The sequence below is a fragment of the Nothoprocta perdicaria genome, unplaced genomic scaffold, assembly GCF_003342845.1.
Source record: "Nothoprocta perdicaria isolate Ctin4 unplaced genomic scaffold, notPer1 scaffold_204, whole genome shotgun sequence".
Taxonomy (NCBI): domain Eukaryota; kingdom Metazoa; phylum Chordata; class Aves; order Tinamiformes; family Tinamidae; genus Nothoprocta; species Nothoprocta perdicaria.
The window spans coordinates 1-72,089 of record NW_020455250.1 but is presented as its reverse complement, the minus strand read 5'-3'; the positions used below and the strand labels follow the sequence as shown (position 1 = coordinate 72,089).

At 39.8% G+C, this 72,089-nt stretch overlaps 2 protein-coding genes across 3 annotated transcripts in view; both read right to left on the bottom strand.

Moving 5' to 3' along the window:
* MPP5 (membrane palmitoylated protein 5) overlaps positions 1-3,779 on the bottom strand; it is a 46,120-nt gene extending 42,341 nt beyond the window's left edge. Inside the window, exon 1 of one of the 2 annotated variants that reach the window (XM_026038204.1) lies at positions 3,743-3,779. The gene's annotated coding sequence lies outside the window, so the exon portion shown is untranslated. The remainder of the gene's footprint in view (positions 1-3,742) is intronic. The other variant, XM_026038205.1, reaches the window with a different exon arrangement.
* A 26,459-nt stretch (positions 3,780-30,238) lies between these two features.
* Positions 30,239-70,251, bottom strand: GPHN (gephyrin; the record flags this gene model as incomplete). Its single annotated transcript, XM_026038206.1, has 14 exons — positions 30,239-31,209; positions 32,430-32,526; positions 33,839-33,942; positions 34,778-34,842; positions 38,154-38,227; positions 40,288-40,375; positions 55,369-55,490; positions 56,347-56,500; positions 56,838-56,896; positions 59,081-59,200; positions 64,066-64,121; positions 66,874-66,966; positions 69,866-70,003; positions 70,247-70,251. Coding segments are annotated over 14 exons (1,309 nt in total), but the record flags the coding sequence as incomplete, so codon positions are not given.
* Positions 70,252-72,089: the final 1,838 nt, after the last annotated feature.

Below are 72,089 nucleotides of genomic sequence, written 5' to 3'. Positions count from 1 at the left end.
GTGATAGGATAAGAGGCAACAGGCACAAATTCAAGTACAGGAAGTTCCATCTGAACATGAGAAAAACTACCTGACTGTGAAGGTGATAGAGCCCCTGAAGAGGTTATCCAGCAAGGCTGAGGAATCTCCTTTGCTGGAGACACTCAAAACCCACCTGCTCATGATCCTCTGCAATGCGATATAGATGACCCTGCTTGAACAGGGTGTTTGGACTACATGATCTATAGAGCTTCCTTCCAACTATTCTGTGATTTTGTGAAAAGGAGTTGTCAAGGGATACTACCTGCCCTGGATTTGACTATGAAGATCATCTCAGGTAACAGAAAATGTGATTATACTCTTGAATATTGACCGAGATGAGAGTTGATCGGCTCATCTCTGTCACCCAAACTGAGGCTAAGATCATGGGAAGACAAGGAATGAGAAACTTCAAATGAAATCATTTCTTGTTTCTGAACTAAATTTTACTATAGCATCTTTCCATTTGAATTTTAGCAGTATTTCAGCCTTGGACAAGATGAACATTTTAAGTTTTGCTACTCTTGCATACATCCCTCACTAAATGCAAGCCACCCATATTGCTATCACACTGCTAACAACACACTCATACACAAATCCCTTCCATTCTTCATGCTACTGAAATGAGGGGCACCTCTTCTAGGCACTAACACACATTACCCCCTTTGAAATTCTGATATTTGTTATCAGAACCTCATGAGAAATCACGTCAATACTAGTGCCTAAATGAGGACTTTTTTTTTCCACTCTCTTCTTCCTGACTTCACAATGCATACTTATCCCTGGAAACAGAGCGGGAATGCATACAGACACCTCCCCATGGCTACTGCCAGGTCAAAGAGCAGTTGCTGAGGTTGCACCAGCACTTCCTCCTTATCAAAGGTTTATAGTTCTGCCAAATTCACCACTATAGAGAGCATAAAAGTATCACTGAAAAACTTATAAAAATGAGGCACTTCACAGTGACTTTTCACACAGCACTTGATGCTAATACTCAGCTATGGTCTTTAGATGCAAAAATATTCTCTCACCGTGCAATACTTGAGCACTGCTAACAGCTGTTGTAAAGGACCATTTCACTCTTCTATCCCTTAAAATATCCTTCCCCAAAATTGGCCGTGGCTGTAATAAATTTATTTTCTGAAAACCATTTGAGAACCTTTTGACTTATCTGTTACACTCAAATAAACCAGTATTTTCCCACTGCTCCCCCACAGTATGAACCCTAAGGCAATACAAGGATGAAATTCATGGTTTGTTTTCTAACATATTTTTCTACAATCCAGCTCAACAACATTGTTGCACATACCTTTTAGCAACTCTTTCCTCTAAATCTAGAGAAGAGACAGAAAGCAAAAGGTCATAGAATTGAGGGAAAATCAAGTACTAAAAATGTCAGAAGAAAGTTGCTTCAATTCTTACTCATCATATTTGTTTATAAGATAATTACAGCTTACCAAAACTGATACATGATGCAATAGGAAAGTCACTTAAGGAAACACAATGCATTGCAGTGATTCTCATAAAGCAGATAGTAATTATGTTGAAACAAATGCATTTTTGTATCTCTTTCTTCCTCATCTTGTAAGAAAGCAGAACTAGATCCACAAGAGAATGTAAATGTCTTGCCACTTCCTAGACTACAGTGCCCTCAGATTAGCAACCACTCTCCACATTGGCAAATGGCCAATTTAGCCAAAAATAAACAAAGAGAGAAATAACAGAGACTTAAACCCCCAGATTTAACTCCACAGAGCAACAACAAAAATATTCCTTTCCTCTTAGTCACTCAACACTTGGCCCACGTGCAGTCGCGCCGGGTTCACATCATTGATCTGTATTGATGATCATTTTCTCCCCCACCAGCCAGTCCACAGACTACACACTCTGCTTGCTCCTAGCCCCAAATGGGATATCACTCATCAGGAATGAAACTCTCCCAAGTCTGGAAATGCCTCACATCAAAACAGCCAGGTGTGGATTTCACATTCCCGCCAGACCTAGAGGAATCTGAATCTGAACTTCAACATCCTGGCAAAGTATTCAAACCATTTGTTATGCCATAACTCTTCTGCAGAAAAGAAGTATGCAGTATTGCCTCTGTCTTTGTCTCCTTCCTTAAAGATTAGAGTCATTCCTTATCCAAATCATTTGTGCGTCACTAATGTTACCTCTGCTCACTTTCTCATTCAACTGATGCATACTTTTAGAGTTACAGTGGTTTTATTAGTATGCAATTGGACATCCTTGGGAGTATAAAAAAAGTGCCTATCAAGAGGTATGCAGATTTTAATTACTTTTTAAGGCTTACTTAAACATACCCTGACATATAAATAACTTATGTGTTCAGAATCTTGCTCCGTACTTGGGCCTGAACTACACTTAATGCATTTCACCACATAGTTATGTCAGAGGCACAGGGAGGAGGATACAAACATAAAACACTTGTTTGCCAGAATTGCTGTGTTGGATAAAGCACTTCAGTAGGCTGACAGAAAAATGATTTTAAAATTCAGAGAATAGGCCACGTTTCCACCAGATGAGTTTTCTGTCATGAATGTACCAGCAAATCTTTTCATATATGCAAATGCCTCACATTGCTCATTAAGAAACCAACAGCACTTAATAAAATTATTTACGAGAAGTTTTAAGGATTTCTGATGAACGAACAAAGTAATAACTACTTCGGTGCTCCAAATGCCACGATATCAAACCTTTCTACACCACTATTTGTCACATTAAGGATTTCTCTTTTTTAATGGCCAGATGCTACAGCTTAAGAATTTTAAATATGAGAGCAGACACTGATTACTTATTTTTCTAAGAAGCAGCAGACTGCTTGGATTCTTAGCCTTCAGAACTCTAAAAGCCTAATGTTTGAATAGAAACGCAGTTAATCAAAAGTGCAAATCAGCAAAACTGGAGAGCTGCAACAGGTAGTTACAACTGTTACTATTTCATGCTAAGCCTCAGTCTTTCAGGAGACATCAGGACAGAATCCACATCTGCAAATGCCCCAGGATTTTTAAAAGGCTACAACTTCAAACGGCAGGAAGAGATTTTAATTAAAAAGTAGCAAATCAAGTCTTATGAAAATATAATTATTTGCATGGGAAAAATGAACTTCAGGCTATATTATGCTTTACATGTCCATAAGCCTTGGTATAAACGCTGATCTCTACATCACACTTTTACTGCCTCTACCTCGCGTGTTGCTGGGGTAGTCAAAGAGGGCTGGTACCCCTCAATGGCCCAGCCAATTCCTGCAAACTCCCAAGAAGGTTAAATCAGTTGCCTGAAGAAATATTTTGATTTATGTATCAAATTAAGTCTGTATCTTGCGAAAAGAAATTCAACAAAGCTGAAGTAAAATGATCGTCTTTACCATCATCTAATTTCTATGGAATAAAAATTAGTACCAATAGCTGTTCTATACATTGTAAGGAAACATGACATGATGTGGAAGGAGGCAAAGTTTGAAAGAACTCCTTTGAAAGAGGTGATCATATATTAATAACAACGTTAATTAGATTTAACGTCCCTAGTACCCTGGTTCACGAAGCGCTGCAATATAAATATTTGATATCCTGTTAAACCATATACACTATTAATCATTAGTTAAAACTTCAGCATGTCAAATAAAGAGGGCTTTTGGATCACAGTACGTTAGAAATCAGTTTACCTGTATAACAGGCAGCTACACTCCAAAGCAATGGATATTTACCTGCAACTACAGTTCCAAGACGATTATGATGAAAGAAAAAAGCAGCAGCATTTGTGAAAATTCAGGTGACAGATTAAAACAAAAGATCACAGGCGTGGATGCCTAATCAGAGGCACATCAAAGGCACCCTGTTCTTAGGCGATTCAGGCAAAACACCTCAGTCCTCCAAAGAGGCGGCCCGGCCGCTGCGGGCACCCGAGCCGCGCACCGAGGCAGCGGAGCCGAAGGGAACCCCGCTCACCCCGTCAAGAGCTCCCCTAGAGCCCGGTTACACGGAGCGCGCCAAGTGACCCGGTAAGCGGCTGCGGCAGGCAGCTTATGCCCAAATTTCCCAGGCACAGACCCCAACGGGCTCTTCCCCCCTGTCCCCAGCCCTGAGCGCTCCGGCTGGGGGTTGTTTTCCCCTGCCCTCTTCCCCGAAGAGCCGCCTCCCCTCCGAGGCCCCCAGCCCCGGGCACTCCTGGGCGCAGAGCTCGCCGTTGGTGTCGCTACCGCCGGCCGCTCTTTGTCGCGCCGCCTCCACCGGGCTCCCCCCGCTCCGCCACACACGCCCGCCGGCCGCACGCGCTCCGCGGCGGCGGCACCTGCAGCCGCCAGGGCGGCCCCGAGCGCCGCAGGCCTNCTTGGGTGCCGGGCTCTGTTTGGGTCCGTTTGGGTGCAGGGCTCCACTTGGGTGCCGGGCTCTGTTTGGGTCCGTTTGGGTGCCGGGCTCCACTTGGGTGCCAGGCTCTGTTTGGGTCCGTTTGGGTGCAGGGCTCCACTTGGGTGCCGGGCTCTGTTTGGGTCCGTTTGGGTGCCGGGCTCCACTTGGGTGCCGGGCTCTGTTTGGGTCCGTTTGGGTGCCGGGCTCCACTTGGGTGCCGGGCTCTGTTTGGGTCCGTTCGGGCGCCGGGTCCCGTTCGGGTCGCTCTGGGCACACTGGGTTACACTTTGTCCTGCAGCGCGGCCGCTTGCACAACCCGCGGCCTCCCGCAATCGGGCGGCGCTGGCCGGAGCGGGGCACAAAGGTCGGGGGCCCCGCGACGCCCTCGCCCGCCCCGTCCGTCCCTCGCTCCCCTCCCCGAGGCGGCGGCAGCAGCGGGCCGGGCGGCCGGAGCCCCTTTTTTGGGTCGTTTTGAGCCCGTTTTCCAGGTGAGTCTCGCAGCGGGGCACGCGGCGCCGCGGGACGGGCCCCGACGGGGGGGTCCCGGTGCCGGCCCCGCAGCGCCACCTGCCGCCGCCGCCGCGCGCCGCCGCCGCGCGCCGCCGCCGGCCGCACGTCCCCGCGGACACACGGGCTGCGCCGCCGCCACCGTCGCCTCCTGCACCGGCCCGGCCCGCCCCGCGCCCGCTCCCAGCGCCGGCCGCGCCGCCGCCACGCCCCCCCACCGACGCACGTACGCGCCGCGGGGACACGCCCCCCGCCGCGCCCCGCCCGCCTGGGGAGGCGCGGCCCCTCCTGCCGTGCTGCCTGGGCGCGGGGGGGGGGTGAGGTGTTCCCCAACGGTCGCGCCCAACGGTCGCCGTCGTCGCCCAACCGTCGCCGTCTTGGTGCCCCGCGGCGGGCACAGGGTCAGCGAGGCCATCCGTGCCCCGGGGTTGCCTCCCGCCTCGCCGCGTCCCGCAGGGACATAATGTTTATCCTGACGTTCAGCTTTGGATGTGCAGGGGGAGGCTCAGGCCGGGAGAGGAGCCAGGCACGGTCGCTCCTGCAGAGGAAAGAGGCCATTAAAGGCAGCTTTGCCAGGCCTGTACCCCTGGTTGTTTTATAGGGGCGAGGAAATACATCTTCAGTGCTGCATTTTAGTCTGACTTCAAACTAAAAACTGCCTTCCTACCCCCGTTTTTTTCAGGGTAGCTTGTCTGGACTATTACCTGAGGCATTAAAAGAAATAGAAGAATCTGAAGTGACTTGACTTTGCCAAGACAGCTAGTTACACCAAACAAGGCCAGAAAAAGAGAATTTGCTAGACCCCTAAAAAACTATTAAAGTGAAACCTCCACTTTTCCCCACCTCTTATTGCTTCTATTTAACCATTTATAACTGAATCATTCTCAAGTATGAAATCCTGGCCTCTAGCTTCCCATAATTTGACCGTATATCCTGTTTCACATTCTCATTGCTTAAATCAGAGAGACGGAGCCGCTGGTTCCCTTTCCGGGGGGTACAAAATGGCCGGTTGACCTGCTGTTGTTGTGCGCAGGCGCTTGCTGGGGAGGCCTTCGCACCTTGCCACGCTGCAGCTCGCGCTCCGTTAGAGCTTTCCAGAGCAGCAATGCCTTTATTTCACTGCAGAGAATCAGCTACTTCAACTCCGACCTTGTTCAATAATAAGGGGCTTGGAATGGAGTGAATATGAGTGGAAAAAGTGGAGCATTGAAAGAGAGATGGAGAGAGGTGGAAAGGGAAGGGACTGGAGAACCAAAAAAAGCCTTCCTTGAAATCAGATTCTTGCTGAGAAGCTACGATGGCTACGGAAAGTGTCTAGGTGTTGCAGCTGGCTGCTCAGAGGTGTCATCTTCATCCAAACTGATCACTGGCCTACTGTCTTTTTGGTCTCCAAGCTGAATGTGAACAGACTAAAGCGTTCTGATTACAACTTACCTCATCTGACAGCATTTCTTGTCCATCTCAGTGGCCCCAGTGCTTCTAGGGTGCATGTTACCCAAAGCTCATTTTTAAACAAAGTAGTTTTCTTCAAAATCCTGTGCAATTTGTCATAGATCAGAGAAGGATCTGCAGTTCTAGCTTTTGCCTTTCTTTTGTACTTTAACCTTATATTTAAGGTAGCTTTGTAGCTAAAGCTTTAATCCTTTCGAAGGGTTGCAAGACCAGGTTAAGACGGAGCTTGGGATCTCTCTTGAATATAGCTGCTTAAAGACCAGTTTGTTTCTTTGGTAACCAATCTCCTCCCACTGGCTTTCACAAACCCTAATTTTAGCCTTTGCCCAGCTGGCAAATCCATTCATAAGATGCTTGAATGAGGCAGGCTTGGCTATTTCTAACCAAGAGATTAAAATCTTCTGTCAGACCAAGAAACTGTCATACCTGAAGAAGTTTGACAATAAAGCACAGGATCAGCAGCATTTTTTGCAAAGAGCCAAGTAACCTTTTCTTTAAGCTCTGTGATGGCAATTTAAAAGAAAAGACCTAAATACTAGTTCATTCTGTCCTGTAGGTGCTGTTTATTGGTGTGCTAAAGAACACAAAAAAATGCTGTGAGGAAAATCATTTCTGTTTGAATTTAGCAAAGCATTATTTGAAATAACAAAGCAATAGCAATAGATTCAAGGAAAGAGCACAAGTCGAAGGATGACAAAGGAAATGGAAAAATGACTGGAAATATCTTTATTTTGTCCTAATGGACTAATCTTTGGTGTGAGGATCTATTAAGACAATGCTTAATGGAAATGAGAAAAGTACTTATGAAACTAATGCCTCCGCTGTTCCATCCCTTCTCCTTTAGAGATTTCAATTCCTTTCTTCAGGTGGAAAGGAACTGAAAAGAAATACACAGTTGAGGCCCTTTATGAATTTGGAACCTGAGCATTTTGATTTCAGAAATGCACTTCCTAATGACTTTACTATCAGTCTTTTTTTCTGACAGTGAGGTTGAGCCATGAGACCAACATAGGCATCGACTGTTTTCTTTGAAACCATCGCCCTCTGGAGGGAGTATGAAAAATCACAGAAGGATTCAGTGGAAATTCCCTTCTATATCACTGAGTAACTGTATTTATGTTCTAGAGGCCAGGAGCGAATCTACAGAGTGATGCAAAAGCGAATGCTAAGCCGGCAGAGCCACAGTGGCAAGGATGCTCATGTCAGCAAAGGCTGGAGGAGAACCAATCCCCCCATCTGTCTGCCCCATTACTCTCCTCCCCTTTATCTCTAAACTCTTTATCTCTAAGCTCACTGGACATGCATTCTACAACAGACGTACTTTCTCTTCCAACTTCGCCTTGGATCTCTTCCAAACTGGTGTCATCCCCTTTGCTGGCCAAAATAGTTTTAATGCAATCTCTAAAGAATTCCTGACTACCTGATCTCAAAGTCTGCATTCCATCCTCTTTCTTGACCTTTCAGATTTTTTTTTTCCATTATCTTCATTATCCTTTCCCTTTTGATCTTTTATTCTTGCAACATTTTGAAAAATTTCTTCTCCTCTTTTTATCTCTCTGATTTCATGACTAGCATCTATTTAAGTAGGCTTTTCTTTTTGTTTCCGAGGGCTTCACTTGGATTTTTTTTTCTCCCATTTCAATGTCCCAAATAACTGAGTGTGAATGAAAGCAAGCTTCTGCTTTCTCAGACTTCTGCCTGTCCTCTTTGTATTACATGAAAATACTCCACAGAGGCCTGTCCAATTTGATGCACAACAAACTGATCTCTCCTAGCCACAGATCTAGTGACCAGTTTAACCCTGAGCATGTCAGCAGGACATGGCATCTATTACACCTGTAGAGCCAGATGCATCCAGTATTTAGCGTTTCAAAGAAGAATGCAGAAGCTAAATAATATATTAAGTAAGAAATAAGCATCTCTCTAGGTCCCCAAAGTCCAGCAGCAGAAGCCCTGAAACTTGAAATTAGTAGAGCAATCCAACTTAATTTCAGCCTTCCTCGAACTAGCACAACAAATACAGAGGACTCAAAGATGGTCATATTTTCCTTCCTCATTGCACCTAGAACTGTATTTTACTTTCCACCCAAAAACCCCTTTTCACATTTATGTTCAGCCAGTTGGCTGAAACATCTCCTTTGGCTCTCTGCCCCGCTTCAGGCCATCAGATTGCAAACTGTGGAACTCCGAGTAAGGTCACAGGGTTTACAAATAGTTTCATAAGCCCAGCAGAAATTCAAGTGTAGAAGAAGGTTAGTCTTCAGAAGAGAGGTCTCAAGTTTGAAAGAATTACTTAGCTCTCAACGAGGAATCTTAAGCCCAGAAACAGGGATCTTCTCCTGAAAATAAGTGCCCAAAAACAGAGCTGGAAGTGGGAATGTTGATGGCACAGTATGGAGAACTGTCTTCAGTCCCCAAAGAAAGATGGCTAATAAAAATAATCTTTCTTGCCTGGCAATTTTATCTGATTGCCTGACAATCTTTGAACTTTTCATTGTTCTCCTATTAAGCTATATCCAAATTAGTGATTACACAGTCAGTCTGGTGCTTCTTGTCCTTCCTTGGCTTGTTGTTCTTCCTTCTTATTATCTGTGCACATTATTCCATTTATATTCCCCGCCCCTCTATCTTTTTGATATTGTTTCAGAGTCATGTGTGTGTGCCTTCCTCTGCACAACTCTCTGTGGTTTGACCTTGTAACAAGTTTATAAAGCTCTAATGTAGGTAGTTAGTCTCTCTAGAAAACAATCTTATGCTTTGCCATTTGTAGCAATTATTAATTTGTATCTGTACCCATTCTTGACTTGCCATTTTGAGACTGGATGCATCTTCAGCCTGAAGTTAAGACAAACTTTTACTTGGATTTCAGACCAGGCCTCTTTACTGTCGACTTGCAGATACTTTTTACTAGCTTAACTTGATGATCTGCTTACTTTGTTTTTGAAATGTATGCAAATGTGCTTGTAAATGAATGCAAACATGTGAAATAACTCACAGATCTGTAACAAAATAGGGGAAGTACCAACAGGAGGAATTTCAAGAGTTGGTACCATGTAAGTTAAATACTTATGTGGTAAATCTTAATGAAATTAGACATATGTGGTTTTTAGATTCTCTTCAGGTATGATAATCTTTCCTGAAAAACAGCTTAGGAGTGGTAATTATGTTAATGGTGATACCTCCTATCTGATGATGTTGCCTTGTAAAGCTTATGTTCTACATATTTATCAGTCAAAAGCATACTAAAACTAAAGTATACTGTTTGCATATTTTATTAAAAAATGCAATAAATTTTATTGTTGAAAGCAAATTAGATGTACAATAAGACATCCATAACACCCTGTAAGCTACTGTAAGACATGTAAACACCACCATAATTCTTATCCTCTTTTTCTAAATCTTCACCAAGATAATCTTGCACGCTGCTTTTTTTTTATTATTATTACTTTTGCTTGATGTAGCTTTTCAGCTAGTGTATCTCTGTTATAATATCACAAAAAAGATATATTGCTCTTTTATGCTGTGCCTCTACTCAAGTTTTTCTTGTTTGTTTTTGTGTAATGGCTCTTTCACCCTTATCAGAGCTGTGGCAATATGGCCTTGTAGGGTGGCAGTACAGTCATGACTCTGCTTTGAACATCAACAAACACATTTCTAAATAAATTTCTCTTTTCTATAAGTATGACTTGCTTTTTTTTTTCTGAGATATTGCCAACCTTTTCTTTCTATTTAAAATGGAAAATATTTTCAAATTTTACTTAGATATCTGAATATAAGAATTCTTTGAGGGAGAATCAGTTTCAGAATGATTCTTTCTGAAATTATCCTTTGATTTTACCCCTACTTTTTGAGTTTCTTTCAGTAGATTGCCTCAATTCAGCAACTGGGGCAGTTAATTTGAATTCTAAAACCTACATAGCCATGCAAGCTAGACTGGAAATATTCTGAAACTAAAAGTAAAGGAGACTAACATTTTTTTTTTTCTTTCCATGGAACATACTAGTAGAAAATAATGACTTGTGCTTATGACTACAAGAATGGTAGAATCTTTGGAGACAGACCATAAAACCCATTAATGTGAATAATAATGTTCTTGATCTGGGCATGATGAGTTAGCCTAGTTTAAAGTTATTTTGATTTGTGAGCATGCATAATTTTATAGCATTTCCCTGTAGTCTTCACCCATATGTTTCGTCACTCATCAGTTAACCTGATGAGCAATGAAAACAATGATCTCTCTTGCTGAGAACTTGTGATCTGAAACTAAAACATTTTGCACCTCCTGGAGTCTGTATTTCTTCCTTTTCAGTCAGCTCAACTGCCAGATGCCAGAACAGTAGTAGCAGAATTTATATATCCAGTCTTAACCAAGAATCTTTTAACTTCTGACACAAAGATGGACACATATATAAGTGGCTGTAGCATTTGTGCACAGACAGAAAAAAATAAAGTCCTTCATCATATGCATGAATCTGGCGTGGTACAGGTGAAATCGAGATATGGCATCCAGTTCCCTCCTAGATGCCCATACTGATCCAAGCACAATTCCATACCATGTGTTCTTATGTCTATAAGATGCTAAGAAATTTCCATTACCACCTCTTGGGCAAACGAAGTACTCTTCAGAGAGATGCTTGATTTGTGTACCAAAATACACATCAGATGTTGTCATAAGCAAAGCCAGTAAACTTAATTCCCTTTCTCAAGAAAACAGTATCAGCTACACAATCACCTTTAAGGAAAAACAAAAAAAAAGGTTTGATACTAGCATACAAATCATTTCCCTATAGCTCTGTGGAGCTATACAGACAGTCTTCAGTATGCTTGTATAAATCTGTGTGCTGCAGTGCAAACTCTACACAGTCTTCATAAATCTTGATAGAAGATTGCAAGGGGGAATTAAATCATTCATATTGAAGCCTTTTTTTTTTTTTTTTTTTTTTTTTTTTTTTTTGAATATATTGCTTGAATTTCACTCTGCTTTTCAGGGCTTCCTAAAAGGTGCGAACACTTACTTTACATTTGGTAGATCTGCTACTTGCATGATCTTCAATTCCTGGCTCTTGTCAATCTCTCAGCAGTTGTTTTTCTTGCAGAGGAGCTAGTATCTCTATTGGCTCACTGAGTCAACACTGCATACCAGCCTTCTAAGCCAGCCCACTATAAGACTGGTTTTGTATATCACCCAGCAAATATCCATTTTGAGTAATTTTAGTTTGCTCCAGGCACAGCAATTAGGGTGTTTGTTACTGCATTTGCAATTTGAAGACTCAGTTCAGCCTTCTTCTCAACAATGTAGCCTGGGAAATACAATACCTCCAAGTTGCTTCTCCTTGCAGTTTTGAGTGAGAGCATTTCAGGTTACATTCCAAGGAGCTGAGGCTGAACAGGAGTCGCAGTTCACAGGGCAGGAGTCCTTTGTCACGACATATCTCTTCAAGACCCTCAGTGGTTAGGATAAGATAGGTGTGTGTAAGAGTGACTGGTTTTAGCAGCACAATTCCTTGTTCTCACTGACTGTCGTTTCTACAGCTAAAGGCCTCCTCTTACCTGTTCAGTCAGTGTAGAAAAACTCAGTGCTTAAGAACTGTAAACACTCAAGTAAGAGTCACGTTACTGCCATGAGCTTTAGTGGACATCTCTGACCCATTTATCACAGCATAAACTAAATCTTTATGGAAAGAGTTTGTCAGTCCTTCCATGATGGCTAATCAGTGTTTTTTTTTTTTTTTTTTGTTATTACAAATACACATAGTTGGGGCATATGCATTCACTTAAATACAATGCAGCTCTGGGAACTGAAGAGTCTCTATTTTGCTTCTCATCTGAAAGTCACTTTTCTCAAAATTTGCCTCAATGTCTGATCCTTTGTTTTGATTGATTTTAACTTCTTTCTTAGGAGTGGGTTGTCTGTGGTGAGCTTAAGCATCAATAGGTTGTTTGGATGTAAAATAGATTTCTCTTGACTATCATAGGTAATGTGCAATGCTCCGTCAGACATGATTTTTTTAAATGAAGGTTAAACTGAAGGACTGCCCAATAGATGCTGCCCAATAGGTGCAGCATACCTAGATAAGAAATCATAGTTATTACATCTGGGTTAGCGAAACAATTGTAACTTGATTAGTGCAAACAGCTTTTGAATGCAGTATGCTTTGTTTAATAGTATTCACAATACCTATATATCATGAATATTTCAGTGTTTTGCCATCTGACTTTTATACTCCCAACTTTTAGTGGGTAAATGATAATGTCACTGACTGTAAGCACTGGGAGAGAGGCTGTAAGTCTCTCTACTGACCATGGGGGAAGGGCTGATTCTGAGCTTTGGTCTCACAATATATTACATTTGTCCATGTAGTGCCCAAAAGCACCTCATAAACATTCAATTACATACTGACCCTCAGACAGAAAATATACTGTACAGCCATTTCCTTTGGGACTGCCTGAGAGTTTCTTCCTTATCAGTAATTGCATATTTGCACTTTTCATGATTTTTTTTCACAATAAAAAAATCCATCGGAATTTCCATAAGACTGAATAGTTGTATTCAGTTATATTGAATTTCACTCTCAGTCACGATTTTGTTGAATTGGAACTTACCTTTTTTTTTTTTTTTTTATAGCATCCTAGATTGGAATCTCATTACACATGGGCTGCCCTCAGAGGAGTTTTCTCTTAATTTATGATTCTCAAGAAACACCAGGTCGTTGGAAGTTGTGAATTATATATGTGCACTGTGCTCTTTTGGAAGAAAGCCCATTGAGTCTTCCCTCTCACTTGCTTAGCTATGTTTATGCAGAACTTATGCCTCAATCCTTGAAAAAAATATTGCACCTACTGTAAAACTACACAGAAATTTTCAAGTTTCAGGTAGCAAGAGCAGTAGAAGATAACATGTAAGCAGACTGCATATCGAGGACTTATGTTCTTGTTTCGGCAGCCATCTGTTATTTCATCAATCTGTAGCTGTTTTAGAGCCTCTGCTTCTTTTCCACAGTAGGCAGAGAGATAAAGGTGCCTGGATCAGGTTGCAGAACTGTAGAAAAGGCTCTTGCAGCAACAGCTACAAATTTTGTATAATGTCAGAAAGGTCCAAAATACCAGAGGAGCACAGGGATGAGGCAGGGAAGAAAGAACAAGGCTGTTCTCTAAATAAATAAATAATCTACATTCTGCATTGATGCAGAAAGTGCAGCATGAGCAATCCCTGTGATTGCTATTATACAGCATAAGGAAGGGTGATTTACTCTCTCAGTGAATACCTCCCATCACCTCTTAGATACTGCTGGAAATAATATTGCTAGTTCAGTCAGTGCCCTCTTTGCTCCCACACACGGCTATATTGTGCCCGAGACTAAGTCACTGCAAAATGTAGATTCCATTCTCATGGACCAAAACGAGTTTATTTGGTGTTGTTAGTTGTGAATTAGCCACAAGATGAGTACAGAGTTTGTGTTTCTGTAACAGTTAATTTCACAATAGTAGAAGGTTATGAACAGAGCTGGAGTCTGTAGGGCGATTTTTTCTTCCGTTCCCTGTCCCAACTGCATTTGGTATCCAAGATGCTTTGCTTTATTTTCTTTTGTTCCTTCTCTCTGACTAATCACCTGGCATATTACTTGCAGCAGACCATACCTGATTTATTGCCACTCTTTAGATTGCCTGTAAAGGAATATGATGAAAATGAGGAAAGCAGCACAGGAAAGCAGAGAATCAAAGGGAAAGGGAATCAAAAGAGAGCACAGCACAGAGAAGATAAGCAAACACAAGGACTGCGAAGGAGGAGACAGAGACCAGAGGCAATTGATTTTTAGCTTTCCTTACTATTCCTCTTTTTGGGTGAACAAATGCTGCCTTTGCCTCAGTGCGGCAAATTTGGGACTTGGGGAGAGAATGCAGATTGGGAGAGAATAGGGAAAAGGGGGGAAGAGATTTGCACAGAGGAAGCATACATATTTGGAGGGGAGAACAACTTAAAGAAGAGGAAGAAGCATAGAAGAGGGTGGGAGAGTGAGAGAAAGAATTATCTAGAGCTAGAGAGAAGGAACAGGAAAGGTCATGAGAGGGAAAACTGAAAAACTGTAAACTACTGAGGAAAGAAACAGGTATAGGGAAAGAGGCAAAAGTGGTAATAGAAAGCAAGAAAGCAAGAAAGCAAGAAAGAAAGAAAGAAAAAGATTGGAAATAGAGTCAGCTGCTTTGTATTCCTGTAAAAAATATTGTGCAAAAACATTACTACATAAATAAATACCTAACAATAATCGTTTTTACAGAATAACAAACAGGGACAAAATTCTAGAGGGGAAATGACTGCAGTGAACAGAGTGCCCTGAAGCCCCTCTCCCTCAACGCAGCAGGTCCTCATGCTGGGCTTGGCCACACAGTGTTTTTTAATTTTTTTTTTAAATTTTATTTTTTTTCCGAATGATCTTACAGATGTGCGTGCATGGTAGGAAAATATAGGAAGCAGGTCACTTCTGATTGCTTCACTACTTCTCTGTTACTACAATTTATACAGTAAAATTGCTTAAAGCACCAAATTGTAGCACTGATTCTGAGTAGATAGAATGTTTTAAAATGCAAGAATTGAGTTTGAAAGGGAACCCTAGCAAATCTAGTACTGTGCACTTTGTTACTGCTGATTAAATCTAACTACTTTGTTGTGATTTGTCTCCACATTATGTGGAGAGCTGAATAAGTTTTTGGACATGAGCTAGTTTACAGCCTTGTAAACCCTTGCTCTCTGGCCACCCTCCTTTTTCTTAATGAATGACTGGTCAAAGAGGAAGAGGGTTGGGGATGAGATATTAGAAATGATTCATATCATTTCTATGATATGGGGAGGGAGAGAGAGATGCAACAAGATTTTCAGGCAGATAGATGCCTAGAAGTAGATGAAGGAGAACACAGGAATGCAAATAGGTGCACATAGGTGTGAAGGTGCACACAGGAATAAAAACTGAGAAAAGCACTTAAACAAGGCTATGTATTAAAACAGCAGTCTTCTTTTCAGGCTGTGTAGGTCACTGAGATTGCCAGCTAGCAAACAGGAAGATAAATTGCATGCAGCCCACAGGCCAAGAACCAAGAACAGGACACAGTAGCATCATGTTCACACATACAGGAAAAAAAAAAAAAAAAAAAAAAAAAAAAGAATAGAAAGGCCAGGAGTTCATTCAAAATTTCTTGAGTTGGCAAGACAGAGAAGTACATGGAGGAGGATTGTAAAAGCTTTTATTCAAGAGACCAATTTGCCTGCCTGTGGAATGATCACAAGGTTAGGCACGAAGTAGAGGCCATTGGTAAGTTAAAGTGCTCTAGGTTTTGCACCCTGGAAGAAGAGGTACGGGCCAGCAATATCTCTTCGCAAGGTCCCGGGCATGCAGTTTTCTGGCCCATCCTACCTGCCTGTATTTCATCTGCTCATGCAGTGGTGGTGGACGTTCCAGTCTAACCATGTGAGCCAGACACCTAGAAGAACCTAACACTGAACTCTGGATGGTGGGATACGATCCCAGCGGGGACCGAGCACATGGTACCTTCTCTTATGGCCCTACAAGTGCCAATCTTTTGGCAATATAGACACAGGATTTGTTTTAAAGATCTCATAGCTCAGAGTTTCAGCTTCTCTCATCTACTGTTGCAGTAGGAAAAAGCAATGGGAAAATGAGCAAATGTGCAGAAAACTTCTGTCGTACCTGAAGTTTGCATTTTTTTTTCACTTTTTTGCTTCTTTGCACTTGTCCTAAAAACAAAACAAACAAACAAACAAAAATGTTAAGAATGTTAAAAACAAACAAAAATGTTAAGAATGTTAAAAACAAACAAAAATGTTAAGAAAGAAAAGGCGATGCCATTGACCTCAAAATGAGACCCAAACTTATCCTGATAATATAATTACCGACCAGGATTGGTGTTTATAGATAACATTTTAAAAACTCTGCTTGCCTACATTAAGAAACATGCCTTACTCAGTGTGCATAGCAGTCATGGCTTTGAAACGCAGACACACTAACATGTAGGGATATTTGAATGCTATAAACTGAGCTTACATAACATACATCTGAACTCATCCTTTGTTTCTAGATGTGACTTGAAAAGCAATCATATTGAAGTCTTGTTCTCAGGTGTGCCATACTCAGGTACTTTATATGTTGCTCATGTAAATAGCAGAGTTAAATTTTTATTTCCTTATACCACCTAACCTTTACTTAATTGTGCAGCCCCACCAAAGAAAATCTGTTCTTTTTTGGCACAAATAGAGAAGGATATAGCTGTGAAGGCCATACAGAAAACACAGCTCTGGTGCCACACTGTTTAACTCGCTGTGCACAGAAAGGAAACTCACTCTGCTCCATGCCATGCAATTCCCTCATATAGGAGGCAGGTGTGACCCCCTTCATATTGGCTCAGGGTGGCACCTTCCCCACAACAGAGACTCATGTAGCAAACGCACCATCTTGCCCAGTAGTTTCTGCCGAATCAAATGGGGCTTTACTGTCGCAGAGGGATCTGAAGAAGCTGCTACTGGTCTGCCTATGAAATCTTATATTTAAGCTTGTATTCATAGTCTATGAAAGTGAAAGACACTATGAAAATTAAGTCTCACACTCTGGATTGTACTGACATTTACAGGGTGAGTAGCAGAAGACAGAAAGAAATTATCAGGCAGTATGATACAGCTGACAGCTGTGGAAAGTAGGCAGGATAGTCCAGCTCTGATTAATCAGTTAGTGGGCATCTAACTCAGAGCTGCCCATGTACAGATTCTCCTTCCTTTAGGGAGAGCATTGGTCGGCTATATTACTGAAAATTCATGCCCTTTTGCTGTCTGTCTGACCTCGTGTCTTGGGAAGAGAGTGGTGGAAATGGTCCTTCAAAACCACCTAAATGACTGAGAAACTAAAACCTCAATGCCTGGAAATGCCAGTGCATGCATTTTATTCCTCAAAAATGCATCATATGGCAGTTTTCAAAGTCCAGCAAAGTCCAGAAATCAGCTATAACAAAATAATTTCCCCGCCGCACCTACCTTCCTTTCTTCTTGTCTGTGCTTTTGCTTTTGCTTTTCTTCCTATCCAGATGACCTTTTTCCTTAGACTCCATGGTGATTCCTTGCCTGGTTGCTTTCAGGGAGCTGTGGAAAGCTACCTCTTTCCTTCCACTCTCTTCATTGGGCTCCACACTACCTGAGAGGGGATCTTGCTTGGAGGAGATTTTTACACTAACTTTTTCTTCCTCTGTTTTTGGGCTAGGGACATCCTGTGTGTTGTCCGTCTTGAAGGAAAAATGAAAGATTAATAGACAGAGTAGCGAGGGACAAAATAAAAATAAAAAGAAAGAAAAAGAGAGATAGAGGCTCTGCTCAGAGCTTATCAGCATATCTGCAACTTTGTTGTAAGATCGGAAAATTATTTTTTATATGTTATTCCCCTATATGCTGAATATTCTGCTATAAAATGTTGCCAGACAAATGATCCATAGGAAAAGTAATATTTTACCTAGAACAGAAACGACCAGTAGTGGAAATCTTCCTATATATCACATCATTAGTGATTATTAGCCTACATCTATGTGGCCAATCAAGGAATAATAGATCCCAAAGCTTAACCTCTAAGATCTGTTTGTGGTTTCACCTCCTAGTTCTCTGTTTCTAATTCATGATGACGGCTTCTTTTCTGAGTCATTCCTGCTTTTTTTTTTTTTTTCTTTCACTCATATCTGTAAGCTAATATATGAGATCTTTGTTCTGCTTCTGGTTCAGATTTTGACATTGGTCTGTACTAAAATCCTTTGAAATTTCCTGCTTTCAAGTAGCTAAGGCAGGGATATCTGTACTTCTCTCAAATGCAGAGCTAACCTTCTATCTAAACAAGAAGAGAGCAGAGAAATAATGGTGCAAAGGCAAATTCAAATTTATACAAAGTTAGTAGAAAACTCAACAGTGATGGAATCCTGTTGAGTTAGTGAAACTCAATAGTAAAAAACTCTTCAAGGCATTGAAAAATGGACACAATTGGAAGGCTAACACATGTTTGTTCTGCAAAGAAGAACAGAGATTCTAGGCTTGAGTTATGTTTTGCAGCACATCAAGGCAGTAGTAACATCCTTGTACTGCCATGTGCACAGGACCTAACCCATGTCAGATCCTCTGGTGCCAAGAAGGCTGTAAAAGGATCTGAGCTTCTGATAAGAGAAAAAGAATATCCCCCAGAAGAAGATTTCTGTGAAGGGATAGTTGTAGCAGGAAAATTATCAAGTAAGAAATTTTATAAATCCTATGCTTCAACAACCCACGTATTCTTGATTTATCCAGTATGGCTGTGGGATGTGGCTATGCAGATTCTTCAGCCACATCTGAATCCAGGGCTCACTGCAAATCTAATCTGAACGTGTTACTTTTTTCCTTCTCTTTGCACATCTCTAGCTCATCACTGATTTTTATTGACACAGCTGTCTTCTCTCCCCAGTACAACATTTTTTTCTAGTTTCCTTGTCACTTTTCTGCTGTAAAAGGGCAAAGCCTCTTTCTCTGCTACCCATGGCCAGGGAAGGGTTGGGGACTCTTGGGTGCAGTGAAAAGGTAGCTGCATATGTAGCACTCAGCCTATGGGCATCCCTCTGGCTAAAAAAATACATTGGATTGAGCAAGAAATAAGCACAGATAAGAACATGTCTGTCCTGACAAAATGTTGTTTATATGTGAGATAGCTTTAGGTATTATGTTCCTCAGCATCATTAACCATACAGGTTCCTTTTTAAGTATAACTCTGAGTTAATCCCTCCTCTGCTTTTGTTGAATTTCTGTGTGTGTGTTTGCTCTTCAGGACCTCCTGAGGCATTTCTGGTCTTTCTGCTCCTTGTTTCTCTCTTAGATACACTGAACAACTGTCTTATTCCACTCTGTCTACTGTATTTCTTTCAAATATTTTCTTCCCTTTCTGTCCTTGGGATCAAATACTTTTGCCCTCCTTGCTTATTAGCTCAGAGTCCCTGCATAAGATCCAGCTGTGCCATGTCTCTCCTTCTCTGCCTTTTCTCAGTGGGTTCTGGAATGTAGCAAAAAAAGAGCCATTCAAGACCATAGAAGTCTGCTACCTTCTACACAAGGAAAAAGTAAACACTGAACAATAAGAAGTAATTTCTTCATTTTCAGAAAAATCACCAAGACTACATGCACCCAGGAACCCGCACGCCCATGAACTTCTCTGAACCATGAAGTTTACAATGGGCGAGCTATTTTGGCAAGCAGGTCTGTAGCTCCTTCAATGGACACACAAGCTTTGACTTGAGACATAGGAAGGAATGATGACACAAGCGGGTGATACCTTCTGGTCTTTCAGCTTTGTCAAAGACTCACATTTTCCAACAGGTTGTCTGGGCTGTGAGCTTTCTCTTGACTTGTGCTAAAATTCTCATATAATACATTGACCTCGGTATTTTCTGGGGATCTCAGGAGGGAGATGAGCTGTAACCACTGCTGGAATAGGTTGTGTTGCTGGTCTGGTGGGGCACAGAGCTCCAGATAGTAGGAACGGCCGTTTACTAACTTTAACTTGAGGTGATGCTTTTCTTGGCTGTGGACAGACAGCTTTACAAACTTCAAGGGGAAAAACCTACAAAGAGCAAACAAACAAAAAAAGGAAGATCATGGTAAAATATAAGTGGAGACTCCTCTCAAAAAATATAATGTGTCTATCAGGTCTGAACTAAGACTACAGGTGAGAGAATATAACAGAGAGTTCCTGAGTCGATTTGGACACTTTTCATAAGTGCCTCTCTCTGATTATAGGTGAAATACTGAGCTACTGAGTTTGTAAAAGTGATACAGAGGAGATTTGCTTCTTTATCGTGTCATTATTTTACTGTGGTATTCCCTGATGATCCTCCCTACCCAATCTTAATACAAGTTTTCAGATTTTGATATATTTACAAAACCATTTTTTTTAGATATTCTCAGTCATCATCTATAAATATATCTATACATATGTAGGTAGTTTTAGTCTGAAACGGTGACCAGAACTGGGCCAAAAAGTGTGTACTTCAGCATAAGTGAGCCTACTGTGAAGTCTGTTAATGAACTGACCCATAAAGGAAAGAAAACATTGTATGGAAAGTACATTTACATTTCTTATTTATTCTTCAGGGAATGATTTACCCCTTGTCAGTGCTAACTCACCTGGTGAGTGCTAGCTGTTCTCTGTGTGCCGACTCCTCTGATAATTTGCCGAAATTCGGTGCACTTTCTGGCAGGGACTCGGGCACTTCATGTGCTAGCAGCATCACACTGGGCGTGAGCGAGCTGGGGCTGGCGCTGCAGATGCCCATAGTCACGCAGTTGGGTCGGTTATGGACATAAATGGGTTCCCCTTTTCGATTAATCTGAAAAGCAAAACAACAAAAAATCCCAAACCCTGTTGTTCATCATGAGATCTGACACTGAAAATATACCAATACATTCTGGAGCTTAGCCTGGGATTCCTGCAGCTTGTGGTGGTGAGGAGAGGGGAAAAGTGTGAAGGAAAGGAGAAGAGAGAAGTTGAGTAAGGATAAAAGTGGCCAGGAAATCCCTTGTTTTGTGTAGTCCCCATTATTAGGTACCTGACTGCTCCGGTAAGGGGGCCTTGTGTACCAGTATTCTGAATTTCTGTGAGGTGTTCTATGAGCACAGAAAGGAAAAAGGTCATGGACAGTTTATGTGCAAGACAAAATTACAGATATGAGAAAATGCAAGGGGAGGAGAATAAGTTGAAAAGTGTTATAGAAGATGAAGATGAAGATGAAATTCCCTACCATCGTCATGGTTTATTTTTGGTAAGGGAGGAAATCAGAGGAATTGTCTTCCAAGGAGGAATTTGAGGGAGGACAGTACATTAGATTTGTGAATATCTAGCAAGAACTCCCACGAGTGTGGGAGAGAGTATGAGAAAAAGCTGAAAGGCTCTTTTTAATTTTTTTTTAATTATTATTGTAATGTAAACAAGTGGGTGATGGTGCTTTTTTCGGGGGCTTATCGGTTAGGCCAACTACCTACTTAACAGCAAGTGAGGTCTGATAAATAAACTAGGGGAAGAAAACATTAAGTACTTGAAAATAGAGACAATTCGCTAATCATAGTTCCACACATACATCTATAGTGCAAGATTAAATTTATCAAGACTTCTGCAAGAGGATATTGCAATTACCACAAAGCAAGGTGAAATCCTATAAAAACCATTGTTCACAGACACATCATGTAAATAAAATCCATAGACTTTAGGTACATTGTGAGGATAGGATTAGAGGAATGTAGATTGTTGCGAGGGTCATGCAGGTTCTGTGTTTTGTAGTGTAAGTGACAAGCAAGGATATTAAAGGATATAAAAAAGAGGGAGCAGGGGATAGTGTGGGGAAGGCTGACTGCCCTTTAGGGTAGGTAGAGCTTAAGCTAGTGGCTATACAGTCTTAATGAGCTTATAGAGACCCATCCTCCCTCGTGGAGTGGGAACTGGCAGAGGTCAGACATGGATTTTTGCCATCCCTCTCCAACGTGCAGCATTTCTGTTGCAGGATTTCTGCATCAGTCTTTGTAAAGTGAGAACAGAATAGTCCGTAAGAGACAGGAAACCAATTATATCTGTAAGTGGGTGTGTGTATATTCAAGAGTGAAGAATCAGAGTAGGGGGAACAAATGAATGAAGACATATGTTAAGCTGAGGGAGACAAAAAGGAAACAGAACAAACAAACAAACAAACCCCTAAAACCCCACAATCTCTTCAAGAAATTTCATCTTGTGCATGCCAAATAATTTGATTTGAGTGATTTTTTACCTGAACGAACTTGCTTTCAAACATGGGAGCAGAGGTCAAAGGGGCATATTCTCCTTGGCTAAGGACTCTCTGAAGATCACCCATAGGGGATGTCTGGCTTGAAGTGAGGCTCTTAAAATCAAACTTGCTACTCATTTCGCCTATTCACAAAACAAGAATATGTTTACAAGTTAAACAGAGAAAAACACATACGTTGGGAAAACTGAAGATTATGAAAAGAAAAAAGAATACAGTCCTTCTTGCTTGCTTTTGTAGTATTATTAAAGAACAGAGCCTCCTCGAAAAAAACCACACATTTAATGAGCAGTCTCCAGCACAAAGGGTAACTTAGTGCAGCTTTTTACAGTTCTTCACTCCTCTTTTAGCAAGTGATCTCTAAGCAAAGGGTCCAGGTATCTTTCTGATGATAAGCTCAAGCCATTACAATAGGTATGAAACCCAAGTGAACATATGCTTTAAAGGCAGAGGTGATGCCTGAGGAACTGATGAAATGATGACTTGTTCTTCAGACAAAGCCAGCTTAAAAAGTGACTAAAAGATTTTTTTTTTCCTCTGTTAGCCTATGTCACTTACTTTAGCTGCCCTTTGGTATTTTTCCCACCTTTTACCTCAAAAACTCTATTGGGATAACTCTAAGAATAAACCCCGGCAGTTAATGAGTGAAACTTAGACAAAACTAGTAACACAGAAGTGCAATAAAAGAAGTGAGCTGAAGAGTGAAATAAAGACTAAGAATATGCTATTCCTTACTTCTGTACATCAAAAAAAAATGTATTTTTTGCTGCTATTGAAATGTATTTTGGTAGCTGCGTTATTATATGAATGCAGTGACATACTTGTCTAACTATGATGGAAACCCTTGGGCTGTACTCAGTGCTACTCTGGGATGACAGCAAGGTGACTTCTACATTTGTGCCTCTTGGATCACAAAGTTTTTTTTTGTCAGGAGTAAAGAAGATGGCAGAACTTTGGGGTGCTCTGGAGTAGAAACAGTCCCCCAGATGACCAAAGTGATTAATACAAAAGTTGGAGAATAACATACTACTGATTAACTCATTGAGGCAAAAATTAGAAACTCAAGGCTTCTCATTAATTACATTTCATAAGTCTTTGTCGAACAGCTAATTGCTATTATTCCAAGTAGATACAAATGTTAAATGATTTATTTGAGACTGCTCAGTAAGTGGCAGAATGCCAAAAGGAATAGAAACACCCTGCCTCTGGCTTATTTAAAGAAATAGATGTGGTAGAGTTTTACTTCCAGGCATACCTGGTTTCACATTGGCAAATCCATGTCTTAGAGGAGTATATTGGGGAAGACAGAGGACAGAAGCGCACTAGCCTGCTCCGAGGAGCCCACAGAAACCCTCCCGGCGCTAGAAGCCCATGATCGGCAACATCAGGCACGTTCTCAGTGATCCAGGCTCCCTGCGTTTCCTTAAAGAGTGGTGATGTGCAGAGGGGTGACGTGGGAACGCCCGTGAGAAGGGCGGCAGCTTCTGTCATAAGAGACGGATTGACGGAGCTCGGCCCGTCGCTGCCGGCATCACAATACGCGGCTTGGTGCGGGCCTGCGAGCAGTTTCTCCACCATGTCATAACCGTAAATGGCTACGAGTTGTGTGGATTCACACAGGACATGAACACGTTAAGGACAAGACAACATTAGAGATTCTTGCATGGCCGTAGGCAGCTCCACGCAGGCTGCTAGGGATGAAACAAGCGTGGTTCTTCTCTGTGAAGAAGTAGGAGCTGAGAGGCCACCATGACGTTGGTCGAGGCAATGCCCTCCCCAGCCAGCCCCCATCTCACAGCACGTGCTATGAGGTGCATACCCACCAGGGCAGGGTGCTGGTGGCAGGGTCCAGTGACAGCCCCAGGCAAGGCCAGGCAGCCAGGCAGGCTTTCCTGGGAGCCTGGTGAGGAGCAGCAGGAGCCTAGGCCAGACATAAGGCTACAGCATAGGTCCAAGAAATCCACCCAACAAACAGGGCTAGGGACAGATGCATCTATAACATAGTTCAGAGCAGTACTACAGACCCCAGACTGAGCCTAAATGTGGCTCCCAGAGCCACAGGGGCAGGATGTGGGAGTGGGTCTCAGTTTCAGGTGGGGCTGCTCAGGGTGATTAAGGCCTATTGGTGCACTCATCATCCTGAGCGTTAATGAGCTGATGTAAAATGGGGCTTGTATTCATGTGTCTTGTTCTGATTTGTAACTTATAGCTCTGTGTGCTGTTTCTTTGGGGTAGATTTTTTGCTCACCAAGGGGATGTCACAATCACACAGAACAACTGAGGTTGCTCTGTGTTTTCAGTGTGTTATGTAATAGCACGAGTGCCTCCAACTCAGCCTCGTGCACAGATAAGGATTCAGACCATGACTGAGCAGCAAACTGCTTCTGGTGGAATCAATACTGCAAAATGGGGATTACGTTGTCTGGCTGAGGGAAACAGCTTGAGGAACCACTGCACCCTGTTGCAGACACACAGTTCCCTTTATGTGGGTGCGCAGCCACATTGCTTAAGGCCCATTTAGAGGAGTTTCTGAGCTGATAATACTATGTGCTGAAATACTTACGTCCAACAGGAATGCCTCCTTGGCTCTTATGGCTCTCTCTGCCATACAAGACATTTCTGATCTGGTCAAGGATAGAAATTCATACAGTGAGCAGCACTGCACACACTTGTTTGGACTGTGCAGCAAGTGTTAAGATACCAGAGGAGGAGAGTCTAAGATTGTATTAGGAAGCAGTAGAGCCAGCACAACTTTTGTAATGCAGGATAATAACAGCTTCAGACCTAAGCTAACGTTATCAAATCATGACTCTGTTGTGCCGTGTGTATGTTCTGGCATGGCCAGCACTAGGTAGTTCAGATGTCTCTGCTTCATTCTTAGCTCATCACTCTATCCTGTTGCCATCAGACTCAGGTTACTATCAGTTTTCAAGATGAATTTTGTAGGGCTTTTTTTTCCCCTCCTGTAACAAAATAAATTGTTAGTTTTGGTTTAATCTAACTCCAGCCACCATCTATTTGAAAAAGCTCCAGCTAATGGAGGAGGCAGCAAACTGACTCCTTAGCAGTGTGGGCTGCCAAGAGCATATTAAGCCCTGTCTTCTGCTCTGCTCACTGACTTCTCATAGCGTGCTGAGCAAATTGATTGAGTTTCACCAGTAGGGAGTAAATTACAGAAATACACTAATGGAAATATGGTGCCAGCTGACTACCTTTAATTTAGATGGGTTCGAGCAGCATTGCATCTGTACCTATGCCTCTCCTCTCTCGAAGCACTGGTGGATTAGCAGCTCTCAGGCCATTTTCCTTATCATTATTCATACTTTTGATGTTGCTCAACTACCTGATTCTAAGCCCAAAGCACTGACAGAGGGTGTTTCCAGACACCAAACAGCACAACACAAGCAAACATTCAGAATCCTCATGGGCTCCAATTCACTTGGTTTCACACCAATCTTTACTGTGCCAGGAACTCGTCCAAGTATCAAGGTCTTGCTGGTCTTCCTGCTTTCTGTTTGGTAAGGATATGCTCTTGGACCACTTTGCATGCCTGTCAGTCTGGTGGGACAGTGGTTTGTTGTGCCACTGGCTGGCTACATGTCAGTATTCTTTGCATTGATCTCTAATTTTATTTTAGTCAGAAAATTTCATCTTGTTCCAGGTTCTCTTGGGCCTGATCTACTGGTATATAAATATTTCCACCATTCACTTAGCTATTTATGAAAGATGACTTCTGTTTTTATGGAAACAAATGCACTGAGTATGACCCTGATGATCTGGCACTGTTTCTATCTACAGTGGGAGTAATAAATCAGGTTTTGGAGATCTTATTCTGCCATCATCTATAGTGTAGTTTGTGCATGGGTTTATCTTCCAGAAGAGTCTCATCTCCTCTTACATTTTTCTTAGTGACTTCTAGTATCGAGTCACTGGTTACCGAGGTCATGACAGTGCATTTGCTTTCTCAGGTGTGTTCAGATTAACTCTGGGGTTACTGGTGTACACAGTTTTGCTTGTGTATTAACTCTGCAACAATTAAGTTGGTGGTCTGCAATTTTAAATCCAAACGGGGTCCATGCAAAGCAAATGCAGAAGTCCGTGCACTGTAACAAGGCAGGCTGTGTAATGCTCTTCCGCAAGGAGGCAACTCAAGCTGCATAGCTGGTGCTGAGATGGAGCAGGTAACCCGAGCCAGACCAGTCTGACAACTGGAACTGTTCTCTACAGGGCCCCTTTGACTGCTTCATGTTCCAGGAGCTTTGTCAGTTTATGTGCAGCACGACCCGAATGCACAAAGCAAGTCTAAATCTAATGCTGCACATGTGTCACCAAGCCCTTTCAGAAAAACATGCAACTAGCAGTACATCATGAGGCAGTAACTTTTGCAAAATGACAAGCTTCTCCTCCCCCTGAGTTTATATCCAGCAAATGAACTCACCTTTCCGGCTGGAGGCAGGGATATACTTACTAGAAAACTAACAGCAAGTTTGAAAAAAAAAAAAAAGAGCTATAAACAAACATTAAAGAAACATAAAAAAAGTGGAAGTGGATTTTTATTTTTCACTCTTCTCCTTCTCTCTAATATAGAGCTTAAGCTGTTGGCAGTGTAGTGCAGAAGTGGCGGAGATATTGGGTTTTACCTTTCGAGTGTGCTTGCTTTGGGGGGAGCTGCCAAATCTTTCAGTATTTGTAATGATTGGATACAACATTTCTTATGTTGAGATTGGGGCCCTTAACGGCAACGTCTTTACCAAATGCTGCTCTGGGCACTTGTCCTTGTTATATGTACATTCAATACAGACTTCTGTGTTCGCTGTCAGCAGCAGCTGCAATTGCCTTTGCTACAAATCTTTTTCCTCCCCAAATAGTTGCAACTTTGACCACTTGTTGTCCATTTCTCCTAGAACAGTCTCGATTGCTGATGAACCTCTCTAGATGCTTCCTGGGAGATGTACCTTCAGTGTGGTCCAGTAGTTGTTCCTTTTTCTATCTGACCTTTTTCCTTGCTTAGTCATCTCTTTCCCAATGGCAAATAGAGATATCTGAAAACATCCTGCTGCTGTCATGTGAAAAATCACAGCTATGAGGTTGCTTGTGTTTTAATGCGTAATTCTCTTACCCAAAACAAAACCCCACAAGCAGTCCACATGATGCCGCTGCTTCTGAGGAGTGTTAGAGCATAACAGAGAGTCACAGGAGCGCTGGACTGGGTCATTTTAGCCTCCTCTCTGATTTCCAAACCAGCTGTGCAATAGGATGTCCCATCACAATGACTCAGCCTCCAGACACATTTCCTGCCCCACAAGCGCTGACATGGGGCTGGCTGGAATGGGATGCAGGGCCGCTCTTCATGCTGCCGTCACTCGAAGGACGCGAGTCTCACCTGCTGTTGTGGCGTTGTACGAGGCTGGCACGCGCTGTTGGGGTCATGTACGAGGCTGGCATGCGCTGTTGGAGTGTTGTATGAAGCTGGCACGTGCTGTTGGGGTGGTGTACGAGGCTGGCACGAGCTGTTGGGGTGGTGTATGAGGCAGTACGTGCTGTTGGGGTGGTGTATGAGGCGGCATGCGCTGTTGTAGTGTTGTATGATGTGGCACACACTGTTGAGGTGGTGTATGAGGCTGGCATGCGCTGTTGTAGTGTTGTATGAAGCTGGCACGTGCTGTTGGGGTGGTGTACGAGGCTGGCACGTGCTGTTGGGGTGGTGTATGAGGTGGCACGCGCTCCTGTGGCATTGGCAGGTTGGGAGCCAAGGCAAATGTCAGGGGGCGGCAGACGCAGCCCTGCGGGGGCAGCCTCTGCGGTCTGTGCAGGGTGTGCGCGGCTGCCTCGGGCCTGAGGGCCACGCACGGGCCACGAGGCCAGCGGCCTCTCCTCAGGACCTCGCTCAGAAAGGTCACACCGCAGGAGCGGCAAGGAGAGGAAGGCGAGGAGGGAGCCTGCCCGATGATTCCAGCCCCGTATCGCCTCAAAGCTGGAGCCATCTTGTAAACATGTTTTAAATTCGGTCCTCCAGCTCGAGAATCAGAAAGGCTACAGACTCCACGTTAATTAGTGATCTCTTGAGCCCTCCGGCTCTCTAGTACTTACCTAAGGAGATCAAAGACAGTTCATCTGTCTTATGTGATGTTTAGCATATTTTAATATCAAGATAGAATTAAGGTTATGATTTTTGTAATTAAAGTTTTGAAATTAGCACTTGGCAAGGGCCAGTCTGTTTGGCTGGTTGATGATGGCCAGTTTCTGTACAAGATTTCACACGCTGGGCTGTGATCAGGGTTCTGGTCCCAGCTAGCCGGGATACCCAGGTAGGACACCAGGACACACTGCAGGATCTGCAGGGCAGTGTGCTGTTACGCCAGCACTTTGGAGGACCACAGCATGTTTCTAGCCATGATTGTCTCCGTGGGTAGGTGCTGCAAAAAATAGGTTAAAAGGAGAAAACTACAAGCATTGGAAAACCAGCCTCATTCTTCAGTCATTGCTGCTGTTGTTTCTGGTTGTTACTATTTTGATAGTGCTGAAGCTTTAACTAGACAAATAAAAACAGTGAAAATGATCCTTAAAATACTTCCATTCACAAGTTTCAATACTTGAAGCAAAGCAACCACGTACTTGAAGAGCAGTCTGATCCATCTGTCCTTGATTTCTTTTCTGAAGCTTCCAGCCTCCCGTTAAATAGTGTTTTGGGCGTGTTCAATATAAAAGTGATTTGAAATCATCCGTTTATTTTCTAGTAACCAAGGTCAATTCTTCAGACAGCAAATTTTAGGCTTGATAATCAAGGCCTACTTGTAATTATGATTTAAGGTTAAAGCACTCCCACAGATACTTCTCTAAGTTGCTTTCAATGTTAACACTTGGCTTGGCTGTGTCTCATTCTCTCTCAGAAACTGCAAAGCTTACTTGCTTCCATAAAACTTCCAACACTTGACACTAGGCATTACTAAAGCAATTAATATGATATGTGACAGCGTTTTTATCAGGAAAAAAGAAGTGTTTTAACCTCTAAAAGCTTTCTTCATTCGGACAGTGGTTAAGTGGCATGATGCTGAGATACAGTTTCAATGGGCCCAGATGCAGTACCCAGCACAGAACTAAGACTGCTCTCGGCCCCATTTATACTGAATAATAGTTTTAATGTAAAAGAGACTCAAGGTATTCAAGCCCAGTTTTTTCCCATCTCTCTTTTATCTTTGTCTACCATCTCTGACTGTATCAACAATCTTTCCTCAGATTCTTGTCGCAAGTGTCCTTTATGAATTTATAATGTTCTTTGCATATGCTGCCTGGCATTTGCCTGTAGTAATGACTAGCTACACATTAATTTAGATTATAACGAAGAGTGTTGCTCTTCTACATCATTTCTCAGAGGTGAGTTAAGTCGTCTCTCTTGCTGCCTCTGCAGTCTGCACTACAGGTAGAGCAAATGCAGGCATTCATGAATTTAATGTGATACCATCCTACTACTTCACAGAGAGATTACATTCATTTTACAAGAATTGTCTTGCAGTCCAGAACAAAGAAATACGATTGACAAGGGGAGTTAAGATTTTTCTGAGGAGTAGTTGCTGGCGTGCAGTGTTTGCTCTCCTGCCTCTGTCTTTGTGCTGGTCTGTGTGCCCTGTGTGGGGGCTGATGCCAGGCAGATCATTTTGTCCTAAAACCAGCCCTGGGGCTGCTGTCTGCAGCCAGCACAGAGCTACAGATCCGCCCCACTGCGGCATTCAGGACTTGAATCCAGATTTGGGCCCTTCTCCTCTGACTTCATGAGTGGAGTTGGTGGGACAGCAAACGGCCTGTGGGCCTGACCACCAAGAAAGGAGGTGCTGTAGGGTGCTGATGTGGTGTGAATCCCGGGAGAAACGTGAACTACCAAAGTAACAGATGCCACTTCCTGTTCCATTTCCTACCTGTTCTCTTCCCCCATCCCAAATACCCCCCATAAAACCCTTTTTTTTCTTTTTTTTTTTTTTTTTTTTTGTTCAAACAACAAGGCTAAACAGGTGAAATTTTAAATAATGATTGAGGATTTTTTTATTCATTTAAGTTTCAATATCATTACAGAAAATGTTATGGTACAGAGTTGTTTAACATTAGTTTTATTTCTTTGCTCATTTAATTTCCACACGAATGCTGGTAACACTAATATCTGTACAAGATCAGTCTTTGATTTTTTTTTTTTTTAGTTTTTAATTCTGTACATTTTTAAATGTATTGGTTAAAAAGGCTGTCAGCACTTAAGGAAGCAATTTTTTTTTGTTTGTTTGTTGAAATAAAAGGTATCCAGATACTGCCCAAGAGTACTGAGCTGGGTGGCTGCTGGGACGTGAGAGATCCCTGAACGCACAGCGAGGCGGGAAAACCTCGCGGCTTCAGCGGCTTCCCAGGGCAGCCACTCTGCTTTTGGCACTGTGCACATCAACACGAGATACAAGATAAAGAACAAGCAGAAGCTCTCTGTGAAGCGGTTATGAAGCATACTAATAAGGGAAATCCAAGTGTTGTCTACGCTAGTATAAATAAGCAGACAGCCTTGTTTTAAGAGCATAAGTAGTTGTATCTTAAAGATGAGAAAAAACACAAGTTCTGCAGGCACCTACTGCTGTCTACTAAAAGCTACCGCTATTAGAACTAGCATTGAACACACAAAGCAATTGCAAGGAAAGGAAAAAGTTGCTTTGATATAATCAGAATAAATTTCTTTGTTAAGATTTGCTTTTAAAGTTTTCTTTTTTTTTTAAAAGGTATTTATTTAAACTCCATTTGAAATATAGTTCAAGGTGTTGACTATACTGATCAACTTTTATCCAAATCAGAAAATCTAGCTGTGCCGTTGCATATTACAGGATACAGTCAATGATATGTGGACATGCATCAAAGCGTCGCTCTTGCTGGTGACATCATAGCCTTCCAATGACCATGACATCCACCACCTCCCCCTTGTGAAGCTCCACATACTGCTCTGTCTTTGGAGGTAGCATCAACAGTCCATTGGCACTGCGCATACTCATGAGACGACTACTCATCTGATTCCCTGCAGGACAGGGAAAGAGAATCTCAGTTAGTTTTTCCATTTCTTCCAAATGCTGCAACACAACAAGAGGGAAACAGGCTGTTCTTAGGGAGATATTCCTGTTGCTACTTATTCATAGTGCTGGGATCAAAGGTCATGGGATGGAAACAGAGAACTATGTAGAAAATTCCATTGGAATTTCTAATCTTATCAAAAATAAGTTTATTTTTCAATTTGTACATTTAATTCAGACTGTACAAAAGCAAAACACAGGACAAGGTAGATTTTTTTTTAAATGCATCAGTTAAAAGACTGGATTTCTCTGGGACACTGTGCTTTATACCATGTCCTGAAGATAAACAGTATCATCTTAGTAGTGCTGACAAAAAAGGAAAATGCAATAAAAAGTAATGGCCTTTATTCTGTTTGTTTTCTTACTTTTATATTTATAAAGATATCATTCCAGATGATCTAGCTTTCATAAAGAAAAGAGTGGTGCACAAGACCAAAAATGAACCTTCTAAGAACTCAGAACTTTCTAAGTAAAGGCAACACCTTGAATCACAACTGCTAATATATCAGAGATTGAGGGACCTTGATTATCAATGGTAAGAATTTTCTCTAAGTAAACAGCAGGATGCATGAGGGGTCAATATGTCCTCTCTGAAGACTTGCATATAATGCCTTATATTGAACAATCTGGATGTGTCAAAAAGTCAATTAGTTGTTTAAGGACCTGAATATCTTGAGGAACTGTCACAGTCCATCTCCTAGCAGCATGCAGGTGGAAAAAGTATTCAAAATATTATTTACCTCAACTGTAGCTGAGTATCCAGAAGTATCTCTAGATGGCAAACACGACTAATAAAGAACTCAGTGTACTTAAAAGAACAGATATTGCCTCTGCTACTTCTTATACTTTTCCAGTTCAGACAGAATTGCACTTATTTGCATTGTTCCTACTTAGGCCTCAACTTGTGTTTGTTTAATATCTGCACAAGAGTAAAAGTAAGCAAACGTGCCAGGTGTGAGTGCAAATAAGCTTGGATGAATGTGTGTAATAAGGAATGTGTGCACCTATGCAGGCATACAGATGTGTTTTTGTGTGGTGAGTATAAAGGCAAGTTATTCAGATAAACCAGTGTGCCTAAAGAAGCTGGTATGAAAATGCACGTGGTTGCTGGAAAGCGTTTGTGCAGGAAGCTGACAGAGCCTGTCGGTCCGTGCGCCTGGACACTAACCTGTACTCTGTGCCCAAGGTAGTGGTTCTTGGTGATGCCAAGTCAGTATGCACCGGTGGTATTCTGGGCGGGGGTCCAGTTTTACATCACATGATAACTGCAGAGAAGCAAAGAAAGGACGGAAATGTCATGCATTTGTATTTCACTAAGACAATGGAGTTGTTGTTCCATTATCTGCTTATTATGTATTCTTTTATTTTTCTCCACAGTTTTTTCTTTTAATTTGTATTTTAAGGTCAGCGAGTGTTGAGGACAAGGTCAAAAGCTATAGGGGGAAGATTGTAGTGTTTAAGGGAATTATAGTTTTGATATTATAATATCAAAGAATATGTTGAAGAATGCAAGTGTTAAGTTGAATATTCTAAAGTCTCTTTTCTGAGAGTTTAAAGATTATATCTCTCTGGAACAAAAGCTTTGTAGTTTCTGGTCTCAGGATAAAACTTTTATTCAAATTCAAAACCCTACTAGCCTGGACAGAAGGGAAATGGTCAACCCTTGCAATGAGAAGAAATATGTGGAGTGGCTTACAATGGGATTTATTGGAAGCATATCAGAAAATTCATACAAAAGTGAGGGTCATACTAGGCAGCAGCAAGACTGAAACACTGTCAGTCATTGTCTGTTTTGGAATATTTTAGCTCTGAGATAAAGAAGAATTTGGACTGCTAAAGCAGTGTGAGAGAGACACAGGGGGCGAGCAGTAAGAGAAAAGTCTGAGCACAACCAAGAATGCTGGGAAAATTGTAACGGGAGGTCTGTTCTTTGGTGCTTTTCTTGAAGAAAAAACAGGAAAATAACATTATAACAACATGCCTTGAAACTACGTAAAATATATTTGGTATATCCATGATTTTTTCTCCAGGTAGAATGAACAGTGTAAGGGATTTGCATTGCTTGGAGTGGGGATCATGTGGGTTCCTCAGTCAAACAGTCAGCTCAAGAGCTGGCTCAGCACAAGCTTTGGAGTTCACAGTTCCTATCTAATCATGCAGAATTACCTGACTCTCCTGGTATTTCCCAGATATTTAGATGTCCTGCGTATTGTTTGCCACAGGACTTTCATACAGCGAAGTGTCCTGCCTGACTGACCAGAAGATGGCTGCCTGGGTGTATGTACATCTTGGGCCATCAGATCACCATCTAACTCTCAGAAATTATGGGACTGAATATTAACATTAACTGAGACCTAGAATGCACTTTCCTTTACTGTGAACTTTCCACTTGTCAAAGTTACCCTGAGGTTGAGATTCCCCAAAGGGGACAGCTTTTCAGAGCTCAAACAGAAAGTTTTCAACATCATAGAATCATTATAGAATCACCAGGCCTAGAAAATGACCAACCATGACATTGTCCTGATGTTTTAACCAACATCAGGACAAAAGTTCTTAAGTAGAGCCCCCGTTTCTTACCCTGGCTTTGATAATGGTGGGCCGAGGATCCAGGATACCCTGCATTTTCCTCAGTGCAGGAACGACGAAGAGATTGCAGGTGACAACAGCAGACACGGGGTTGCCTGTTGAGCAAAGAGCAGTTGGAGGTGACTCCCGCACGATATGCTCAAGGAAATGTCATTTTTTTCTAACAATTTCACTCTAAAGGATTCAGCAGAGGTTTTGCTGCTTGGTGCAGGCCACATGGCACCTAAGCCTGCAGTGGGATGTGACAACGCGCAACTGCTCAAAGCTACGTGATATTCCGTTCATCTCCTTCCTCAAACAATGCCACAACAACTGACACAAAAGAGGAAAAGCACTAGAGAGAGACCTAAAAAACATCAGATTATCAAGAACAGGAGCCCTCGTGCAGTCAGAAAACCAAGCAAGTCCAGGGCAATACGAAGGAAAAAGAATCCTCCTGGCTTAGGAGGCGGGAGGTTTGTGGCCAGACTCCCCGCAAAGCGGCCGCGCTGGAGTCAGCGCCCTGTCCAAGCACCCGTGCGCTGCAGCTGAAGCCACACTGCCCTCTCTTGGCTCCACAGGGCCAGCGGGATGGGGGGAAAAAAAAAAACAACCCTTAATTCTGAAAACAAACAAAGAAAAAATTGGATTCTCTATATTTTATCTCCATTTTCAGCTCTTCAGGAGGGATATACTGACCCACTGGCACAGTGTATCTACCTGTATAACACCCTGCTCTATAGTATCACTCATAAAAAGAAGGAAATTGATGGAAAATTGATGGGAAAAAATGTATGCCCTGTACCACAGTAATGCTCAGGATGTAAGAAATCTTTAGTCCCAATCTCTTTCCTTTAGAAAACCTTACAGCTCCCCGTCCTAGGGGTACCAGTTTTATCATGTTTGCTGTCACCTGGGCACAGAAACAAAAATCATCCCAAAATGTCTTACCTGGGAGTGCAAAGATTATTTTTCTTACACCATCAATATCCAGAGTTGCAAAAGTGGTTGGCAGGCTATGGAGAAAGAAAAGTATTTAATATCTCCATTGGACTGACTGGACATAACCTGCTAATGCACAACTAAACTCAGGGCACTCAGGGCATTTTTTTTTCCACACATTACATAATGCGAAGCTTTTTTTTTCCCTTTCCCCCCCCAACTTTAATACTCATTGCCTTCTCTACTCATGGGTTGCAGCATCACAGTTATCCTAGATTCTGCTGAGGAACTTAGGATGTTGACATTCACATCCAGGGCATCTTCTCTTACCTCCAGCATTATTCATCTCACTGCTCCCTTCAAATCCTGCCACATCTTTTTTCTCAGCACAACTCGTCTCCCAGTTCCCTGACACATTAGACATAACCCCGTAACTCTCAGTTACTCTTATTCTTATTCCCATAAATATTTTTCTTGCAGAGCTAAGAGGAAATAATCACCTACCATTCTATTTATAAACTGCTCTGTGGCTACCTATTTTCTGTCTGTGTTTATGCTCATTTTATTTAAAACATTTGAAAACAAAGCAAAACAAACAGGATCTCTCTGCCTTGGCAGTTCATGAGCACCTGCTGCTTATTCCATACTGCAGCCATAATGCTCTGCTTGTGATTATTGGACAGAACAACTAGTTTTTCTTGGTATTCAACTGTGAAGTCACAAGTAGAGGATTTTGCTCCTGGTGAGGAAAAATCACCCCTAGAGCAGTATGTCCCAAGTGCCAGTGGTTCATGTTAGATCTCCTGCAGAGCAACAAGCTCCATCAGGCAGAGCTGCTGCCAGGGGAGACCCCGGTGTATCAGTGAAGGGCTCTCCCGCTCTTTCAGAGCTGCTCCCGAGCGGTCTTCAGCGCTTCAGGTCTTTAGTTATCCCAGCTATTACAGTTTTACTAACAGGGCAGTGCTGTGATGGGAATAGAGCTGGCTAAGAAAAGGGACTTATCCATTAAGACATATTTTCTATGCACCTTTTAAGACTTTTCATTATTTTAAACATGAAAGGATACTGCATGGGAACAATGATTAGATTGAGTTCCTGGAATACTTAGCAGATACATCACACTTGTCATCATTACTATTTAATTTTCTATCTGCTACGACTAATCAAGATCATATTTTACCAGAGGCAGCTGGTGTTTGAAGTGCCTGTGCTAAAATGATGGGAACTGTGAGATGGACCTCCAAACTACAGCATATTATATCCAGTGCACAAACTGAGGTATGACAAATGTAAGTGCTAATTCATATTTACACAAAACTCTGAATTCCCCTATCAATTTTCTACAGAGTTATTGGTAGAGTCTTCTGGTACTTTACTCTGACAATGCTCCTTGATAGGCTATCACCTTGCATTAGTTCAGCAGCTTTCAGATCAAGTGGAGGAATGGCAAATCCCAGGAATCACACTGCAGTGAAGCAGCATATCAAAACACGGGCATATAAACCAAATTCTAATCTTGCTTGGCTATTAGAACTTATCCATACTGATTTTTCCTAATATAGCACTCAAAGCTCTAATAAAATCTAAAGTCTTTTAAAATCATAATAAAATAAGATATAATGAAAGTGTAATAAAAATCTTAATAAAATATTACATGAAACAGAGTATTTGCTCTGTAGTACAGCCAAGGAAAATGACCACGTATAAGTTCCCAGTGAGTTCAGATGATCAAATGTTTTTGTAATAGTGAGAAATCTTTCCTATGACCTAAACCAAAAATGGTTTATTTAGGAAAAACAGGTTCCTTAAGGTTTTAGGGGTAGTTGTTAACAGCTTATTGTTTCAAGTCTACAGAAGGATCACCAGAAGAGGCATTCCCTTGGCTTTCAGAACCAGAATGTAATGCTCTGCATCTCCTAAGTCAGGTTATGCATTTTTGACAGCAGCAGACATTTTGTCTGGATGGCAGGTCCCAGCTCTGATACTTCCCTATGCTGGTTGTAGCAGCAGAACAACTTCTAGCACTGTGTTGTGAAGGGAACACGTGGGGAGAAACTTGTCTCCAGGTCCCCTGCTCCTCTTACAGACAGGAGGAGGTAGCCGCAGCACAAGCGCCAGTCCTCAAGCAGTCCCTTCCTGGGGTGTGTGCAGAGGTACCCAGAGCATTTGTCTGTTTCCCCAGAAAACCCCCATTTTCTGCTCTCCTCCATGGGAATTACTATGGATTAGATGGAATCATTCTCAAGCTTCATTTGGGGTTCAGTTACCGGACCATGCCAACATGAGGCCGAGACAGGGCTGCAGAAATCTCTCCCGTCTTGCTATCTCATAGAATCATAGAATGCCGAAGGTTGGAAAGGACCTCAGAGGTCATCAAGTCCAACCCCCCTGCTCACGCAGGGTCACCTAGAGCACGTGGCACAGGGCTGCATCCAAGCGGGTTTTAAAGATCTCCAAAGAAGGAGACTCCACAACCTCTCTGGGCAGCCTGTTCCAGTGCTTTGTCACCCTCACAGTGAAGAAATGCTTCCTTAAGTTCCTGTGGAACTTCCGATGCTTCAGTTTGAAGCCATTTCCTCTAGTCCTACCCCTGCCCACCACTGAAAAGAGGCCGCCCCCCTCCTCCTCACTGCCTCCCTTGAGGTATTTATACACGCTGATCAGGTCTGTGAAAGAGAAGTCCCTATTCTCACTACATGTCATCTTTATTATCTCCACAAAGCCCATTCCTTGACAGATTAATTAGCAGTGCTACAGCAAACTGATACCGAAGCACTGTTTTCTGAAATGAAGCACAAGCATTGGGTTTCCTATAAAATCCTTATGTTCAACATGTCAATTAAAAAAACCCCAAACTTTAAATTATTTGTCATTCCATCTTTCTCAAGAAATTGCTTGTTTACATCAATTTGAGTTATGTAAACTTTGAAGGGAAACAAAATGCTTGACAAATCAGCACTTAAATGTCTTTATATTTCCCTGTCATCTGTCAGTGTCTGAGCTCAGTGATCACAGCCAGGACTGTGGATGTGTCTGTAGCATGATGATTCTCCTCCCCTCTCATTTGCAATAGTTATCACAAAGGTATCTATTACTGAGCAAAAGCAATCCCTCTGTTCAAGTTAATTTTACCTACACAGATCCAAGACTAATCTGAATAGGGGTAATTATTTCCCTGTATCTATACATATGTCTTTATTTATATCTATCTCTCTCTCTCTCTATATATATATATATATATACACACGTGATTTTATATATATGTGTGCCCATACGTGAGATTTATAGTGAGATTTAAAACCTGGTATCTACTGAAACACTTATATAGCATATTTGGCTAGAAAATAGCCTCCATTGATGCTACCTAATTAAGAAGATTTCTTACCCTGGTTTCATAAAAACTCTCCCAAAGTGAATCTGTGCGTGAAGATCGATGTCCAGCACCTGTTTAAGATAATCCTGTTTAAAATAGAAAGAGATCGATTAACTGATTAAGTAACATCAAAGTGTCTTACATCATTTAGGTATTCAAAGAAATTAATTAACATCAAGTAGAAAGGAAAGACTGTCACATCCTGCAAGTGCTATAGTCCACTGGGGAATTTCCAATATTTAAAGAAAATGTTTTCAAAAAGAAGAGGTAAATAGCAGATTCATTTTAAGTGCCAGACCTGTCTCCATGAGGACACAGTAATCTATTCACATAAATTCAACTGTAGCATCAGAATCCTAAAGTCCCCCAAATTACCTATTTCTAAAGCACTGGGTATGTCAAAGAGGAGTAAAAAGACCTTTATGATTTGAAGTTATGACTTAAAATCATCAAGCTATTTATCTTTCACCAAGGAAGCCATCTGTGTAAAGTTAGAGATCTCCTATAGCTTTTGAAATCAAGGTTTTACTGTTAAAAACAGTTTCCTAGGATACTGTTATTATTGTAATTCTGGGGGGACATGATCTAACTCACAGTGGTTGGGTTTAACTGTCCTAAGTTTCTTAGAACTGAAAAACTGTGGATGACTTGCACACTCAAGTTAAATTCAAGTCCTGCTTGAAAACAGCTGATCCAATGACAAAAAGAAAATCAAAAATTGGACTCATATTTTAGTCTTTCCTAAAAATTGCTGTGCTCAAGCACTATAAAGATGTAGTATCTTGTCTGTTGTTTTTAGTGAGACTTAAGACAGAGCATAATAATCATCTCTGAAGACAGACTTTCAAAGCACAGTGCCCGAAGCTCTCTTGCAGTTTTCCCATCCATCTGCTCTTTTTTGGGGCTTCAAATACTTGAAAAGTAGCACCATTATTGGACCACCATAAATTTAAATGCTTACCTATTCATGGTAGTGATGTAGAGTAGCAACCCCCTTTAACATGCTATTTAATTTTTGCATGTTCAAGATTATTTCACTACAAGCGCTGAAAGCTCAGTATCAGAGGAGAACTGTCAGTGGAATACAGAGCCTACTCACAAAGCCTAGGATTGAGCCAAAATGCAGAAATACCTGTTTGTCAAAGCAGCAGCCTAGTCACTTCCTAGTGATTCAGTGTCTTTACTTCATCACCACCTTCCCAATTTAAGGACCAGCACTTAAATCCTTGATTATTTTTCTAGTAACACCATGATGATAGAGGAATTGAAAGCAATTGTCACTGGTTTAACTAGTCATCTATTTTCATGATATATCCATCAATGTTTTCTACTCAGAAAAGGGACAAAAACAGCGCTCATGTTTGTCATCTCCTAGTTACTGTCTTTAATAGCTGTTAGTTATAAAAGGAGAGATGTTTCTTTTACCTGCCAAACTCACAGATTCAGCTTGGGATCAAAAAGTAATCTGAGTTTTCCTTCGCATAAGTCATGATTAATAAATGTCCTGCAGGTTCATTTACGCCCCACCAGCATCTGTGTATCCCTATTTTCTTTGATGATTTTGGCACAGGGATTACCAACGGGAACTCAATGAACAATTCTGTTAATGATTCAAAAGGCAAATATATCAGCTCACTGCGTCTCGTAGGTATTGCCTCTGTAGGCAGGAGTAAAATGTGATAAAACTATTTCTGTAACAGATACAGCCCTAGCACATTCAGCAAACAGATCTGCTGAGTAAGAAAGAACCATTTATATACTCAGTTGCTTCTTATAGTACTTTCAAAGTAGCTTTAGTTTATCTTCATTTAACCTATTTTAAGAATAAAAAGAAGTCTGTTGCCTTCATGTGCTTTTAACCAAACACCTTTGTGAGCACAACTACAAAATTCGTTCCTCAAACAAAAAACAGATCTGCCAAGCGTTCACATCAAGAACTGGATCCTTCCATATTCTCCTGTGTTTCTACTGTGCAATGTAAACGAGGACTGCATTGAAAACTTTTAAAAACTCGTTCAGCATCACTTAAATTAAAACGTAAGATCTCTTTTTCAATAAGCATTAATACAAAGGTAGTAGTTGTGATGATGAACTCTGTCTTGAAATTCTTACATATTCTAGCAAGCTGTACTCAAATTTAGCATACCTTTTCTCCCATAGATACACCTCCTGATGTAATGATCACGTCGGCACGGCTGATACCCTCATTCAGTGCGTTCAGTAAATCATCTGGGCTGCAGGGGAAGAAAAACAGGCAAGTACATTAGTGGCATAATTATGAATTACAATGTGTGTGTGTGTGTATACACACACCCACACAGACATATATATACCCACATATAGCAAACACCTAGAACTCTATAATAACACAAGATCTTTTCCTTCACACCGCTCTATTACACTCAAGAAGTGCAATCTCATTAAATGAATACCACACAGTTTGACATCCTTCACTCTACCATCTTATTGACAGGAACAGGGGGATGTTTTATACTGGAACCAAAGAATAGCAACAAAGGTGCATGGAAGTGTGTGACCTGCGTAACAGACAGCAACATATATCATGGGTGAGATGAACTGACAGGGCTACGTGAGGGGGCCCAGCCCAGGGAAGGTATTTGACACCAAGCAGACTGAAGTGCTATCTAACTTATTCAGTATGTGCAAATGGGCGTCAAGCTCCACTGGAAGCTTCCATCAGTGAAAAGTGAGAGCAGACCCTTTCTTTATCTCTTCCATCAGAGGAATCTGCAGCAAAGCCAGCTGTACATCCTCTTTATCTTGGAAAAACACAAGAAACAGTGCAAGGGTAGTTCTGACGTTCCCCCATGCAAAAGGTATACCTATGGGAAGGAGTAGGATAGAAATTGAGAAATTTCACTGTGACTCTTCCTTGTTTTTTAAACCTAAACTAGAACTATAATTTTGAAGCAGTCATCATCTACTTCTAACAGCAGTGCTAACCTAAAAGCATGCAGTGGAAAAACTTGGTAAGAAAAGCTGCAAGAGAAAATGAAAGGAATCCTAAGGATCTTCCAAGATGCTAAACACATACAGTGCTTCCAACATTTGTGAACTGAACAGATGCTGATTAATTTCTCTATATGCCAAATTCCTTCAACACTATCTTTTTTCTCTAAAGATCTTCAAGTCTTTTTCCATGAAGACATATTCCTTCTTAGAATGCCATTGAAGGAACTGGAAGTAATGTATGTATTCTTATTTATTCTGCACTATTGCGGTGGCTGACGCACCGTGCTCTTTGGCATCACGCAGTGTGGTTTTCCTGCAAGATTCCTCTGTTCTGGTTGAGGTTACCTGCACTCTTTAGGTCACGTTGCTTTATAAGAAGTAGGCAACAAACTGAAGCAGAAGGAAGAACAGATTGCTAGCGCCACGATGTAGGCTGCAGTCAGACGGTTCTAATTAAAATAATTAGATTAATTAAATATTGTCATTCTTTTTAAGGAAGCAGTGGCTGTGTGGATTGTGACATGTGTCTTTATGATTTTCAGTAAAGTCTTAACGAGCAAATTATTCAGGATAATGAGTTTCTTGGATACTCAATTTCATGTGAAAATTTAAAACACAGACAAAACAGTCTCACTCTGTTTCTTGGGGAATGGACACATTTTCTCAGCTGTCCCTTGTGAATTCTCAAAAAAAAAAATTATCCAAAAATCAACACAAGCTTTTATTAGTTGATAAGGCAAGAAGAAAGAAGCAAATCTGTTGTTAGATACTGTTAATGTCTTAATTGCTTGATACTGATGCTAACTAGTGGTTGATACTAACTAGTGGTTTAGTATCTAATAAGGTATTGCTTAAGATAATTGTGAATATTGTGAAAGAAAAACTCTCCCAGCATCTTAAATCCTTGCCAATGAGCATGCAGACCGGAGTGCAGCAAGGAGCATACATTCACAATGCAGTATATGATACAGGTCTTCTGAAAGCTTCATGAGTCAGAAACTCACGCTGACACTACCAGACCAAACTGCTACCAGTGTATTTTTCTCACTGGGTGGTGATGCAGTTGAGGATCTTCATTTGGAGCTTGCTCCCAGGCTGTTTCATTTTATCTTACTTAAGTATATAAAAGTTATTCCTAGGTAGCAAAACCACCTGCTTGAGGATATCCTAATTCTGGATTACCAAGTTTATTTGTCTCTGGTTGTGGTTTGAGAATGATGGAAAGAACATTAAAAAGCAAATGAGACTGTAATTGACTGTTGAGTTAACTAAAGAAATATAAGTGCTTTTGTTTATTATATATATAGTAAAATTACTTACCAAACAGAAAAGAACAAAAGAACAAAACACAAACCAGAGGAGGGGGCTGAATTCACACTTTTGTTTCTGAGGGTAGTTACTCTTTTTTAACCAATTTATATAAGGATTCCACTGGAACAATTCCCCATTTCTTCGTTATATCCCACATTAAAAGCTGAAGATTACTGGACTTGGTGTGTTTAGTTAACATTTTCAGTAGGATGACCTGTATAACGTATCTATTTCTTTACCAAACATATAATGTAAGACATTTAAAAATTTTACCGCTGAAACATATTATCCAATCTATAGCACTGCATATGCTCTTTAGATAGTTGCAAAATGCTTTGAATTCCTGCAGAATGAAAGATATGATAGAAATAATTACTACTAGAAACTGAATGTTTATGGGTCTTGTGTCGCAATTCTCAAGAGGCTTGTTTTATTTTTACTTTTTCCCCGAGAACAACATGCCTTGTCTTTGCAAAGGCTTTTCTCTTTTGCCATATGTGGCACAGCTCCTTCTGTCACTCAAGCCTATCTAATTATTTCTTTACACTATACCTTATATATACTATACTCTACTACTTATTTGAGGCTGGTAATTTCACTTATTCTGCAATTAATGCAAAGCATTTTCCCAACACAAATCAGCTACTGTAATCTTCAATCAACAGCATAGCATTCTCCTTTCCTTTAGCAGATTTTAGGTGAGGAGTTAACATTCAAAATGCATATAATCACCTACTTGCCATAATCAGAAAACAGATATTCCTTCTTGTTTCATTTGCTGCATGATAACAAGCAGCTTCTCTGTGGGACTGACAGGGAAAGGGAATGAATATTCGAAGACTATTAGCATTCTGAGGGAACAGAGAAAATAATGTTGGCATCTGAGCATAACAGGACAAAAGGTCTATGACAAATCACCATGAAGCTGAGAAATAACAGTGTCTGGGCACGTACAAATCAGAGGCTTTATTCTGAAAGCCTGGCCACTGGGGCTCGGGACAGGAGACTGGATTTACTAGACCTAATGTCTGATTTACCATGACAAATCCTTACAAAGGTCTTGTGATAATGCTCTTCTGAGATATTTTTTTTTTCCTTTTTTTACAGACTGAACTGTAATAGGTGTCCAAATATAATGGTGAATATTTTAAACAGGGCAAAGGATATTTTGATGGGAACTCTCATTTCTACATGGCAAAATTACTCTGTTTCATTTGGTGGTTTTCAAAGTCAGAATGACATTGTGCCAGGGAAGAAAATGGGCTTTTCTAGCATGCTCAAAATTCTTGCTAACGTTGGTTAAAGAAAAAAATCTTTCTATAAGTTCCAGACTACCTCACAGCCTTTTCTGTAAATAAAACTATGAAAATCTGCTCTATAAGGAGTACACACACTTTACAAAACCGTTCAAACAGGCAGTTAAACACAAATCCAAACTTTCTCTATATTAGAAATCCCCACTTTCAACATATTGTGTCCGCACAAGCACTCTGTGTGTTATTTATGAAGCTGCAGACATAATGCTTTGCATAAAGAGGCCATATGCTTTGAAGGGTATCTTGACATTCTCTGCTAACCATGTGTGCCAGTTTGACACACATAGCGTCCATTTTGCTACCTCAATTTCCTGACCTTCTTCATTCTGTTCTGTGGAGCAGAATGAAAAACGCAATCTGGAAATTAGATCGATGGTGTCATGTTGTAAACTGGCAGCAGCAAGTACGGAATCCAGTAAGCAGATGCATACATTGCAGTTGATAGGCCACTTGGTTTTATTAATTCGAAGAGCAGGCTTGCAGGATGGCAATATACCAGAACAGGAATTCCTTCCACGTTCACAAAAAATTCTGATTATCCAGGCTGATTTTTGGAAAACAGTTATGCACTACTTGATTACTGAGTTTTCTTTGAACTGAAAAGATTCACAGGAACTTTTAAGCCTGCAAGCATCGTAAGTCATCAGATTGTAAGAGGTTTTTTTTTTCTTTATATCTCTGTCAAAAATACAGTCAAGAGCAAAGAATTCTTTATGTAGTAAAATGGCCATTTTAAAGCACCCTAAATGTTAACATAATTTTCTCTTGCTTTCAATTAGGAAGCACTTTTTGTTAATTTGTTTCTGCTGATCCTGTTGCGTTTTACTGTCGGTGATAACACTGGCAACCTCTTCTGAGATGCAACCCCTTACACCAGCAGTTTGAGATAAAACCAGTTAAGCTGTTTGGTTTTATTATTTAGCTTGGAAAACAAATTAAGAACAAATGGCACACAGCATCACCAACCACTCTGCAATGAAGTGAATAATCCCTATAAAACTGAACTGGAACATTTAGCTAGGAATGAATTACTAAGTCATTATCACAGTACAAATTCTGTATTTCATTACCAATTTCCAGGGCCATTTCCACCATGCTCTTTGCCACAGTAGTTCATTCATTCCAATTAATCTTATTATTTGACAATCATCTCCTGTCCTTATCATTGTACATTGGCATGTGCAGCTATGATTGTTGAGTGACTAATAAAAACACTTGTGAGAGTATTACTAACTTATGCACCAGCCCAGGCTTTTATAAAACTCAATCTTTTGGAAAACTATAATTGCAAAATTTATCCATGCAAACCATTACAATTAGCACCTTAAACTTATGGTGATGGGTGCTTTTCAAACATATTTGGCAGAGATACAGAAAGACATGAATGCACTAAGATGCATGCAGAAGTGTCTTTTGTGCCTATAAAAGCAGAGCTGGGTAATCTTTCTTGACTACTATTGCTTTATTTGAAAATATATGTTGAAATAAGTACCACTTCAGTCATGATACCCTGCAGATTCAGAGGAATTATAAACTCCTGGATATGTCTAAGGTTAGTGTAGGGGTGCAGAGCAAAAACGGAGGTGCTGTTTTTCTATACCAGTCACGCTAAAGAACAAAGCAGATTGACTGCTCCTCTAAACCACAGATACCAACTATGAACTTTGAGGGGCTGCGTGGGGTCTGCAGCTGCCCACAGAAACACGTTCTGGCCACTCCATGTGACCCCAGGAGACTGGTTCATGCCGGTTCTGTGTTGTCTGAAGTCTATTCTCTGATAAACAGATTTCCCAGTAAAAGATATTTACAAACATGCAAAGACCTATCCAGAATTCCTTCTATATGCAAAGATCTGAACAAAGTCTCTAGTTCAAAGCCAGAAAAATGATGAAATGCCTTAGAAACAAAAAGAATGTAGAGGTAAAAAAGAAAATCAGCAAACCATACGCATCAACTTCAGAGAGATCTCATCAAGCTCAGTAATGTTTTTGTTTGAGGAAAGACTGCATATGGGTTTGACACTTTAGGATTAACCCTCACTTCTCCTCCTGTGCTCATTCAGTAGAGGGGACATCTCAAAATCAATAGACAGATGGAGCTGGACATAAAGACAAAGTCTGTCATCTACTTAGGACTCTGTCATCATAGCTGAGAAGAGTAATTTGCAGGATGCAGAATAACAAACAACTGTCCTACTAGGTTTAGCCAACTGCAAACCAGCTTCTATAGAGTGGGTTTTGAATGTTTTGATCAATAAGCTTTTCTAAAGCAGAAGCTGTTCTGATTTTGATGATGTGTCTAGAAACATATGGGTACTTCTCATTTCTTCCACCTTCTGTAGTATTTCCTTGTTTCATTTTGAACAGCTGCAATAACCTTTCTTTAAAAATACATGCAGCTTGTAAGCAAAGCTGGAAAAATTACAGTAGCTTTTGAATGAGTATGTGTTTTTAAGTTCATGTATGTCTTTTTTGTCTATGAGCAACATGACCAAATCTGTCTCTGTTGCTTTTTGCTGCTCCTTTTGATTGCTTTGGATTGATGCTGCTGCAAATAAGAACACTATTTTCCATAACAATCTTTTTTTAATATTCACATTTATGATCTTAAAATTCAAGCTCAACTCTTCTGTTGAATTTTCTATGAGATCTAATGTCTTTTTCTTTTTCTATGTGTCTAGATGGTTGGCATACTTTATTCTGCTGTCTTGATGAACTGTTCAGAAGACTCCCCTGAGCACATATGCTACAATGATTAAAGATCAGAGATGTTAGAAATGGAGGTAACAGTGGGAGTACAACAGGAAAGGCCTTATGCTGTAGAAGCCAGGTGCCTATGTGTTGAATAGCACATTCCCTCATGAAGGCATTAGGCTGCTGATAGCTGGGTCTTGATCTGGTCTCACTGGTATCTCATTGGTATCAAGCATTTGATGGCACCACTGGTATCAAGCATTTACTTACAAATTGTTGTGATTTTTTTTTCTTCAGTATTGGAATTGAATATTTTACAGGACCAAAGCTTTGACAGCAGTGGTCTTCCGGTGCTTTGCTGTTGTGTTACTCAATGAGCACTTTGGTTGTGTCTGCCTTGGAGTAAAATGACATGTCAAAGGATTCAGTATTTTTTAGGGCAATCTGTTCTGAGTGTTTAATTCTCCTGTGTCTGAAGACAAAAGCATGATGCTTAGAGGTTTGTGACACTGCCAGTATTCATGCTGAGTGTGTATCCACTGCATGTAAGAGAAAACTTGAGAAGTGCTGTTTTCTGTTCATTTCCCTGGCCATTTTATTGCCTGAAGACAAAGAACTTTAGGAGATTTTTTTCCCAATACTTACCAGAAGTTGTTTACTTTTTCCAAGAAGTTGGGTGAGCTTTCTATGATAGAGATCATTGGTTTGATTGCATTTCTCCTTTTTAGTCTACATGGATTCACTAAAAAAACCCTCACTTTTGAAGTGGAAAGTATTCAGCAATTGCATTTGGGTTGAAATAACATGACTGAAGATTACACTACACAATAGAGTAATCAATGTCAAGTAAATTGCTCATATCAGTAAGGATGACTGCACTGCTAGGTTGAAAGGGAAAACATGGTGCTGCTGTTATTTCTCTTTCAGAGCACTCATGCAAGAAGATAACAGCACTGCCTTATACTGGCATCACATGTAAAGTATGAAATGAAAGTAAAATATTCCAATTAATATAACTAGCATTAAGTGCTTTAAAAAGTAGCAAATATCACAGAATCTGACACATGATGGCTTGGTATAGTTAGCAAGAAGTTTCTAACGTAATCATCATTTTGCTATAGCTTTGGTTTTATATAAGAGTACAAGAGCTAAATTCATCCTCACCGTAAACAGTGTAACTGCTCTTGAATTGCAGGACTGTACATAGAAACACAATAAACAGGAAATGCTTCAAAATAAAGTGAAAACACTCTGAAAAGTGTCACCTTTTATAGAATCACGTCTGAGTCACTTGAAAAAAAAAATCTTTCTCCAAGAGAAAACATGTTAGGCCTTCTAAAATCTTTCCTTGTCATCAGCTATGTCTTAAACCAGATTTTTTTTTTTCAAGAAAATATCAAATGTAATAGGATAGCTATTTTTGTTTATTAAGACATAATGCAAATTCTGTAAGTACAGTAAACTATATTTTATTAACACTAAGTGAGCAGAAGGAGTAGAAAGAGCAACACGGAACCTGTGCTATCTAAAGCCTGTCTGGACAGATAAAATGTCATTGGCAAGCTCACGACAAACCCTGGTAGAGTCCATGCCCAGAGCTCTGCATCCAGCCCTGACAGACATCTAGCTGAGCCTGCCTGTGAGCATGCATGTGCCTCAGCGTCCCACGCGTTTTGGAAAATGGTGCTCACCAATCTGGTAGGCCTCTCTCCGCAGTGTTCTGGACGCTCTGTGTCCCTTCTTCTTTAAAAACATCTGGCTTCCTGAGGGTAAAGGAAGCAGAAGGGGTGTAATAAAGAGCCAGGGAAGAAAAGAGGCTCGTGAGGAGAAAGGAATGCTCTGTGCCCAGCCATGTCCCCCTTGGTGGCTCAGGATATTCAAAAACATCATGGGAAATGCCTCCTTTCCATAATGCCAGCCAACAGGAGAGAAGGGGAGTATAAGAACACACATTTCTGTTATAGTTTGGACAAGCTTCTCAAAAGGATGAAGAATAAAGTTACAGAAGCATTCAGGCCCAACTGGGCATGCCTATGAAGTGTAGCTCATTTTTTCTTGCAGACTATGGAGAAACTTCTTCACTCTTAATGTCCAGAAAAAGATGTGTGTTAAACACACTGAGATTTTGGGAGGAGAACCACAGATAATGGAAAAAATTTCTGGAGAAGGCTCCCATTAAAACATTTTGCTCACACATACTTAAAATACTCAAGATTAAAACGGACCCAGTCATGAACAGTCATTAAGCAAGAGTTCTTGAGCCTTTTCTTCTTAGCTGTTTGGAGAGGTAACCTACCCTCCCATCCCCAAAACCCATGCCAGGCTCAGCTGATGCTGCAAAAGCACATGGCAGTGGTAGTCCATCTTTACAAAGATCTTTTCTGAGCACACACAGATCTTGTTTGACTAAGGAATATGAGGGGAGGACTCACTATGTAATACTGCTACACATACGCACTACAAGAGAAACACTAAGCTATTGAAGTTATAATTTTTGATGCCTCTAACAGATTTCCTAGGATGACCATTTTTTAAAATGGCTTCAGGTCATCATTTCATCTATTCATCGCCAGAGGGCAAAGTCAGTCTTCATTTCTTAGTACAGGATAACTGTATCTCAGGAAGTGACATACAAAAGACATCCACATTTCTGGCTTCCAGTCTGGTTAAGGACATTAAGGACAGCAGCCTCAAAAATCAGTAACTTTTCTGGCAAGTTCCTAAACTCTCAAGAATACTTCAGCTCTTGCAATAGTCTTCTTCAAGAAGGCAGACTGAAACTACAGGTGCGAGTAAATGACACAGCAAATTTCCTTACTTATTTTAAGGAAATTGAAAGGATCTTGTTGCTTTTCCAAAGAAGTTCAAAATTACTTTTTCTACATATTAAGATGGTCTAAGGTCTGATTGCCATTTTGCCTTTACAGATCACCCTTACGTTGTTTGTAGCTAATTCTGACAATATTTGTGATTCTGCTGTATGTTGCCCATCAGTATAAGATCAAAATTAATTTAATTCTCTTGAAAACTTTGTTACATTTACTGCTGGCAGGAAATAAGATTTAAGAGATTATTTGAGACTAGGCGAAATCAATTTGATAATTTTGTCTGACTAGGCCTCGGAGCTTCCAAGAATTTGGTTCTGTTTGAACTGCAGATCTCATTCAAATTAATATCCAATCTTGATTTGAAATTAGTATCTTTTTATTAGTATCATTTGTTACAGTTTCCTAATGACTATTTACTTTGACTATTAAAATTTATTTCCAGTTTGAACTTGATTATCATTGTTATCCAACAATTGCTTCTTGGAAACTTAAAGTCTATTCTGCCTGTAGCTCATTAACAGTGGGAATAATAATAAAGTCATCCTGTTAACCACATCTTGATAGAACAAAGCAGCTTGAGCTCTTACATTGTTAAGTATATAATTTGTTTCTCAACCACCTTAAAAAAATCTTAGTGACTGTACTCTGAGTTTTATATAATTTACTAATTTACAAATGTCTTCTTGTCCTGGGAATATCAGACCTTAACACTGTGTTCCAATACCAAAGATAAATATAATGCTAAAAATAACTTATAAGTGCTAATTGAGGATTTGCTGTTAAGGGCAGTTACAAGAATGCCAAACAGTTGCACTAGTAAGCTTCACAGCTTGAAATTTTACCCTCATGTGTAGTTTCCTCTTGGTATCGAAGACGCCCTGGGACAAGTACTGCCAAATTTCAGAATTTCTTTTATTTCTCACCTCTAGTTTGACTCAGATTTTTCTTTGTGTTTTCAGATCCCAATATGTGCATTAGTTGAGATGACTTGTCACATATGACAACATATCTGAAGTAAGGTTTGCCCTACAGATCATCAAATGGTTGCTATAGATAGTTAACATTTATACTTAGAAAGGAGAAAATTCTTTGACAAGGTATGATGAAAGACAGGACCTCTGTATCTCAACCACCTTCAGACTCGGTGTACCTGGACTCATTAGGCCGTGATCAAACTTTATGACACCATCACTAAGCAGATGTAGAACTGAAGCCTTTTTTTAATAAAAACTAATACAGCAGTACTTGAATTCATGTCTTTCTTCTAATAGACCTTTTCTTTCAGTAATTTATTAGATGATATGTGTAACTATTTTTTACAATACATTTGATCATAGCTAAGCTGGACATTAAACTGATGCTAAGATTCTGTAGCTAAATTCTGCCTATAACTCATGTGATATACGTCAACTGATATTGCACAAGAGGTCAGAGTTAGAACAGTTTCTCCATCATTCACCCTCCACTCCAAATGTTCCATTGGATTTATAATACTGATAATTACACACAACCCACACAACCACAAAAGATTTAAGCCTCTATTTGGATGGCAAACACAAAATCCAAGCAGACTAAATCCCTGAATAAGGTCTTAATATTCCTTCTGAAATATGAAGGAAGTCTAACAAAGTCTTTATTTTAGAGATATCATATAATAATGTTGTCACAACAGCAAGCATGATTTTTAATGGGTTTACTTGCCAATTGGGAGCTTTATGTCAAACTGTATCATAAGAGAGAGGCACATAAGTGAGAAAATAATCACTTCTAAGGTGAAAATACTCTCATATACTGATTTATTACACAATGCAAAATAAAGTTAGAATGCTGCTGGATTTATAGCTACTCTGATCAACATTTAAAGTAATTGAGCAGATAATGTGATTTTTCTAAAGTGTCTCAAAATTTAGAAGTTTCTTTCTCTCTCCATTGTTAAACCACAGGTTCATAAATAAAAATATAGCTGTAAGCAGCTAATGTCATACATCTGTGTCTGTGAAAAATGATAAGGAAAATAGAACAACAGGGAAAAGAAACCACAGAAGGGGTAAATGCACTCATGAAAACAAAAGGTAAAAAAACAGACAAGAGAACTGAATTCATCATATGATCAAAACTCATTAGCAAGCCTAATAGAAGAGTCTCCAATAGAAGGAAAATAGCTAAAAATGGTTTTCTAAAACAAGTGCCCACTTCTATAACACATTTTGCTGGGCCTAAATTTTACAGCTTTAGTAAACAATGATATAAAGAACAACAGAAATGAAATTCACAGACGAAGATATCCTGATAATTAAGTTAATAGAGGTTTACAACTGAGAACAGAGATGTAACTATTTATTTTAAGTAATAGTTTCCAAAGAACCAAATAATTCCACAGAATATAAGCTAAGGGAATTAAACCAAGAAGCATTTCTTACTTGACCTTGCTATACAAGGAAGAAGTCATAGTTTCTACTAGTTAATTAAAAAATTGTAACTTTTCAGCAAGAAGTGATTGTGATTCAGACAAAGATGCAAGACAAAACAGCAAGAACCAAAGTAGAAAACTCCTTCCTTCTCTGATTTTGTATTATTTCTTTGTGTTTGGAGTTATTCTCCAAAAACATCTACCCTTTGTGCCTCAGAGATGTGCTTGTTTTTCATCTGCTAAAACAAATAGAGAAAATCGGCTTTTAGCCAGCGATATATTTCACTTTATGACATTTTCTAGGTTTGTTCTTTTCTTCTGTTGCTTACTTCTAGGATTTTAATACTAGGATTTATCTATATGTTTTGGAGTAGATATTTTTAATATTGAATATTGAATCCTATATACAATTTATGAATACAGAAATAAACAATGACAATCTCACAAACTGTTAAATTTGCAGCAGTTGCCACTGTGAATCTGTTTCATCTGGGCAAACTGCTTTCTTACATATGCATGATTCATATACTGAAATGAGAAACAGGGATACTTACCTGTAACTTTGTCTTTGTGAATACAACTCAAAGAATTTCACACTTCAGCTTTAGCTCCTTATATGTGTCTGACAGAATTTCCATGCTTTTTAAAAAACTTGATGCATGACAGAAGTAACTACACTCTATTATGCTTCCTATTGACTACTTTCTCAAACACCAGTCAATTTCTAGCTTGTAGAGAAAGTGACATTCTCAGTATATGTGATAACAATCATTGAAAGTAAAATGTATAAACAAAAAGTAAGAAAAAAAAAAAAAAAGAAAGAAGAATACAATCTCTAAAATGTAAAATATGGGAGAGGGGAAAATATTTCACAGAGAAGTCTTCAAATAAACAATGACAAGCTTTTGAAGCTTCTAAAAAGTATCCTTTGCTAGCATTTCTACTACATGCACAAGTATTGCAGGCATATAAAATCTCTCTTTTTTTTCACTACCTGTACACATATTACAAATACAAACAAAACTGCACATACACATAAGCACACACAAAGATGCATAATCTATGGTTTAACCCAAGTAAACCATTTAACAGACACTGAGGGTTTGCTTACCTCTTCTATAAACATGTTAACTAAAACTTTAAATCTGTGCTCTACTTAAGGTCTCTCTGGTAAGACCTGTGATCAAATGCCAGGGCACTCCATCACAACAGTCATTTTAGGCAGAAGGATACGTACTGAAATATCCGTAAGGGCAACATATGCTCACTAATTATTACATAAGGAAATAATATCATACTTTTCATCAAATTAATTTGCCTACTCAGATTTCCCTTATAATCAATACAAAAATGCAGATTTATTTGGCTGTAAATACCAAAGGTGGGTACATGAATGGGAGAAGAATGCCAGAAGCCCTGTTGAGACAGAATTCCTGTGTCTGGGACAGTACCACATTATTCTTTTAAAACTTATTGCAAAGTGTAAAAATCACTATAGAATTGGAGACTCACTCTAATTTGCAAGCTGAAGTAAGCACCTCTGCAAAAATAACTTCTCAAGCATGAAAAAGTTTAAGAAAGATCTCCTATCACCTTCGCTAAGACAGTCTCTCAAGACAATCTTTTTGTAACTTCAATCAAAGCTGCAAACACTTGTCTACCTTTGAGTGATGCATGTATTTCTAGTCTGTTTTTCTGACAGCAACCAACAAGTAAAAAAAGACATATTTGTGCCAGAAAAGTTAAAGAATTCATTTATATCTCATTAAAGCTATCTATTTCTGAGAGCTTTTGAGATTAATTATCTGCACAGACACACTGTGCCCATGAATGCAATGAGAGCATCCAAAAGGGTTCCTTCCCCTAAGATCCACTATGGTTGCTGTGTCACATTTCATATATGAATACTTTGACTGCAGCTGTATCTCCAGCAGCCATAATTCAATTTGTTTCAAGTTCTGCAAAACCATTGGCCAATTCATATCCTTTCTGCCAAGCTAGCCATGTTTTTGCATCAGATCCTCCATTAGAAAAGAATGGTTTTGAAATGACTGATGAGTTGTTCCTAGCACTAGCCATGTTCCTCTGCATGGGAATTCTGTCGTGATTCCTAGAGACCCTAGTTAGTAATCATATGTTTTGGTGTATACTGTGCTATAACTACTGGTCGAGACCACTCCATGTCAGCCTAAAACACACCACAGAAAGAGTCACTTTCTAAATTAAAAAAAAAAGAGGTCCTTCTTAATACTGAGAAATGTGTCTCTCTGCATTCACATTATATCTGTACCTGTTACAGAGATGATTATCCTCTTGCTGAGCAGAAGAATCATTATGGCTCCTTGTGTGTCCCTTCCTTCATAACACTGTGAATTACTCCAAGCACCTTAACTTGGGTAACTGAGAAGGACATGAGATAAAACTTTGATTGCTATAATCTCATCATGTGACATGTGGTGCCTTTTTGCTATGGCAAGATCACTGTGACATTCTGTGCATCTTTTCCATATGGAAAAATGCTTGAGAGCAGTCTTAGATATGAGAGTGATGGAGTTAAAAAGTTTAGAAAATATTTTGACACCAACACTGAAAAAGAGTTCCAAGTCTGCCTCTGACAAGTCTTGTGAGACTTCTTTATTTATAATCTAACAATATCTAAATTCTTCAAAAGTCTGGGGCTTTAATATGTGCAAACAGACACTTTGGTGATGACACTTTGTTATTTACTTAAGACTATCAACCAATGTGAAATATGGGTGCTAAAAGAGAATCTTTCCTTATTTCTTCCTTCTTGTCCGGCTTTACTTCTACCTAGCCACAAGCAATACCCTGCTGCTTGGATAGGTGAAGGTGAACTCCTTGAAGTCTGTCAGATGGTCTGGTACCCCAAATGAGAAACAAGAAAGACAGTTCAAAGACTTTGAGGCTCAGTAATTTGAGGAGAAATCTAATGCTGAGAAACTCAAACCCCTGATGACTGGAATTGCACAGTCTTGCAAAGGATAAAAGACTAAACACTTCAATCATTTATCGAAGAGAATCTCAACAGGAGATGTGGCTTTACTACCAGGGGGAAACAAGGAGCAATCACTGTCAGATGAACAGAAAGACTGATTACAGGGTTCTGCTTTGCAGCAATCAATCCAGAGATTAGTAAAGGAAAAGAAAAAAAGTGATTCTTTTAAATACTTTGACATACATCTGGAAATGGTCAGCAACATCCAACAATGAGGCCTTCCCCAAAAGATGATGATTTGCAATCTGACAAAATTTTATACTCTAATTTTAGTAAGGAGAATAAACTCTAAAGGAAACTTTCCTTCCCCCTTTATTGGATCAGAAAAAAAAAAGTACTGTTCTTTTAGAAATGTCCCCTCATAGGAGGGTCCTTATAGATATTAGATGTTTGTGATGATGCTGCAGCAGTATAATTTAATCCGCATTGGTTTCAATAAACAGAACACAAAACTAGATAAACAACAGTCAATAAAAATAAACTTCTCAAATGATTCCTTAATATTAGAACAGACTTATTTAATTCTCTAAGAAAAAAGGTATTTTTTTCTCCAAAACGTGCTCTGTCATAACACTGTTACTTGCAACAAAGGACAGTTTCTCTGGTCTTTTGTTCCATAGATGCCATTAAGTGCACTGCATGAACATTAAATGACATCTTTACTAACATGTGGTACTTACTTATCTCCCACAATTCCCAAGTTGATTGTTGGATAGCCATGTTCTTGGATTGTAGCTAGGAGAGTTGAACGATTACTATCTCGAATCTTTCCTGGTAAGAGGTCATCCTCAGGATTCAGAAGCTATAAAAGCAGGCATATTATCAGTCAGTCTCTTCAGAGTACTGTGTCTTTACACAGGTGAAAATGTTATTCTTCAGACTGGATATAACATTCTTAGATATCTCTCGTGTAAAGTGATTCTGTAAATCTAAATTAATTAAGACATATTAAATTAATAAGACATGTGTTTCCAAAGAGGAATAGGATGCTGGTATGCAGTTCCAGCAATAGGTGATTGTCTGGATTTCAACATGCACAACCAAAATTTCTGTTTGTGTTATCTTAAACATGCTAATTAGGGCTTATAGTATTAAAATATAAGATGTTTCTTATAAAATGTTTATGCCTTCACAAAGGCATAATCAGGTGTGATATCTCAAGAGAAGTTCTGTTGGTACTGATGACAAGTTGCATATAAGATTCCAGGAAGGCACAGAGTACTACAGCACAGCATTTGCAAATGTATTTGCAGATAATTCCCCATTGCAGAACAGCTAAGGAGGACTGCTGTTCAAGAGGAATTATTCTTTCAGTAATGACTGGCAGATTGATTTCATTTCAGTAATGACTCCCCAACAGGTTCTGCTTTATGCTGGCAGGGAGAAAACAGCTGGCACAAGGTTGGATACATTATCAAAATTTTGGCAAATAAAATGTGTGAGACATGAGAGAGAAGGATCAATAATTCTGTGAAGAAGTAAATGCAGTAACTTGATTATGGGCTGATCATTGTCAGAAAAACCTCATGTCATCATAAGCTCATCAGCAATTGGCCAATCTACCTGGAAACGGGGTTGAACTCCCTGTTCAAAACACTATTCCTGTCCGGCAGAAGAAACTGTCATTCACACCTTGATTCTAAAGGTATTTTTCTTACCTCGTTCCCTGTTGACATGACTGCGACCACTGGAAACTTGTTAACTTCTACTTCTGTTACTCCAACAGTTGCTAAGAGGCCAATCTCGGACGGACCCATGTGGGTTCCTTTAGCCAGCACACATTCGCCTCTTTTAATGTCATGTCCTATAGGTCTGAAAACCATAGTACAGAAAAAAAGGAAAGAAAAACAGAATGAGATTGAAAGTACTTTTCCTTGACTGATCTGACTCAAGGTGAGGAATATGTGAGCAGGTTTGTTAGTCAGATTGTCAAAAGTTCAGTATTATTTTTGGTCAAATAATATAAAACCCATCTGGATGCCACCCTGTGCCACGTGCTCTAGGTGTCCCTGCTGGAGCAGGGGGGATGGACTAGATCATCTGTAGAGGTCTCTTCCAAACATAATGATTCTGTGATTAAAAAAATTCACCAGTTTTTCTATTCCTTACAGATATATTTAACTGTTTATAAAATAGGCTGTTTACAGACCTGATATCTTGGCCTGGTCGGGCCTGCACCAGGATTCGAACTTCTAGTTCTTCAGTGCCCTGCAGAAACAAGAAGAGCAGGTGAAGTCAGCTGGGTTATTCAAACAATATTAATCTGAGTTCATTTCTCCAAAACCTACACAGCTCACAGGACTCATCATGCTGCAGCGGTACAGTTCGACCCTCAGCACTGTGCTCCTCATTTGTGCCTCAGGACTGTAACAGGCTGTGTGTGCAAAGACTAAAGAAGGTTGTAAGAATGATTTCTTTGAGGAGGTTGCAAGTGAAGGAGCAGTACTGAATAAATAGTTTTACTTTCCTTTTATATGATGCCTGTGTTTATGTATCTTTTCTGTGTTTGTATGTTGACCTGGTATACCAAAAGGATTCTTTCTCCTAATCTCAATCTGATCTACTTGAACAATTTCAGAGATGGCGGTTTGAAAAGAGCATTAATTTGACAGGTTGTTATTTATGGAATTAGTGGATATCCCCAAATGCTCTTGGAATGACAAATAATTCATGGTGGTTAGAAGGAGGGTTTACAGGGAGATACAGCATTATTCTGGTAACATCTTCCATTTGTTGTATATTGGGAAGCATTTTTGCTTTGCATTGACATATTTTCAACTATGGTAGAGTGGTTTACTCTGATGGTTGTCAGTCAGCATTTGCATTGACATATCGAAGCTCGATCTTGATGTAGTATCTATCTTTTGTTCTTATTCTGATTGATCACATGGGTTTATCCTACACACTGACATAAAAACTCACAATAAAAAGGGTGCAGAAGAGCTCTTCCAAAGATTGGTTTCTCAGTGGTTGTGCATTAGCAAGCTGATGACAATTACCCTCTCTGCTGACTGGTCCTTTCAGACCTGGCAGAATGTGAGTTCTGGAGTCAAATGAGGAATCACTGCTATGATGCTCAAGTACTGCTACCACAACTAGAGGTCAAGGAGCTCCTTTTAAAAGGCACTCTTTGTGCTTTCAGAAGAACATATTTTAGATGTCAGAGAGTTCATCTCAGTTAAATCCCGGTCTTGGAGAAGTTCTTAACACAAAAACATTCCTGAAATATATGGTCAATGAGGCATTAAAAACAAGCTAACTAGACTGAACTAACTATACTTTGGCAGGATGCTATGGAAGGCAGAGGCCAAGAAATTTAGAGTTTAAAGTACATAGCAAAATAACGTGTTCTCAGATGCAGAGGAGAACATGGACACCAGAAGTGGAAAACAGGAAGACAGTCACCCAGAGAAGCAGTAGGAAATAACAGATTATGATGTATGTCTGAACAGGAGTAAAGAGAGGACAATGCTTAGAAAGTCTGGGATGGCCTCTTTGGGATACAGCTGTCTATAAATGGCTCCTGTGCTTCATCAAAACAAAGCAAAACAAAAAACCCCACATTTTGCTTCACTAAGACAATGTGTATACAGTCAGTACTACATGTATTACATATATTTTTCTGTAGTATTCCCCATTAACTGCAAGGTAGACTGCTAATAAGATTTACAAGTATCTTGGAAAAACCGTTCAAATACAGAGTTAAGGCTGTATTTTAGGGGAGTATGCACCTTATCAATTTCCCGATTTTCAGAGCTTTTAAATTCAGTAATTTTCTCATTCTAAAGGAGCACACAAGTCTGTTGGACAAAGTTATGACTTAAAAAATTCTGGGGATACTCACTTCCCTTGTTACACAATATAACAACAGTTATGCAATAAAAGCACTGATTCTGAATATATATATGTTTATAACAAGATTCATGTACAAGATACATTCTCACAAATCCTCCAAATGCAGTGCAGAGATAGACTTTGCAACAACATGTGTCGCCATTCAGTCACCCAACTGCTAATGGCAACAGGTTGTTAGGAAATCCCCTTGCTTTGAATTACAAGCATAAAGGATCTTTCCAGTATTACTTCTCCAAAGATGTACTGGACAATTTGAAACAACCCCCCTCAAAAAACCCTGAAAAACCACTGTGTCCCTAAAGAGTTTCCTGAAGGTATTCAGCCACTGAGATGAGAAAAGCACAGGAAGTTCTGTGGTACAAGCACTTTAGCCTGAGAAGTGGTAGTATTGAAACTAGGAGCAGATGTGAACATCCTCAAACTTCTGAGATCACCATTTCTGTAGGAAAATACATATTGATTCATACTGATGGGATTGTACCATGAGCCACATGCTACTGCACACAAAAGCACAAGGAATCTTAACTAGTCACTCACATCATCTGATTCCCTGATGAGTTCTGTATCCTCCACTTGCACCACTGCATCAGCACCGCATGGAATTGGAGCACCTGTTGTAACTCGCATTACCTGACCAGGCATCACAGTCTGAGTTGGCTGAAAAATAAAACAAAAACGAATTTACTTTTAAGAAGAAAAATCTCCAGTCATCTGAACATTGCAGAAGCAATTTGAAAGATTAAGATTCTTCTGTACGCCATGACTCTTGATATACTGCTAGTGATATCTGCAGTTGCAATTAGGCTGTAATTAGGTATGATTAGGCTTGGGTGATTGCTTGTTAGGTCACATGGCTTAATACTTTCCCCATTAAGTAGATTCATATCACAGGAATAGCTTTCAGAAGGAGCAATGCACTGATACTCTGCTTGGCTCAGGAAAAGAACTGTCAGAGGAAACTCTGAGCTGGAGACTCTGGAGATGTTTACATGAGCAAAAATCTTGTGCTGCATCTCTGTACATAAATACTTTTCATGTAGTGTATACTGTTCCCCAGGGTTGAACTTTGTTTTGGTCTGGCTGGTTTTCTGTTCTAGTTCACTAGCACTGCACTGTATATTAAAAAAAAAAAAGATTTTAAGCAAGGTAACATAACTAGCTGCTTCATTTTTAAACAGGTTTCTTTGTACTATGCAACAGCTCCACAGCAAAGCCAAGGTTCACACAGAACAGCAATCTTTGTGAGGATCTGTGTAACAAAGCCTAAAAGGTATGACGTGCTACATTTAATGTCACCACACATGTTGGAGTTTCAGCAGATACAGTACAAAACACAGGAAAATAGCAGAACATGACAAACAACATGATTTTATTAAGATTTCATGCCCGGCAGCATATTATAATATACATTTTCAAAACTGCTAACAGAGTAAAACTGTAAATTGATCATAACCATTTGATAACTAACTAAAAATAACCCAATCATTTCTAATAAAATGCAACTAGCAAGAGGCTGGTATAAGGCTGATTTTCTTGCTAGAAGGTAGTTGCCTTCTCTGTGCAGCACGTAAGTGCAGTGTGTTTGGGGTTGGTAGTGTGCACGTGCTATACACTGCCCACACAGCTCTCTGTGTTCAGTTCAACACATCCTGCACATGCCACATATATAATTCGTCTGCAGATCAACAGTAATATGCAGCATCTGCATAGGGCCAGGACTTCTCACATTATGGTCAGCATGTATCTAATAGGAACCAACAGACTTGGAAGAAATACTGCCTGAGCACTATTAAGATCCAATGTTCTCACACCGCAGTTGGTTCCTCTGTTACCTTTGACAGGAGGCTGGACATCTGTAAACCCTAGGTCACTGGCCATAGCTCAAACTGGGCAAAGCTGGCTTTATTTTGCCCTTTTTTCTATATCAGTAACCTCTGAAATGTGAAGACTTCTTGGGAATGTGTGTGTTTCCAAAGCTGAGGTACTCAGCTCACTGGGACAAGGGCACTAGGGAGAGGCTGGGAATGTTTTGACCCTCACTGGTCACCCCTCACAGTGACCCCTGTATTTGAAGAGAGAGCTAAGCCTTGATTTCACGTTGGCCCTTCTCTAAGGGTGAAAGAAATTTAACACCTTTTGAGAAGAGCATGCATTAAATGTTAAAAGGAGCTAAAAAAAAATCACAGTTGCGACATGTCATGGCTAATGTGCTTTCAAGGCAGGACTCATGTTATCCTAAAGAAGTTATCTAACACAGATCAGACAAAAAACATGTTTTAGAAGCATCTATTTCTAACCACAGGCTGTGCAAGGAGCTTCAGATGAATTGCTGAGATGCAGCCATTTATACTGAAGATACTTAAAAGGTAAGTGAAAATAACCTGGTTTGGTGTGTTATTTTGTTTTGCCTGATTTTTATAAAAATAAATGGTGCAAAAGGCAAAGCTTATGCCTTGGATTATGAGATCTATTTTGCATGTTGCTGTGGACAGGTATCCACTTAAAATAAACAATATTGTTTCAATTTTACTAAAGAATTCATGCAGCAAGCAGCAAGTTTTAAAGGACAGATGTATGCTATTAAAATTTTCTCCATTTAGAATGCAGTTTTTTTGGTCTCAGGAGCCAAAAAGGTCTCTTTATTCTACAAGGAATATATCAAGTCTAGGACTCTGACAGAAGTCAGTGCCTATGATGATAACATGTGCTGTAAATGTCTGTGCTTTTGTAATTTATTACTATATGCCAGTTTTTAAGGTGTAATGATGTAAAGCATTTAAAGAAAATTATGATATATCTTTTGTTTTTAGACTTAGTTGTGTTGTTTATATACTTAATTTCCTTTTTGTTCTGTAATAAACTGATCAGATAAACTTTCTGAACAAATGATACCATCAGATCTGTGTATAAATTTGCATGACTGCTATCTTCTAGGCTAGAGACTAGCAAGGAAAAACAAACAATTGCTTCTCAGAAAGCATACCAATATACAACTATTGCATAGAAGTTTTTTTAAAGGGCTTGCTTTAAGATCTCTTATGTACCTGTATTATGGCAGTTTGGGGTTCTATGCTTTGACTTCACCACCAATGATGTATTTTATTTTAGTTAATCAATAAAGAGCAGAAATATTCCATAAACCACATCCCCCATTGTAGGAGTCCTCTCCTTCACCTATGAGTCAGGCTACAGGATTATGGCTTGTAATGACACATGCAAGCTCCTTTCTGTAAAATGGCCCAAGGTATCAGAAGGGTGACTGTATTCACCCCATACTGCAGCTGGTTAATCACGAGAGCCTCTCTAAAAAAAATCTTCCAGGAAATTCTAAGCCTCAACTAATGCAAGTTTGTATGAAGAAAATCATTGCCCCAGGTAGGTCAGTTTTTGATAGCCAGTGTTGATGGCCCTTGACTAGCGCTCTTAGACGTGTCCTAACCTCTCCAAAGCAGGTTAGTGCCTGAAAGTTTTCTTCAATGCAGAGCAAGAAGTGGCAATTCAGAGTAAAAAGTGGCTGTGAACACAAACACAATGATCTGAAAATAGCAATCTGAAAATAATATATAATTTAAAAATTGATACAGAAATGTCCAACTTGGTTATATACCTTTTGTAATTCTCAGTCCCATTTTGTTCCTCTGTTAGCAGTAGTTAAATAAGGTCCTTTTTCACTACAGGATGAACCAAATCTAAACCTATCTTCAGCTACCTGCTGTGAATCATTCAGTTAATTGGTCTGTAATGCGAAAAGCTGTATGTTGCTGTTGAGAGTGACTGAAGGGTGAAATGAGCCTGAGGAGACTTCTAAAGCTATAAATCATTTCTTGGGCAGGAGATGAACACAAAGATGTGTTGGCCTGAGAAAGGACCTTTGATCAATTATGTAGAGGTCGACAGCCTAATTTTTCATACTTGCCACTCGTATTTCCAGAAGCATAAAGGTAATTCTTCTCACTCTATCCCTCCAGTATCTGTTTCTTGTCAGAGAGGTTTTTCATTCCTAATATTCTGTCCATGAAGAGTGCTCTTGAGTTCTCTAGCAGAATAGTGATCTCCCATTTGCACTTCTATCATTCCTACAAACCTTCTAACTGATCGGGACGCTCATATCTGTGGGTCACCATCTGGAGTCTGGACTAAAGTTTGAAAATATTGCCCAAAAGACTAAAGAATCCAAGGCTGAATTGATTAGTTTAAAATTTTTAATTATTAAAAGATATTTTTACATGTTTTGGATATTAGATTCATTCATCTCAATTCACATGAACATTAATATTGAGAAAATATCTATGCCACAGAAGTACAATTCATGAAAGTGAATGGTAGCTACAGCAAAAATTATTTAATGTTTCTCAGAGTCTACTCTGATTAGCCAAGTCAAATGCCCATTAAAGTTTTAGAGGCAGTTCAACTCCAGGTAAAAAAAAAAAAAAGGAACAATATTGCTACTGGTAGTACTTCTAGAAACCTAAAACAACTTCTGAAATGCATCTGTTTCACTTGAGGCTTTTGTGGTTAGCAGTCAAAGTGGCCACCCTATACAATCCCTGCTAAAATAGATCAATCTGTTCTTTTGCCTTCAAGTTACTCCATTTGTGCAAGATTTTGCATAGAACAGCTCTGGATAGAATTGCAAATTGGGGTTTGATTACAAATTGAAAATTTCCAATTTACATATTGTAAAGAAACATTCTGGATTATCTCATGCTCTCCTAAACAGGAGGTAGCAGGTATGATTAAGTTGCTAGTATATTCAGTGGACAGAACAACACAAACTGACTGTAGGTTACCGATTTTTCTCTGTCACCTCCATATCTGTACGGGAATTTAACCAAATGTAGACTTGAGTTTGACAGCAAAGCAGAAGAAAGTGCTTTATATGGCACCAACCGGTCGTGGATGCATGCTGCCCAATTTATTGTTAATCTTAATCCACGTGTTTGTAGGGGTACGCAAACACACTTATCATTTAAGGAACAGAAAAGAGCAATACTAAGCAGGAAAAGACAGCTCAAAATTATCTGCAAACTGGTGTCAGGTTTTCTCAAGACCTCTAATCATTATTTATCTTCAAAGACTTACAGAATTCCCACATTTTGGTTTGCAGGTATCAGTGTGAGCAGTTTGTGCAAACAGTTGCTGGGTTGATGCTCCTGTTTAAATTTGTCAGCAAAGTGTTTAAATTCTTGTTTTTCTCCATATAAGTTGTGATGCGAGCAGAAACCTTGTGTCCTCTAACACTGAGCTAGGGCAGACCACTACTGTCTGCAAACCTATAGGACATACCAGCTTGGAAGTATTTGGGGATTTGCTAGTTCCTTATGTAACCACACTACCTCACCTTTTGAAATCACATCCCAAGGCACTCAGAAGGAGGCTAGATACAGCTGTGCCCTACTTCAAGCCATCTTCAAGAATAACAGGGTATTGGAACACAAGAAAAGGCTTATAAAAACAAAAAAGCCATTTCTTACAACAACAAAAAAACATTAAAAAGCAAGAACAAAAGAGTTTGCACTCACCTGCTCACCGGCCTGGGATTCCCCTATGATGAAACGATCTCCTGGGCCATCAGCAGCTGTAATGTGACAGTACAAATGGTAAAGATGATAAATAGGCTGAACTAAAATAAATGAGATAGTAAGAAAATTCAGACGAGATTGATTTAACAGAAATTCTCTAGGACTTCTAATTTATCCAAATCTGTACCTATTTTCACAGGGAAAACAAGGTCATCACTACTATGGATGTTTAAGCTTCCCCTTCATGTTATCTGAGCAGCTTTAGGAATTAAAAATGTCACTACTGCCCATTCCACAGGTTTTACTCCATGTTATACTAGTGCTATTTTTCTTAAAGATCCCCAAACTAGAATCAAAGCATTATAGAAAAAGAGTTGTTTTCCTTTTCCTTAAAAATGAAGGAAATAATTGACTTCAAGTCAATTATTATTTCCATATATGCCTTATCATTTCAGATCCGAAGAAAGTTTCTAGTATGATTACTACCTCGCCATTCTATGTGGGACTTACTTTAATCAGACAATTTCTTTCCATTTGCTCAAGACAAACATTTCAGAGTTTCATAAGACAGTAGGATTACACAGTACTATTCACTCAGTTTTATGCATCTGATTTTTCTGTTTCAATGATTGTTTGTTTTGTTAAATATGCAGAACCATATAAAAACATTACAATATCAAAACTAAACTACATTTTCCCCTGGGTAGAAATTCTCTTTAAAAAAGGAGAAGTTTTGTAACGAAAAAAATCACTCTGCCTGTATGCCCTTTGCCTTTTCTGCATGCAAATAGAAAGGTTTGTTTCACAGGAATTTGCTTCCTTGCCTAAATGGAAGGAACCACAAATGATGCCTTTGAATTCCCTGCCTACAACTTGATATCTTTTGATGGTCATCCTTAAAATCAGACTTGTCGTTATTGTGGGATCTCCCATGGTGTACAGACATCTCAACATCTGTACATCTGCTGCTCTGCTGCTGACTACATATGGCCAAGCACAGCAAGCAAGTTGTCAGGACTGCTCAGACAAACTGTGTTCAGACACGCTATCACATTCAAATATGTGTTTTTATTCACTTTACAGATGTTGTTTTCCCAGAGATGACTTGTAATCAGTGATAGCCTTCATCCTAATGCCCATGATATCCATGATATCCAGGATCCAGCAAAAGAAGATAAAAGAAATTCCAAACAGTTAAATTATTTTATATCTGATAAAATGCTACCAAATTAGATTTTACTTATTTGGTAGTAACAACATGGAGTTAACATTTACGAGTGATTTATATTTTTTGTTAAAGCAAAAGAGAGAGCTCAGAGAAGAAGACAAGGTTTGGGGCAGACAAGTTTATGTGACTGAAAGCTAATCCTTTAAAAATTCTATTTAATATCAGCTAATATAAATGAAATTATCTCTCACTGCAAACTTTGCCTCTTACATCCTGAGATAACAGAGCTACAAGAACAACAACAGCACTATTGTTTGAAGTTGTCTATTTGAATCCAATCCCCAAACTGGTTCTTGCAGGTTGGTTCTGTAAGGGGTTGATGATGGAGTTCATTACTATGCTGAAGCAATGCTGCCTCTTGACTAAGAGTGCACTTTTGATTTCATTTACATGAATCACGTTGCAGGAGACCATTCTCCTGTCCCCAAAGCCCTTTTCAGACAGCTTTCTATTCAAAGCTCCCCAGCTCATCTCAGCATTATATTGCACATATTTTTCTGGCTAGGTCTGCACGCCTTTGCTGCTCTTACTAGGCATTTTAGTGCACCTCTCTCTCACACACATAAATGATGGACAGCTGCAGTCAGCCTCATCTTGCAGATATGCAATTTTATTTATACATCAAGTCCACAGGGAGCCTATTGGTCTATTTCCATTGCCTGGGCTTGCGGACCATCTACTTGATGGCAAGTTGCTTTCCATTGTTTTGGCTGCTAGTAACAAAAATGACACTTTAATGTCCCTAAGAGAAATTTGGCTATCATGCTCCAAATTTCAGCACTGTGTTAGGATGATGCAACTTCTACCATAATGACATCACTACTAGTAATAAGGTTATTCTTATATATTGCTTTTCCTCCACAGGTATCTGCAGTAAATATCATTAATCCTATTCTACAAATGAAAAAAACTGATGAACTGAGAAGCATCTTACTCAAAATCATGCAGCATCTAGTGGCAAAACAGAGGATGGATTCAGGTCTTCTGGGAACAGCTCACTGCTCCCTCCTTATAGCCACACTACTTATTTAGAAACAGCAACTGAAATATTTTTAAAGTATCATTTTTTTTTTCAGATGCCTTCATAAGAATACAGTCTCACATGTATTTTCAAAAATGATGTAATACAATCATAAAATAATTCACAAATAGGAAGCTGAAACTGTGACAGCTCAACCAAGTAACAGATATAGGAAATTTCTGATTACATTAACAACAGAAAAATAGAATAAGAAACGGTCACTCAGAGGCAGATATTCTCATGTTAGTCCTCTGAATTCTTTCTGTTTCTATGAAATGCCATTGTAGCTCAGGTGCATGTCTATGAGCACATTTGCACACACAGACACACAAGTCCATTTAAAAGATTTTAATTAAACTTTACTGTCTTCCTTCAAGACAGTAAAGACGTATTTCTTTCAAGACAGTGACTTCAGCAATGATGTGAATCAAATCTGAGGCATAATAGTCGCAGCTGGATCCAAAATACAAGTACTTCTCGCTCATGGAACATCAAAGTGAACTAATAATATGCTAGAACGTGGTTTTACAGACACTGCATATCTACAAAGTGTGCTTACCTCTGACAGCATAGCCATCTTTTACTGATGCTGGAAATGGGGGTAGGTTATCTTTTGCATATACATCTTGAGCAAGGACTCGGCCCATTCCATCTATAAAGGGAAAAAGAGAAAAGACCATGCTTCATGTCAGTAAAGCTAGTGAAAGGGAGAAAAATGTCAGCAATGCAATCTGACAGACAAAATACACCATGTACTCATACATCTCAAGAATAGATTGCTCAGGTTTTTGATTTTTGTCAGAACCAGTATAAAAACCAAACAAAGACTGCAGTCTGAAAGTACAGATGAAAGATTTTATCAGTGAGTTTGTGTTTCTGCTTGCAGTTGAGTAGAATGCCAAGTATCTAAACTCAGAGGTAGTAGCGTCAGACGGAACAGTATTTCCATATCCTGAAACCCCTCAAAAATACACGGACGCTTTTTTGTGCTTTTGAACTTTTAAAAAAAGGTTTTGATTTCTAAAGATCTTCTAAAATAACATTCAAAAAGTGAATTTTGTGTGAAAAGATGAAAGTTGATGGACTGAGCCCAGAGGACATAAACAACGATGGACATGACTCCATAAATTAACACAGAAGTTTTGCAATAGGCTAGCTTTGCTTAAATGACGACAACAATTTTGTTCAGTGGAGAGGTGGTGAACATAAACGTCAGCCTTGTTTATGTAAATTCACACTGTAAAAAATTTAAATATTTTCACAGCTATTTCAAACATATTCTTTCCATTCACTTGGCAGCTGCAACTGTGATATGCAACTTGGCTCTGCTTCCCTGTAGAGACTGACCTGAGTAACTTCACCCTCAAGCCTGCTTTTACAGGACCAGCAAGAGCTTCCTTTTGTCTTCTTATGATGTGGAACAAAGTGGAAATTATGTACCTCATCCCTCCAGGTAGCGGGACCGTGAGGAAGAACATTTATTACGTGCCTAACTAGATGGACTAGGAGAAGGGAAATGAGGAGCTACTGAGGGCAGCTTGTTTCCAGCATGTCTACGGAGAAAATGGGAAGCTCACTGGAATGCCCCCGCTTTTAAGGTGTGTTGTGGCATAGGAAGGTGCTACATCCAGGAAAAGGAATGAAGGAATGAAGGTATGCATTGGTAATAATGTTAGGAGAATTTGTGTGGATATGTGTTTTATAGATGATGAACATGCCAAAAACAGACATGCCAAAAAAGACAGCTATATATAAGATGTTTTTTGATTTACAGATAGACAGGCAAACATAAGTGATTCTTGATATACTGAGAGATATACTGGCAGAAGACTTAGCTGTGCACACTAAGTGCACAAGTTCTGATAAAAACAGCAGCTGGGGGATTTGAAAATGTTCAGCTTCACTTAAGTGGCACCCTAAGGGAAACTATACTTTACTGATGAACACAATATAATTTAGCTAGTAATTAATTATAACTACTATAACATCAATGTACTTACATCCAAATGTATCAAATTTTAATTTGGAACAAATATTTATGCTGCATTTTGTCATAGGTATAACCATGAAAATGCTAGTAAAACCTTTTTAAAGCAACTAGAAAACCATCCTTGTGATGGCTATTAACATTGTCATGTGGTAAGACAAGAGAGACGTTATCAGAAGGCTCACTGAAAGCTTGAATACTTGCACTGAAAAAAAGAATGTAGCCACAGACATTTTAATTATAGCACAGAAAAGCCAGCTTTCAAAGGGATAGCAAGAACACCCTCAGTTCATAGACACACTAAATCTCACATAAAATTGATGCTTCTAATTTTAGCAGGCATGTTGTGTCTTCATTTTAATTCTTGTCTGCATGCAAAATCACACCAATTAGAGCAAAGTTGGACAGTATGTTCCTGGCATTCTGCCACGCAATATTCAAAGTGAACAAATGGCTAGCCAGTAGCTGGAATGAATTTCAATAAGGCAAAACAAAAGTAAGAGATGCTGAAGCCTTAGGTATTTAAAGTGAAGCAAATCAGCAATTAAAGAACAATCTGAAACATTTACTGTCTTTTTTGATTAATTTAAAAGCATACAATTTAACTTTTTTGATTAATTGTAATTCAAAAAAAGATGTTAAATATTTTAGTCTCTCCTTCCTATGCTTATAGGTTTTTGATTCGAACTTGAAGGGGAGAATTGCATGAAACTCCCTTTTCAAATGTGAGTATTACCTTTTCTTGAGCTCAGCTGGTGAAACTGGTATAGTTCTGTGAAGAATTTTGATCTCTCAGGGTACTGGTATAGGACTAAAGTAGCGAGAGAGGAAGTGTACTAGAGGTCAAGGGTTTGTTACCATTTCATAAGTTTTGTCCTGCTAGCATGTCAGTATGATATGAAAAAGCAATGCTATCAAAATGGCCACTTAGTTCACAAGTAATAAAGACCAGAGAAACATATTCAACTTTCTGCCTTTCAAGGCAGCAGACTTCCAACTGTATATTTGCAGCAATAGAGGGCATGGTATTGCATGGCAGCAGTGTTAAACTATGAGACCAAAATTCCTTGCATTACTTGCTATGCAAATAATCTTTTGCAAGAAACTCAGAGGAAAAATTAAGAAATGAGGATCCATGGAATAACAGGACCAAAAGCTTCAATGTGCAAAGAATTAAAAGTCTGAGAAATGTTCTAGAGTCATCTATTCCATTCCATAGATAGGGAACAAAGTGATCTAGAATCAGTAATAACTTTGATTGAAACATTAATTTCAGATTAAAATGGGGTGAAGCAAGAGTCCCCCACAGTGAGGGAACTTAGTGATTGATTATAATACAAAATGGAACCAGGCAGCATCTACACATGTCCAATCAAACTCATGAGGCAAGCTGTGCATTTTAGGTTTTTGCTTTGTTGCATATTCCACATCCTATGAGCAGATGTGTTTATGTACGTCTGAGACATTTCACAACAACTATTAAAAGAGCAAGGCTTATGCTGGCTGTGAGAAAAGAAAATAACCACTCTAATTCTCACAAAGAATCCAGCTATATGTAAAGTACCTCTGTAATTGATGATTTCTGTTCCAAGCACTGGGGTCATCTCCAGGACTGTGATGAAGGCCTTGTCCATAGATGTCAATGGGAATGGAGACATGCGGTGTCTTCTTGCTACCTTGGTAATGTCAACAGCACTGTGACCTGCAGGGTGAGAGTACCGAGTTTATAGCGTGTAGACACGCAGAGCAATGCTCATTGAAACCACTTTGCTGAAATGCATCCGGCTTTTAAGGATAAATTAATTCAAGCTACATCAATTCAAGCTACTACTAAGAATTTATGTCAGAAAGTAGAATGGTATGGTATTCAATTAGAATCAAAAGGGAGATTTAAAACAAAATACAATTGATAATTGAAAAAGTTCACAAAAATGCATATCCTTACTTGTTCTGAAAAATATGACACAAGTCTCGATGAGAATGAAAGAATCAGTTAATCAGAAACAGAAACCCTTCAACTGGCAATGAAGCACTTGACACTGTGGCTCATCTCCTGAGACTGACTCACTTCTGTGATCTACCTGGTGCTCAGGACAATCCATTCACTCCTTCTGTCCTTCCTTGATGGCTTCTATAGCCTCTGATGAGTACCTGCACTTGACATTCAGACCTTGGACATAATGATTTCCACTAAGTTTTCCTTCAATCCCTCTCCTATTCAAAAGCTACAATAAGGTCCTTGGAGAGAACTGTAACATGCCGTAGTTGTGATTCTAACGATGGATAAAAGCTTCTGAGCTATGTCCGCATATCTTGCCTTAAAAACAAACCACACTTCTTTCCTAGCTATGACTAACCCTAAATAGGATAAGCACGTGTATCAGATACAGATGATGAAAAATCAACGGAGAAGATATCAGCACTGCCCAGTATATAAAAGCTGATATCTTGAAGTTGTTGTTGATACTGATCCAGTCAACAGTTTTGAAGGGAAGGTAGAAGGGAGCACAACAAGATCATGGGACAGTCAGTGTAATGATGGAGAGTAGTTTTAGCTAATGGGCAGCTTAGTCATTGTCAGGATTTGGTAGACACCACAGCCAAGTAATGTTTACATGGATAATTTGAATGAAAATAGTAAGACAGGTTAATGTTTACTTTTTCCAAGTATAAAGGGACTGGTTGGATCACACTGAAAAAAGTTGTTTGAAAATCAAGGCCCTGGAAAGAAAACTGTGACTGGCAACATGCTTGATTTCCTGATATTCTGTGAGTCTGAATAACTCAGGGCATAACAAACTCTGAAGGACTTTGAATGTGAAGAGAAGCAACTGAAAAGAGAGGACTAGTGCAGTAACAGATAAATGATAATGGATACAAACCAAAAGATTAGGAAAATGATACTTGCAGAAATATCTTTAATGGATTTGCCAGGATCAAGAATGCATTGGATGTACATGCATATGAGTGCCAAAGTGGATGAAATTCTAAAAATACCACATGAGCTCCTTGACAAGAACTTCAGCTGCCTGCACTGGCAGGAAAAGTCTTAACATCCATGTGTACAAGAAGCACAGTGTGGCTGTAAGAAAAGAGAATAAGGTCTAAAATGAAGATGAAGCCCACTAAACTTTGATTATCAAGAATGAAATGGGGGCTTTGATACAAACTGCTTTGGTACAGTGCCAAATGTAGTGAGAAGTCTAAATAAAATGTCTCTAAAAAATAGTAAGAGCACTCAGGTGCACCTTCCCAGATGACATGGGCAACAAATTAGGGCACTGTAAGATCTAATGCTTGGTTACATGCATGAGACATTCCCAGGAGAGTTTCTTAGCAGTACTAAGGCTGTCTGCAACTCTCACAGCCATCTTACATCCTAAATTATTGAAAATGCTTGATTTCATTTGGCTCTAGGCAGTTTAAATTCAGCATCCATTTAGTGGAAAAAATTCTTTCTTGGATTTAAGAGCAGACACATTATTTGCAAGCTAATATGCATTTGTCTTTATTATAGCTGTATTATGTCAGCACCTTCATAAGGATGAGGATGCTGAGATGAATTTTTTTTGTAAGATGAAGATAAAAAACTGTGTCAAATTCCCCAGAATTTTCTGTGCATAGACGTCACTAAATAGCAAGATGAACTGGAGATCTGTGTGCGATCCCAGCACCACGATCTCATAGGAATCACAGAAACGTGGTGGGATAGCTCTAATGACTGGAGCGCTGTCATGGAGGGCTATGTGCTCTTTAGGAAGGACAGGCTGGGAAGGCGAGGTGGTGGA